Consider the following 62,804-nt stretch of genomic DNA (forward strand, 5'->3'; position numbering starts at 1 on the left):
TCAATCTTCTTCAGATCCACCTTGATCCCCTCACTGGACACCACGTGCCCCAAGAATGCCAAAGAATCAAGCCAAAACTCAACACTTGGAGAATTTAGCAGATAGCTTCTTCTCCCTCAACGTTTAGAGTACAATCCTCAGATGTTGCTCATGATCCTCCTAGCTGTGTGAGTACACTAGTATATCATCAATGAATACTGTGACAAAAGAATCAAGATATGGTTGGAATAAACTATTCATCAGATTCATAAATGTTGCTAGGGAATTAGTCAGCCCAAAAGACATCACAAGAAACTCGAAATGACCATAGCGGGTCATGAATGTCGTCTTTAGAATATCTAAATCCCGAATCTTCATCTGATGATACCTAGACCTCAGATCAATCTTCAAAAACACTCTAGCACACTAAAGCTGGTCAAATAATTCATCAATGCGCGGTAATGGGTACTTGTTCCTAATTGTAACTTTGTTTAACTGCATGTAATCAATACACATCCGTATAGTACCATTCTTCTTCTTTACAAACAAAACCGACACACCCCAAGGCGACACACTAGGCCTAATGAATCCCTTATGAAGTAGCTCCTGAAGATGTTCTTTTAATTCCTTCAACTCTGCTAGTGCCATACAATACGGAGGAATAGAGATGGGCTGATTGCCCGGCACCAGGTCAATACCAAAATCACTATCCCTGTCGGGTGGCATGCCCGACAGGTCTGCAGGAAACACATCTAGAAAGCCTATCACTATCGGAACAGACTCAATGGTAGGAGTATTAGCACTAACATCCCTCACAAAGGCCAAATATGCCAAACATCCCTTCTGAGCCATCCGTTGAACCTTCAAATATGAAATCACTCTATTAGGAACATAATCCAGGGAACCTCTCCACTCAATCCTAGGCAATCTCGGCATCGCTAACGTCACGGTCTTAGCGTGACAATCCAGAATAGCATGACACGGTCACAACCAATACATGCCCAAAATCATATCAAAATCAACCATACTAAAAAATAATAGATCAACTCCCATCTCTAATCCATCAATAGTCATCATACACGACTGATACACACAGTCCACAATAATAGAATTTCCTAACGATGTAGATACATGAACGTGCATAACTAAAGAATCACGGGCCATATCCAAATAGTGAGAAAATTATGATGATACATATGATTAAGTCAAACTAGGGTCAAATAATATGGAAGAATCCCTATGGCGCACTAAAATAATACCTATGATCACTGCGTCTAAAGCAACTGCCTATGTCCTGGCGATAAAAGCATAGCATCGAGCCTGACCATCACCTGATCGACCTCCCCCTCTAGGGAGACCTCGAGTTGCTTGAGTCCCACCTCGAGATGGCTGAGTGGGTGGTGAAGTAACTGGTGCGGAAGTCATAGAATGAACTCTCTACTAAACTGAACCTCCCATAAGACGGGTGCAATACCTCCTCACATGCCCCAACTCTCTACACTCGTATCCACCTCTATCTACAAATGGTGATGGGGACTAAACCGGACCCCGTGAACTACAATAGCCACTAGAAGAACCAGGTATTGACGAACCCTAAACTGATGGAGCACGGAATAAACACTAAGCTGGGAGAGTACTGAAAGATGACTAACCCAGACGAGCACCATATGAACCATGGATAGCTAATGCATCAAAATGAACCTCTAGATTAAACACGAACTGTACCCTAGGCCCATACTATGTGAGATTGATCAACAGCTATATGGAAGATAACTAGAGACATCTAAGATCAGGGATTACAACTCTAGACCAAATCTTGCCGACTATGGCTTTAGCGTGAACATGAGGAGTTAGTGGCGGCACTCAAAGACATGGGAGACAGGTAAGATGGACGAAAGAGATGAGGTCATACCCAAGAAAACAAAGCCAGGAATTTTGGTGCGAAGTCCATACTAATCATGGGCACAAAACTTCAGATTGCAGGCTCCTCTGAGGCGAAATCGATCGTTTATTCAAAAACGGATATATGACGGAACTTTTTAGTAAAGAGGCGAAGCTATCATATATGAAAAATAGGAATAAGTAAGAACCACCAAAGTTTTCGACTCCTAAGTGAATAGTAAACATCATCTTTGGGGGAGAAGAAGTGAATGCAGTGATTTTCACAGCGGCAAAGAAATTCACAAAGATGTCTATTTCCCATGAAAAGCACACTCAACAGACGCTAACCGGAGAAAGCATAACCTTCCATGACAAGGATGCAGACGGTTTGACCATTCCACACAATGATGCCCTGGTAATCACTTTACGAATTTTGATACTAACATAAGAAGAGTTCTCATTGATCCAGGAAGTTCAGCCAATATCATCCAATCACGGGTGGTCGAAAAAATGAAGCTCACAAGTTGAATCATTCTAAAGGTGTGACTGCTCTCACGGTTTAACAACTCTAGTGAGATGACTGAGGGGAAGTGATGCTGGTGACTAATGCCGAAGGGGTAACTAAGGACACCTCATTGCAAGTAGTAGCAGGAGACATGGAGTAAAATGCCATCTTGGGGATACCGTGGACTCACGAGATAGATGCGGTCTCTTCGACTTTAAATCAGGTGATAAAGTTCTCATCCTTATAAGGAGTAAGACAAATTTGAGGAGAATAAAGAGCATCCCGAGAAGTCAACTCAATTACCGCTGCAAACAGTGCCTCCAAAGAAGAAACTGCGAAATAGCAACCACAATGACCGGATGCGAGGACGCAACTATCATCCCTTGAACAAGACCCTTTCCGGATAGAATTGTCGAACCTGACGAAGACGACGTTTCCATGCCGATGGTAGAGAAACTGGAAGAAGTGATTCTCTTTGTCAATTGGCTAGAAAGAAAAGTCTACATCGGCTCGGGATTAACACCCAAGCAGAAGCGCATGTTGATTATATTCTTACAAAAAACTCGGATTTTTTTACTTGGTCTCATGCAGATATGAAATGCATCCCAGTGGATGTCATGCTGCATAAATTAAATGTGGATCCAAAATACCACAGCATAAAGCAAATTACAAGGGATATTAGATCTGAACGAGCTCGAGCGACGGAGGAAGAAGTCACCAAACTTCTTAACAATGGCGTCATCCGTAAGGTAAAGTACCCGAAATGGCTAGAAATTTCATGGTGGTACCAAAAAGAATGGAAAATGAAGGGTCTGCATGATTACAAAGATCTGAACAAAGCTTGCCCTATGTTCCGCTTCCTCGTGCCGAATGTCAACCAACTCATATACTCCACGGCTAGCCACAAATTGTTAAGTTTCTTCGACGCATATTTCGGATACAACAAAATCAAGATGGATCCAAAAGATCAAGAAAAAAGTTCATTCATCACCGACAGGGGGAATTACTGCTATAACGTTATGCCATTCGGGTTGAAGGATGCTAGAGCAACATACCAAAGACTAGTAACTCGAATGTTCATGAATTACATTGGAAAATCCTTAGATTTCTACATTGATGATATTGGTAAAGTCAATCTCAGCAGACGACACCTAGAGCACTTTAAAGAAGCCTTCGAAGTCCTCCGAAAGCACAACATAAAACTCAATCCAGAAAAATATGCCTTCGGAGTCAGTTCAAGTAAGTTTCTTGGTTTTCTAGTTTCAAGGTTGTTGAGAATATACCTGAAGTATTGAAAAATCAAAAGGAGGTGATGAGATTGACCGGAAGGTTAGAAGTTCTCGAACGATTCATATTCTGCTCCTCCGAAAGGTGCCACAAAATCTTTGCAGAACTAAATAAGAACAAAAACTTCAAGTGTACCACGGAATGCCAACAAGCACTGTGAAACTCGAAGAAGTATTTGTCCAATCCACTATGATTTCAAAACCTGAATCGGGAGAACAACTTTTGGTGTACCTAGCCGTGTCAGAAACCATCTCAAGTTCTGTATTGGTCCAAAAAGACAAAGGTATGCAATCTCTAATTTATTACGTAAGCAGGGCACTAATAGAAGCTGAAACTAGGCATCCGCACACAGAAATACTACTTGCACTAGCACTCATAATAGCTACACTAAAGTTGAGACTATACTTCCAGTATCATCCCATTTTGGTGGTCTCTAATTTCCCGTTGGGGAGTATTCTCTACAAGCCAGACTTTCGGGATGACTTGCCAAATGGGCAGTCAAGGTGAGCGCATATGATATCACATATCAACCCCAAACCACTATAAAATAATAAGTTCTAGTTGACTTTGTTGCTGATTTTAGACATAATATACTCCCCAAGGCAGAAAAGGAAGCAATAATAGCCTCCTAAACTGTCTCCGGAACCTGGACCCTATATACGAATGGCTCATCTAAGATGGAGGGGGCGGTCTCACAGTATTTCTTGTCGAGCTAACTGGCGAGATGGCCTAGCAATCGATCAAGCATTATTCAATGACTAACAAAGTGGTCGAGTATGAAGCTGTTGTTGCAGGACTCAAGCTAGCTTCGGGACTCAGGGCCGAACGGATATAGTTAAAAAGTGACTCAGAAATAGTCATCAATCAAGTTCTAGGAACTAATGTAGCTCGGGAGACTCAGATACAGCAATATCTCACACGATTAACACAACTACTAAGACAGTTCAAGGAATGGAAAGCAACTCAAATACCCCGAGAAGAAAATACCTAAGGGGATGCACTAGTTAACTTAGGGTCAACTGTAGACATCTTCGGGGTGAGTATTGTCGTCCATTTATTATGTTCGACAAACGATCCAAGTCGAGAGGAGGTAAATGCCACTAACTTAATTAGAAATTGGCACAATGACTTTATTTATTACTTGTAGAATGGCCGATGCCCTAGGATAAGAAAGTTGCTCGACAGCTTAGGGTTCGAGTGTCGAGATATTGCCTCGTCAAAGGATATTTGTATCAAAAAAAATTTAAGATTCCACCGGCCAAATGTTTGAGACTAGGAGATATAGAAAATATGATGAGAGAAGTCCATTAAGGACACTACAGGAACCATTCCGGAGATAGGTCACTAGTTAGAAAATTGCTCAGGGAAGGATACCACTAGCCCCAAGAGTCTGATACTGCCAACTTCGTCAAAAGATGTAAAAAGTGACTATGATTCTTGCACCAGCTACACCAGCCGGCCGAACCATTACATTCTATATTATCCCCGTGGCCATTCATGAAATGGAGAATGGACATAGTGGGACCTCTATCGCAAGCACTGGTCCAAGTAAAATTCTTACTTGTGTTGACTGATTACTTCTCAAAATTGGTGGAAGCAGATGCATACTCACAGATCCGGAAAAAAGAAAGTGATCGATTTTGTGTGAAGGAACATCATATGCAGATTTGAAGGATGAAGTAAATTTCATGTGATAATGGACCACAGTTCGTAGAGGCCAAAGATACAAAAATATTTGAAGAGTGGCAGACCAAAAGAATCACCTTCACCCCATACCACCCAGGAGGTAACGGACATTGCCGAATTTTCAAAAATGTTCCTTAGTTACTTTAAAAAGAGATTAGAAGCAACAAATGGAAAAAGGCCAGAGGAATTGCCGAAAGTATTAAGGGCTTACCGCACAATGACAAAATCGAGCACTAGAGCGACCCCCATTCCCTAGTATATGGGTCTGAAGCACTAATTCCGGTGGAATATGGGGAACCCAGCTTACAATTCGTGCACGCAACAGAAGACTCGAAAAACAAATCAATCGCTTGCAGTCTTAGACTTGGTGGAAGGAAAAAGGGAGATGGCTTTGAATGGAATGTCTGCGCAAAAATAACGAATCGAGAAATATCACTGCAAGAAAGTCAACCTACATCATTTCAAGGTAGACTAATATGTGCTTCGAAGCATATTTGCATCTTCCCACGAACCAGACATGGGAAAGCTGGGGCCGAACTATGAAGGATCCTATAGAATCATCAAAATAACGTAAAAACGATCATACAAGCTTGAAGAAATGGATGGCAGGTAGTAAAGGCAAGTTGGAATGTAGCATATCTCAAATAGTTCTATGTCTAAATAACGACGATTTTGTTTCTCTCTCCTTCAACGTTTCTTATGAATTTGTTATTTTGTATTAACATTTTTAGATGATAGACAATAAACCGTTTCCGGCATAAATGATGACCACACAGACCTTTCTGCACAACCAATGAACCTCCATAGTCCTACACCAAGGTCGAACAGTCTGATCATGAGAGGGACTGGTACAATCTTCATCTAAGAGTACTCCCCCAGTTCCTTAGTTTCCTTTTACAGGAACAGGATCATTAGGAGAAATCATCGACATTTGATGGCATTCCAGTGTTCGAGTCTTCATTCCTCTAACTCAAACACTGGGGGAGTACATACCATAGGCAACAGCGAAAAGCCCATGAAGTCCTACTACAACGACACATTCTGAAAAGTGAAGCAAAGTCCATAAAGACTAATTGCAGCGCTCAATTTTGAAAAAGCATCAAGAAAAGAAAATTTAATGAAGACGAATTGCTAAAAAGTATCAAGCCTTCCGTGAAAGCAAAATCCACCAATACCAATTGAAAGACCTCAAGTTTCTAATTTCTCATTTTGTAAACACGACACGCCTATATGGAATGACCCGTTCAAAACACTCAAACTACCTATGTAACACAATGATCGGATTCGCCCATCGTCATCCTAATGAATATGGATCTTTAATAAAACTTGCTTCTAATTATTCATGTGTCTTGCCAAATAGACACATGCATTGTTATTCAAGAGAATGCATTAGTCCCTTAGAGATCATTTTGCGCCTCAGAAAATATGATACTTCATCCACACTTGCACTAAAAAAATACCCATCAGAACATAGAATTGTCATCTCGAACAACAACGAGTCTAAAACTTTTGAGGCCTTCTCAGCTAAAAGTGTCAAAACGGGAAAAGCATATGTTCAAAAGGCGAAATATTGAAAGAGACAAAAGAAAATTCATCAAATATCAAGATTACACAAAGGACCCTAAAGAAAGAACACAAAAAGGAGCACACAAGTTCAAAGCCCCAAAACTACAACTAATCATTGGCCTTTGCACCAAAAATAGAAGGAGCATTCGGATCAACATCACTATAGGGAGTCGATGGTTTGTGGGCAGAAACTACCTCCTCTACCTTGTCGAAATCGACATTGCCTTTATCTTCATCAGACGAATGCCCTTATATGTTTTGAGACGGAAGACCGAGTCACTGACTGAGATCTCTAGCTTCTTCTTCTAGAGCGAGGGACCTCTACATGAAAATCCACTATGCATGTGAGCACCTTATGAAAGGTATATATGCGGGTATCCACAATGGTCCAAGCCCTTTTAACATTGCATCTCTCTGCAGGTCCTCGGAGGCTACTTAGATGGTCTCCCAATCAGCATTATTGGCCCGGGCTATCTCCTCTGTCAGAGCCAATTTCGACCTTAGCCCTTGTACCTCCGCTGACAAAAGGTAACACTCTTCCATCAGTCGGAACTCCTTATTAGCCTTTAATCCAAAATCGGCATGAACAGCGTAAATCCTATCATTGGCCCTATTGCGTTTGGCCAATCGAACCGCCTTAACTTCCAAAATCTCAGCCATCCTCTTTTTAGTGCTCCTCTCTGCAGCCTTATTCTTGGTCAAGAACGACTCCCTCTCCTTCTTGAACTTCTCGTTCTCAGCCTTTAGAGCTTGCTCATACTTTACTACTATCTTGGACATAGCGGCATCCTCTCAAACCCTCTTTAATGCTCCCAAAGTAAGCATCGCAAGCTACAAAAGAAAATAAATTATGCTATGTCTTTGATCGATAAAAGGCCAATCAAAAAATAAAGACTTACCCTTATGCTCTCATAATCCCTTTGAGTCACTAAGGCTTCAGCATTTAGGGACTTTATATGCTTCCAGTCTTTATGGTTAGTCAACTGAGGAAGATGAGCGGCAACATGCAAGGGATCCTCGAACGCTTCGACTCCGTTTGGCACCCAAAAGCTAAGAAGACGTCTATCAACAGTTTTCATTACAAGACTATAATGGGTCGGGCCAACCACAGCTGCTTCATTAACCCCTTTTTGAGAACTCGCCTCTTTGACAGGAGGGACTGCTCGGATTAGCGAAACTACTTGTTCGCTTAAAGACACTGCAACCCTCTCCCTAGAAGAAATAATCTGCCCTATCAGCAAAACCTCATCCGGAATCACATCTGTTGTGGCCTCTGCTATCAGAACTTCATTTCGAATAGCCTCAACGAACGAAAGAATGGGGGTCTCCTCCCCATAATCAACTTTGATGGAATCGATGAGCGTTGATCCCCCGGCGGCATTATCTTGTGTGGCCGGAGTAGCAGTTTAGGGAGAGCTACTTTTAGGCCCAGATGGCTGGGGTTTCTTCTCAGAAACACGCTTCCTCTTCGAAGAATTAGAGGAAGATAGAAATTCCTTCGGAACTGTACGAATATCGGATCAGAGAATTCCCTCCTCCATGAAACCACCTCGAGGTTTGGGTCTCTTGTCAATGCCTATGCTCGTACGGAATTCCATACGTAAGAAAAAACAAGGGTTGAAATTAACTAAATTATGAAGCATAGAGAAGTCTCATCGTGATAATATGCTCCAACCTCTCCTAGTTTGACTGCGATGTTCTTCCATATCCTCGAAATATTGGTGGAATCCCTCATTATCTTGGCCACCCAATCCTCTATGTTGGAGATTGTCTCCACCTCCGCCACAATAGCTGGATAATATGTTAGATGATGAAAAGGTTTTTATTTAATCTGAGAAAGCGAAAAAAGTGGATCAAGGGACTTACGAGCAAAGTTCCACTTCTTAGGGAACTAGACCTTTGTTTCCATCCAGAAGAACTTGGTTTGAATAACCACGTACTATTCACACTATCTCCTGTCGAAGTCATCCATGTAATCTGAGATGAGGGCTTTCAAACCTCATTGCATCATGGTTATCACCCCCTCGGTAGATTTTGGGGGAGTACAGATGAAGTAGATATTGGTAAGTGAAGGGAATATCAGCTTTATAAGACAAATGTCGGAGGTCCATCACTAACCTCTATATCTAAGGTGCAAAACTTGGCTACTATCTCATCCACCGGAAGGGTGAAGCCCATCAAAAATGGATACGTATTGATGAGCGACTGCATGAAGCGATGTCTCCTAAGCCTTTTCTTACCTCGAGGGAGTCCGAGGACAAGATCTATTCTATTGTCCTATTCACAATCCTTCCGAACCATAGGAAGAATTTAATTTGTGATAAGGGTCGGAAAGTTGTACACGTGGACTTGCCTCTTAGTGTTCTCCCTAACGTTGAAGATTATCTTTCTTTAACTCTATCAGCACTATCATATGACTAAAATACCTCATAACATCACCTTATTATCATGTTAAGCACCCTAGTCTCACCCCAAAAGTACGGGTTATAACATTCCTAACTTGCCGACTTTCGACGAAACTTATTTTTTTCGATTCGTTTAGCTTCTAAACCTCCCAACCCTCTTGGTATATACAGTTCATGATCTTAAATATTTGTAAACTCTAAGGTAACATGATTAACTTACTCTATGTACTTTCAAAGATGATCTCATTTTTGACCTTACATCAATTGACTTACGACATACTTTTACGTACAAAACATGGGGTGTAACATCATTGCCCCTTTAGAAAATGACCTTGAATGTTGACTGATGCGCTTATCAGTCTCATAACCTACAGCTCTTACAAATATTTTAATATTATCCTTTCCATCTAGGCAACTGTTCTGTGATAATCCAAAGGTCAGGGCATTTTGCCTTTTAGGCCTCTGTCTCACACCACGACGTGTGGTAGGAATTCTTTCAATCTCGTACTTGTTGCTACCTTCTGTCATGCAGCCTGTACGACTCTATCCCTGTATGTGCGCCTATGTGACTCTTCTCTCCTTTTTCCTCCAACTTTTAGCCAATCTTTAGGCCTCACTTTGTAAACATATACAGAACTATGACAAGCTGTCCCTATGGCCATCTATAGGTGTACTGAAGTTCTTCACTTGGTACTTTGTCGAACTTACAACTATTGTTATTTTTTCTTTCACGGCCTCGATTATCTATCCTTATGGCTTTACTGCATCCAGGTAGGTAATACTATACCATAACACTTACTTCAGTTTATTATTATCGAGGTCTGTTACCCAACTCTAGGTTACTCTCTTGCTGCTTATCCTATATATATAAATCTATGTCCTTTAATGCTTCCTCATTCTGTTCATCTTAAGAATAACAGTCTGATCTCGTCTCATACTTTGGAACTTTTATCCATCTATTGTTGCTTCACCTTAATGTTGATATATAATCTACCACTGATAACTTGAAACCTCTTACATAATACATTGTCCCTAAGGCTCACATCTCATCGGGGAACATTTAAAGTTATTTACCTGATCCACCTAGGGATGATACTATACTTCAATAACCGTATTTCATAGCATCTCAACATGATTCATCTTATTAATCCTTTGCAATTCATGAAATCCCTTCTCTTTGAATTATTACTCAATCAAAGTCCTAAACGTCATACTCTTATCATTTATCACATTTACACTCTTATTCTACTACCAGGGCACCATTCCATCCCTTCTAAATGCTCCTAGTCTTAAACTCCTTTGAGTTCATTCAGGCTATACTAAGATTTCTATAACTTAAGGAAACCATCAGCTCTCTTGTTTTGATGGGCTTAATCCTGAGGCATCACCTATTCTCGTCACCTTCTCACTCACCGTTTTCTTATCCTTACTCCTATTTATTTAAAGCCTTGTCACTCTACCATACTTTAGCTTGCGACCTACACATATCTATTTATACTGCTCTCAACCTTCCTTTAACTTGATAGCATCATAAATTTTCTTATGTTATTCTAGAACCTCAAGCGAGACATCACGTCACCCCTAACTCTTCTTTACTCTCTTAATTGGACCTCTCGGTACCTGGAAACCATAGGTTGTCTTAGGTGTGTCACACTCTATGACTCTAACCAGATGGTAGCCTGATCTCAAGTCTATCTTCGAGAAGCACTCGGCACCCTCAAGCTGGTAACAAGTCATCAATTCTGGGAAGGGGATATTTATTCTTGATCGTGACCTTGTTCAGCTGTCTGTAATCGATGCATATTCGTAGGGATCCATCTTTTTTTTCACAAATAAGATTAGTTCTCCCCAAGGATAAGTGATGGGTCTAATGAAACCCTTATCTAATAGAACTTTCAACTGCTCCTTAAGTTCCAATAATTCAGCTAGTGCCATCTTGTAAGGAGGAATAGATATTGGTTGCATACCCGATACAATATCGATGGGAAAGTCAATTTCCCGCTCTGGAGAAAGACCTGGAAGCTCATATGGAAATACGTCAGCGAACTCATTCACTATGGGAACTGATTCAAGAGTCGGCATTCCATTCTCTATGTCTCAAACATGAACTATATGATATAAGTATCCCTTGGCAATCATCTTCCTCGCCTTAAGGTACAAAATAAATCTACCTTTCCATTGTATAGCTGATTCTTATGGAAAATTGAACTAGACCGTTTTTGCTCTACAATCAACATTAGCATAGAAAAACGACAACCAATTCATACCAAATATAACATCAAAGTCAACCATTTCTAACTCAATCAAGTCAGTTGTAGTACTACGGTCACCAATCACAACAACGAAACCTCTAAAAACACGCCTAGCTACTACTGAATCACCAACTGGGGTACTTCAAAAGGTTTAATAGATTCTGGTTCTATCCGAAACTTAGTAGCAACAAAGTGAGTACCATATGTAGTGTAGAATCAGGATCTATCACCACATACACATTATGATAATTCACTGATAAAGTATCTGTAACCACGTCTAGTAAAGCCTCCCGGTCCTGATGACCAACTAGAGAGTAGGTGCAATTATGGGGACCACCTGTAGTAGGAGCTCTGCCTCAGACTCTACTACGGCCACCTGGTGTTTGAGGAAGTTGCCCTTGCGGGCGTACTGGTGCAGAAGAAGCTGCAACTTATACCGCTGGTTGAGTTGCACCATTACCGCCCCTAGACGGTCAATCTCTCATACAATGGCCTGACTCACCACAAACATAATATGCATCTACACACAACTGGTATCAGCCCAAACGGAGTCTACCACAATCAGGACACCTAGGATAAAGTGAACCACCCTGACTAGAAATACCTCGATGCTGGGATCCTCAAGCCCGTGATGCTTGACTAGCTCTAGACTGTGGGGGTCGATCAGATATCGGCCCCTGAAATCATGAAGGAGTACTAGTTGTTGGTTGCCTGACACTCTACTGTCTACTAGCACCAGATGTCTCACCAAACAAACCTGAAAATATGCCTCTCTTGCTTGAGCTTCTATATCTGTCAGCCCTTTACGTATGTTTCCTTTCCTCAACTGTTAAGTCGAATGCCTGAATACGTGTAATATCCACACCCCAACTGCATGGATACAGTCATACACTTATTTACTAATCGAGGGCCAAGTCCCGCTACATACCTCTGTACCCTCTCCTCCATGTCTGATACAACTGCAGGAGCAAACCTCGCCAAAATATTAAAGCGGAGGTTGTATTCTGCAATACTCATACCCTCTGTCTCAATAGCAGGAATTAATCCAATTGTGATCTATGTGTATCTATAGGTATGTAATGGCAGAGGAATACCTCTAAAACTCCAGCCATATAGCTGGAGCAACATTTGTTCCCCTAGACATCTCCCAAATTGTATACCATCCTGCTGCTAGATCCTGTAATTTATATGCCATCAATTCAACTCACTCTCTATTTATGGTATGCATCACTTTGAGGGCTCTGGCTACTCTATCTAGAAAATCCTAGGGATCCTCTACTGTATTAGATCCCGTGAAAATTGGAGGCTCTAATCTAAGGAAATCACGAATCCTAGAACTCGTATAGTTGTGTTGAGAAGCCAGAGGTGCGGTAACTGGAGTACCCGTAACCTCTCCCTGAACAGATGGAGTCTGTGAAGCTCCGGATGGAACCTCATGTCCGGACTCCTCATGCTCATCTAACTCAGGGCTACTCTACTAGTTCCCTGGCCAGCAACGACTTTTACCTTCTGGGCAGCTGTGAGTGTCTTCGACAGTATCTCTACATATAAAACATTTTGGTAGAAGGCTGAATTCTTATAATATATATATATCACACGATCTAGAGAAGAAGGAAGTACAATCATCATATAATGCCCTGTAACCTCCTGTTCATAAGTATGGCGTGCAACATACCCCTGAACAAGACTCTGCTAGACACGGCATGTAGACACTCTATAACTGAACTGCTCTAATACCATGTTTGTCACGACCCAGCCTAGGGTCGTGATAGATAACCGACACTAAGTGCCGATCATCACTAAACCTGCTGATAATCTACTATTCAGGAATATAAACTGATAAACTGAATAAGGATAAGCATAGCTAATAAGAACTGTACAATCTGAAAAGTCGACAAGGCTAACACAAGCTTACATATAAAAACATACTAACTACACAGGTGCATATCTACAGGCCTCTAGGAGTGCTGAACTGAACAAGTACTGGACGGAGCAGGGCCCCGCCATATCCAAACTAGCTGACTGTACACATACCAAAAGATAAGTAACTCCGGAAGTAAGCAGAGTTACTCTAACAGCTGGTGGATAGCCTACTAATTTGGCTCAAGAGCTAATCAATCTGTACCTGCGCGACATGAAATGCAGTGCCCCGGAAGGGACGTGAGTACGATATGTACAAAGTATGTATGGAGGAAAGCATACGTAAAGCATACTAAAGTATAATTGTAAGCTATAAATTTGAATATAAGATGAAAGCTAAACAAGAGTCTAAGCTAGCAACTGATCTGTAATTGAATCGACGTTTAAGCTGAAACTGAACTACTATCTGAACTGGTGCCTGTCTGGCGTTATGAGTTATATCCCTCCAATTAGGTAACTATACATTTGAACTAGCCTAAAGTATAGTCATGCAATGCAAACTGTAGCTATATACGCATATATAACATGTCTGACTGTGTTATGGGCTATATCCCCCCAGCAGGTAAATATATAATCAATAGGTCGGGCTAGTATTATGGGATATCTCCCCTAGCATATAATCAATAGGCCTCGCTTGTGTTATGGGAAATATCCCCCCCAGCATAATCAATGTAAGCAAGTATGAGGAATAGCACATTTGGTAGTATCATATGAACTCAAGAGATCATGAAGAAAACCATAAATGGAATCACAAATGTAAGTTGACGCTCGTCGTCCATAAGTTGGACGGAGGAGACTATCCCCATTTAAGGGATAAAATGATTATGTACATGAAATACTAAGGCTAATTAACTCATTAAGATCCCTCTAGAATCAATTTAGAACCAAGGAAGTCAAAATGTCTCCAACTCTTCGAATTTCCAAAAATTTCGGCAGAGTTTCACCTAAAACTTGATGATCCCCAAAAAATAAAACAAGCACCACAATATAAACGGGAACAGATACCCGTACAATATGATAAAAGCAAACTAAAGAAGATTCAGTTATCCATAATAGTATCAAACGATGGATAAAACGGAATTATGAATGTAATGTCGACTCATAGTGGCTAACTTGTGACATGAAAGTCTAAATATAATTTAGGAATAATTTAAAAATCAAGACATTATAATTAAGATTATATAACCTTAAATGAAGCTATTTGAATCATATGGGGGCTAGGTATACATAAAAATATCAAAGGAACAAAACATACGGAAGTCTTGATGGCATAAGCCAAATGGGCGATTCGCCCTTTTTATTTTTGTTATGTTCTGAAGTTCCAAACTAAACTAGTTTCTTCCATACTCTACATGGAATTGAATAATATACAAGGATACAATACATGCTAAATTTTCCCTTGAACAAATCTTAAAAGATCAAGAAGAAAGGCTAGAACATAACTAAACCAAATCATGCCAAAAACGAAATGAAAACCCTACATACCTCTTGAGTTCTTGCTTGCAAAGCTTATTTTCTTTTATCCACACCCTTTCTTATGCTTGTATAGATAAAATAAAGAGGTGACAAGCTTGATTATCCCCGAAGATCTTTCCAAAACTCGAGTAATAAGGAGAAAGGAGGACGGCAAAGTCTTACCTATGTCGTAAGGATTACGCTGATGTGTTCGCTTCTTGATTTTAAGTTGCGCATGATTGACTTGCTTCAAAACCCTAAGGATATGTTTAGGAGGTCTAAAGAGAGTTTTAGGTCTTATTTTGGTCGAAAATAAGGCTTGGAGATGAAGGCTGCAACTTTATATAGCAAGATAATTCTCAACCGGCCTTGTGGGTCCCAAAGGGAGCTGCTTGCGCAATCTCGTAAAAATACAAATATCTCTCTACTCTGATATTGTATCGACAAAAAGTTTAATGTGTTGGACACTAAACTCGTAGATATTAAATTTGGTGGGAGGATCACCCCCAACTCTAAGTATATTGGTAAAAAAAACTCAGTGACATTAGACCTAAATTTCAGTACAATTTATGAATGTAACTTGTGACGACTTTTATCGACTTTTGTTTTACAACTCGCTTGACCTTAAAACTTAACACACGACTAGTATATGACTAAAATTCCTCATAACATCACCTTATTATCATGTTAAGAACCCTAGTCTCACCCCAAAAGTACGGATTATAACATTTCCAGCTTGCCGACTTTCGACGAAATATATTTTCTTCGATTTGTTTAGTTTATAAACCTTCCAACCCTCTTGGTACTTGAAGTTCATGATCATAAATATTTGTAACCTCCAAGGTAACATGATTAAATTACTTTATGTACTTTCAAAGATGATCTTATTTTCGAGCTTACATCAGTTGACTTACGACATACTTTTACGTACGAAAATATAGGGTGTAACATTTAATAATGCTTTCTTCCTTCCGTATGGTCAAAAAGGTTAGACCTATTTGGAATTGCAACCGTAAAATGATGAGTACCGATGTGGTAGAGCTACAAGAGCAGACGATGGAACCTCGATGTGGCTCTCATCCGCCCCATCCTTCCCTCGATTAGAAGGAGGAAATCCACCTCTCGGGGACTCTACATCATCATCCTCGACCAAGATAGGAATACCTCCTTGAGGGGGTCCGACCTCAATATGAGTTCGAGGACCGCCATAAAAATCGTCCGGACCTATTTGGAAGTTGGACCTGGTCCTTTTTCGGGGAGGGGTCAAAATATCATTCTTAGAGCGGACATATGCTTGATTCTCTCTTGTGTAGAATCAACGGATGCTGGAATACTAATTAGCACATGTGAGGGCACCTTCGTTAGGGCAATGCCTGCAAATGGGAAAGGAAGTGTAAAAGTAATACAATAAGAAAAAGAGAAGGGAGAGACTCACGAAAACTTACCATGACTCTTATATCTCCACCTTGAGATGCCAGATATGTGCCTCCAAGTTATCTCAAGCATCGAAGAAGAGGATAGAATCTTCTCGACCCACTCCTCAATGTTGGGCATTTCAATCGGGGCTGACAGAATAGCTGCGACAAGGCAATAATAATATAAAGGGAAAATGGCAACATTCATAATTAAAATTGGAAGAGATATGGTTACGATCATAGTTACATCTCTCTGGAACTAGTCCATCTTCATAAGACACCAATTCCCTTGGGGGAATCACTACAAACTGGTCGAACCAACCCCTAGCATGATGGTCTTCTGTGTCCACGAGAGTCCTTGTACCACGACTGACAATCGAGACCAAGCCGCCTCTGTACAGATTCAGAACAAATAAGTTGAGAAGTTGTTGAAGAGAGATATTGACTCCAGCCAATCTTGTTAGGTACCGAAAACATCCTAATAGCCTCCAAACATCCGGTCTGACCTGACCGAGGCAAAAGTCTAGAATTATAGTATCGAGAGGGGGTTGGAATCAAAGAGTAAAAGGATAGATATACACCCAAGTAAAAACCTCCCGGTGGCTAGTGATTTTCTTGTGGTCCTAAGGAACGTGAAAGACCATGTGGTCGCCCCAACGGTACTCTTGACGGATAAGCGGTACATGATCTTCACGTACCAATTAATAGATCTTGTCCACTGGAGTATTTACAGATTGTTCAAAAGCTTTTGTTCCATAATCTCATATCCGCCTCAAAATCCAAACTCTTGGGAAGAATTTCAGAAACGGAGAGCTCAGAGTTGTGTTTATCCTTCCTACCCTTGCAGGAGGATTATACTTTCTTCCCCTTTTCTGAGGAAGCCAATGGAGCTTCTTCTGACGTTTGGGCAGTAGAAACATGGACCGGAGAGCTCCCATCCATGGGAACAGAAGGAGTAGAGCGGTGACCGATCATAACGAAGATTGGCGTTCAACGGTATGAGATGTAATGGGATCAAAATCCATGGAAGAATGAAGAGAAAAAAAGATGAGAAAGCTTTGAAAAAGAAGGTAATGAAAGGAATGAAAGCAAGTAGCGAGTATAACCGTCAGACTAAAAAAAGACTCCCTCTCATAAAGAAGTCATAATGACCTTGGGGACTGAAGCTGTCAGTTGAGCCAACGCTGCACCGCCACGTGTCCAAAATTATAAGTGCTAGTCAAATCGCCTGACGGAATAACAAAAGACGATGGCTTCCGTATCAAGAAAAAGGGGCCAAGCAGTATCTTTCAGAGATTAGGATCTGCACTTCTTTCGCATCTCTTGGAAATTTGTCCAAAAAGTACGGGGACTATCTGTACTGGTAAAATTCTGATTTGATACGTGGCACGATGGAGGACCGGCACATGATGAATTTCGGAGTCATGAGTTCGGAGCGTGTCAGTTGCGGTCGAAGCTGCTCCCCAGCTTGATACGAAACCATTCGAAGGGACAAAGGCGCGCGGGAATAAGATCAGAAGCCCTCAAAGACCTAGTCAACAATGGTTGAATTTTTGCGAAGATAGTGGCCCATTTTGTTACGGTGCCGAAAGGATAAGAGCCAGCTAGAGTCCGGCTCATATCACTCTCTCCAATGTGCAGCCTGAGGGTTCGGAACCACCGCTTGTTCTTTGTACTATAAATGTACAGTGATCCCCGTCTGTAGGGGGCATCGGAAACAAAAAAAAGAAAATCTCTCTTTATGCACAAAATCATCTTGTATTAGAATCCTTTTTAATAGCTTTGTAATTTGATCACTTCTGCTATCGGAGATTATTCCGAGATTGGAAATCAAACAAATTGCTAGTGGTCCTGAAAAATATAATTCAATTGTTTATTTTCAAAACCAGTTTTCGGGTCAAACACTTTGCATATTACTTAGCTTTGATTTGTCATAAGAAGGCGTCAAGGTGCAACTGTAATACTATCATTATGTCACTGTATCTTTAAGTTCGCTGCAGGAATTATATATCTTTAACATAAATAGAAACCATGTGCTAACCAAAATTTAAGCATTGATTTTGAAAATCTTCAACAAGTAGAATGTACTGAACAAAAATCGTCAAGAATTTTCAAGAGAGCCTTGTGACGTGCACTATGTCAAGGATTTTTCTAAGGACTATATTTCTTTTAACTGTTGCCTCTTTTATTGTACTAGCCAAAATGAAGTAACTTGTAATTTGCCATTGATATTGTAGATACTGCATTATATTACCTTGATATACCAATGTGGTGCTGTAGCTTCCATCTAAAATGTGGATATTATAACATAAACAAAAAGTTGACAAAAATGCTCTCTTATATGTCTACAATTGTTTTTTTAATATATTTGTGAGTAGTTTTGGTCGTTTTAAAGAAAACATTTTGAGATCATCAAATATTCAACAAATTTTGATTGTTAGATGTAATAAGAAATATAAGAAAAATTAAAGCTATCATTGTTATGCAAGTTCCCTTTACCTATCATTAAACGATAGATGATATTTTTGCTTAACCCTGACCAAAAATGAATACTGATAATATAAGAGGGGACCGGTGTTAAAATAACAGAGGGGAAACCCCATAATACAACGATAACAACCCAGTATAATCTCACTAGTGAGATCTGGGGAGGGTAGTGTGTACCATTGGCTCCCTCCCTCCAAGAACTCTCCACCTTTGCTCTTGGGGTGACTCGAACTCACAATCTCTTGGTTGGAAGTGGAGGGTACTCACCACTAGAGCAACACACTCTTGTCTAAAATAGCAAGGGCTTTCTGCAGATAGAGCTTAGTTCACTTTTGCTGTTTACTAGAAGCTTTCACTGGCCACTTTTAGATAACTGAAATTTAGAAACTAATTAAACCTTTTATCAGGTTAATAAAATGTGAAAACTACTAGACTAATATTGTGTGCTTTTGGTAAAATTTGATTTATTAAAAGTCATGTACTGTGCCGATGTAGTTTGACGGATTCTATTAGATTATCGGCTCATTTATCTAGGTTATCTAAGCATGCTAAATATAAATAAATTTAAGTACTGTGTTCTGTAAAAAAAAATTCTTTATATCGCTATCAGTCAATAAAAACTGAACTCTTACGTCACTTCTCCATTTAAAACTATAGTAGCCTATATACATGCATATCGCACCAAATTCGTCCCTTTATTATTTTATCGTTTGGTTTCAGATTCTCCTTTAATAAAGCAACAAAATTTGTAAAAGTATAGACGATTTTGTCAAATTGGCAAGGTATGTAAAACAGCAAAATCCAAATCGCAACATTTCGGATTTGGTGGCATGTGATGTGGCTAGAGTATTGACCGTTTATTCAGTTCCTCCGTACATAGCGTCGACCTTAATTCTCTCAATCTTTAGTTAGAAACTCTCCCCTTGAGACTGCTTTCCATTTTGCGGAGAGAAACATTAACATTCTTTGTTCAATTCTCAAAGCACCATTCAGAATCAACCTTCTCTGATTATTTCTCTATAGTAGTATTCATCCTAGAACGAAACCAACTCTTTTTCTTCTCATAAAAGCTAAACACTCAGAAAGCAATTTACATATACTATTCTGATTCCCATATTCAGCTTTACATATTAGTATATCATCTGCTTGAAAACCCACAAGGAATTAGATTCCATTGTGGGATTAATAATAATAATAATAATAATAGTACAAGAGAGGAAAAGAAAAGCATATTGGAGTTGAATTATTGCTTTTGTGAGAAGAGCAATGGCGGTTGATATTAGTAAGGGCAACGAAGCAGCGATAATTCTAACGTCAGGGCCAAGCGGGATAATCAGTGCCCTGTTTTCCTTACGGGTATTGAAGAGTTTATGGCTGCTGCTCAGTGCATTCGTGCTATTGTTTCGAGGGCGGAAGCGGATGGTGTCGCCAGCGACAACATCTGGATCAAAGGACGAGAAGGTAACAGATTATGTAAATATGTGTCTTTTTATTATAAGAAAGATTGTCATTTTATATGGTTAATTAATACTATATATATTCTGAGTTTGATAAGATGAGCGAATGGAAGGGGCCAATGGTGCGAGTGCCGGCAAAGATGGTTCCGAGAAAGAAGGTGGTGGATAATGAGGTGGCGGCGAGGAGAGCGCTGGCCATAAAAAGGGTACTTGAGGATATTGTTGATGTTAAGAATACGGTGAGGGAATTTTCGCTTTTTGTCACGTCAAGAGGAGATACCATGTTTACGCAGTCATGGACACCTGTTTCTCTCCAACTCAGGTAACAAATTAAATTAATAATCGGAGTATTAATTATTTGTGCTATTTAAGCAACGCTTTTAATTTGTTTGATTGATGATTATTCTATCCCACATTCAGCTCCCTGTTTGTGGGAGGTCCTAGCTACGCTTTTAATAAATTTATATTATGGGTGTGTTTCCATGTCAAATGCTTTTTAGCTGAGAAGAATAGTACTTTGGTGAATCCTTTTTATATTGAAGGTTGATAGCAATATCCACCTACTTAATTGATACAACTGATATGGAGCAAGAGTTGGGACTTGGGAAATGTATGTCATCCCCCCACCCCCACCCCCCAAACTTTTAGTGAGGAAAATGTTTTCAACTTTCAAGTAATTTATAGAGGAAAAAATTCCCATCATTTTAGAAAAGGAACGAACCTCTAAACAATGCATATTTATTCTTAGACCAAGATATCATTATCATCGAGTAGAATATTGAAGCCTTGGCACTTTTTGATCATTGGTCCCCGGGGTGGACAGCTTCCCGAGAATTCCTACACTTTAGTCTCTTATTGTACTGTGAATATGTGATTGTTCTGTTTATTCTTTGTATGACTGTTATGATAACGCGTTGAGCAGAATGGGAGGGGGAGAGATATAGTTTTGTCTGTATGTATTTGCCATGTCTTTGGTTGATCTTTTCAAAATTATACACAATCTTAATTAACTAGATATGCTGTGAAAAATATTGTACCACTTTCTGTAACTTGTTTTTCATTGTTGAAACAAACCTGGATCCATAAGATTATCTCTAAATGAATAAGAGCATTTTAAACTAATTGCAAACAACTCCTCTCACTGCACAAACTGTCTCTTTAAATAAGGGGAATATCAAAAAAATAATTGTGAACAACTCTTCTGCACTGCTGCAAATTTAATTTTGTTCTAACTATTCTTGATGTAAACATGTCTTGGCAGAGACTTGCTTTAGCGGATAATTAGTAGATAATCTCCATCTTTCCTCTACCAGACCCTTTTGGAATGTGCTTTGATAGTTTTAGGTGGTATCAGTGAACAATTTATCAACCTTCTCGTATATATGGGTAACAACAACTATTTCAGTCTTCACATACATAAGGCTACTGGCATTATACAATATTATTCACTCCATGAGGAAAAAATGTGCCCAAATTATTCCCCTCAATAACTGTTAGAACAGAGTGCAAAGTTACCTACATTGTTTATTCCCATCAGTTCTTCAAAAATTTCGAATTGATAAGAGATTAAGGATGTCCATTGTTATATGTTATTGCTAGTTGTGCTCTTTACAAGTTTCATACATATGTGCTTTTCTGAAATAAAAATTTGCAATGTCATTTCCTTGTGTAGGGGATTGGTTTTCCTATTGCATGGTCTGAATGAACACAGGTCTGTATACCAGCTTTGGAAGAGTTGTTGTGGTTGTAACTTCGATTTCATATTAAGACCTCTACATTCATGTACAGTGGCAGGTATGATGACTTCGCCAAGAAGCTGAATGCTAACGGGTATAAAGTTTATGGAATTGATTGGATTGGTAAGCTTATTTCTTCCAATGGAGTTCATGGATTTACCTAGGTCATAAGCATGTGCTTGAAATAGTTTTATTCATAGATTCTGGTGTCTTTTGTTTATTTCTTTTCCATATTTTTTTGTGAATGGATTCTCATATGCAACTTGATGTGTCATGTCTTTCTCTTTTTTCTTTTTTGGATGCTATTAAGAGTGGGTTGCTCTAGTGGTGAGCACCTTCCACTTCCAATCAAGAGGTTGTGAGTTCGAGTCACCCCAAGAGCAAGGTGGGGAGTTCTTGGAGGGAGGGAGTCGAGGGTCTATCGGAAACAGCCCTTTTACACTAGGGTAGGGGTAAGGTCTGCATACACACTACCCTCTCCAGACCCCACTAGTGGGATTATACTGGGTTGTTGTTATTAAGTTTTACGTATTAGTTAGGAAGTAGGGAACTAGATTCATTTTCGCTGCAGTATCAGGTTTGATCATCTCAACAATATCCAAGTTAGAGTCTGAATGGCTCTTCAGCCCATTAAGATTTTTTCCTCTGTAATCACACGATTGCTAATAATTTTACTAACACTAATTATGTCCCCTTCCATTTACTAAGTCTTGTATGGTTCTGTCAGATGAAAGCATCAACATATGTTTCAAAGATTTTACTAGGGATAAAACCTTCTATTTAATTTGAGAAAGTCATTGCTAAGAGCTTTCAGTGTCTCTCTTGCTTTCTCCATTAGCACAGCTTTTAACTGTAGCTTTCACAATCACGGTATTAAAGGAGGAATATGGAAATTTTCTGTAGCATACTCATGTCCACTGAGACAAACAGAGGGGGATAGGTTAATGGAGGATCATACTGTCATGTCCTACTTCTCATTCAATTGAAACTTCATAGCGAGCTGGTTATCCAAGAATCGTCGTGTTCTTATGCAGTCACTTATTAGCTAGAGGACTATATATGAACTCTTGTCATGGCTTGGTTTGTTCTTTGTTGCAACTTATAGTTGCTTTAGTTGAACCTTGGCTTTCTTACTCTTGTTTTCATGAGTAGTTAGTTTCCCATTGATTGAAAACCTTTTGGTGGTAGTGACTAATAATATTCTCTACCTATTTGGATAGTTGTGAATCATTTGAAACGTTTCCTTTTAAATTAAGTTTCTTCTTTGTGCAGGACATGGAGGAAGTGATGGATTGCATGCATTTGTTCCTTCTTTGGATTATGCTGTAAATGATATGGTATAATTTTACTTTTGCATAGATAAAGACATTAAAGAAGCTGAAACAGTTACTAACTTTTAAGTGCTATGTATTCACCAAATTTCTTCCATTTGTTGTAGAAAAACTTTCTCTCAAAGGTTTTAGATGAAAATCCAGGACTTCCGTGCTTTGGCTTTGGACATTCAACTGGTGCAGCAATTGTCCTTAAGGTAATTTTTAAATCACAATGGTAATTAGCTACTATTACTCCATCTTTTAACATGCTATTGAAGATTCTTTTTGACCTATTATTATTGATACTAATTGTAGGCAGCACTTGACGTGAAGGTGAGAGCTAATATAGCTGGTGTTGTGTTGACTTCACCTGCTATAGGAATTCAACCAGCTCATCCAATTATCACAGTAAATGTCATCTTAAATCAATTTTCTTTGTTATCCCTCTATTTCCACTAATCACAAAAATATTTTAAAAGGCCTGTTTTTCCTTATTTTTAGGTTCTGGCTCCATTGGTCTCTTTCCTGATGCCAAGATTCCAATTGAGCGCGGCAAATCAAACAGGTATAACAGTATCTAGGGATCCAGCAGCATTATTAGCCAAGTATTCAGATCCACTAGTATTCACTGGATCCATTAGAGCAAGAACTGGTTACGAGATCCTTCGGATCACTGCCTACTTGCAACAGAATCTGAGTAAGTTGACAGTACCATTCCTAGTTCTTCATGGAACTGATGATGCAGTAACTGATCCAGAAGGCTCTAAGAAACTCTATCAAGAGGCTTCTTCAACTGACAAAAGCATCAAGCTATGTGAAGGATTGTTGCATGACTTGCTATTCGAACCTGAAAAAGAAGAAGTTGTGAAGGATATAATTGAATGGTTGAACCAAAGATTGTGAAGATGTTGAAGACTCAAAGGAATAACTTGATCAAAGGAGGTAGAGGGACAACTTGAGTCCAAGGAAATTGGCAATGCCAAGTTTGGGATTTCCCTCAATGAGGCTATATATTAAGTGAGGGAAGAGAATTGAACTTGCTAAATAGGTTTGAGCACATCGAACACGGAGAAGCTTACACTGTTAATTAATGTAATGTCATCTAATCAGTGGCGACATTGCTCAAGATGTTGCTTATGGTAGTTTAAAATTTTTGACAACCACTCAAATTGCACAATCAAATGGGACTTTTGTAAGCATGGTTATAACATCATCCATTAAAAGGTGTTTTTGGTAATACCTTAGTAAGTTTTGGTTGAATAACCAAAGTAACTACCTAGGCAACTTTTAACATTGTATATATCCTTTCTGCTAAATGATAAAAAAGTTCATGGAAAGATTATCTCTTGGTAATATATTGATTTCTTACAATGTCTTCACTGAAATTGATTGATGGGATAAAAAGATGCATGTATCTCCATACATGATTTTCATAGAAGTGTGTCTTCAATCATCTATTTGATAGTGTGTATTGACGTTCTGGAGATACCAGAAATGCCAATCAGACATTTGGTTTGAAGGTTGGGCTCAAACCTGTACTGGCGAAATGGATTGGCGCATGACTTCCGATCAGTATCTCTCAGCATGGTGCAGGTGCAGATTGAGGTTCCTTGCAAAACAAAAGGAAGGCATTTGTCACGGCCCAAAATCTAACCATGGTCGTGATGGTGCCTATCGTGTTACAAGGCAAGCCTACTTCCCAAAATATTACTACTAAACCGATTATAAGAATTTAATAAAATATTTCCAACATTTAAATTTTTCATAAACTAAATCAACTCTAATTATAATATAGAAAAATACGGAAACGAGCCCCAAACATTGGGGTGTCACTAAGTCATGAGCGTCTAAATCTATGAACTAAGAAATGAAAACTTTCTAACTGTCAATACAGTCCAAAAGAAGAAATGATAAAAGGGGTAACAAGGTCCTGCGAACGCTAGCAGCTACCTTGCAATCTCCCTAGATAGCCGGCCTGAACTCAACGATCGTCGCGCTCTAACTCACCTGGATCTGCACGGTGTAGTATGAGTATAACCACCTCAGCAAGTAACAGAAATAACTAAGGAACTGAGCAATAGTGACGAGCTAAGTAAATAAGTCCAATTATTTATTTTTACAATTTAAAAATAAACAGAAATAAACAAGTAAATTCCATAACTCAGTAAATGCCACAAAGAAGTTTAGCAGATAAATGCAGTAACAACACAAATAAATACAACCTCACAGCAGTGTCACTCCATCACTCATCACTCGCATTCAGCACTCAATACTCAAAACACTCAACACTCTGCGCTCACTAGGGGTGTGTACAGACTCCGGAGGGGATCCCAAAGCCCAAGCGCTAAGCACGGACAACTCACATGCCATCATATCAATACCTGGATTCGCACGGTCAACTCACGTGCTACGCGGACAACTCACACGCTATGGTATCAATACCTGGACCCGCACGGTCTACTCACGTGCTACGCGGACAACTCACGCGCTATGGTTTTAATATCCTCACAACCAGGCCCTCGGCCTCACTCAATCATGTACCTCACTAGCCTTACCATTATCAACAAATAAGGGAACACATCCCACATCAAGTATCACCGCATATTAGCAAATAATAGAGACTGAGGTAAACATGTACAATAATTTCTATGACTGAGTACAAATAATGTGAGCATGAATAAAGCATAAGCATGATCTCTATCATGAAGGCAAATAAGTTCAACAACAAATAAACACATAACCACAGATAATAGCCATTAGGCCTTACAGTCTCACGGGACGGACCAAGTCTCAATCCCTCGCGGTGCACACCCACACGCTCATCACCTAGCGTGGGTATCACTTCCAAACAATCACGTGATGTCAAATCTTCGGGTTTATACCCTCAAAGCCAGAGTTAAAACTGTTACTTACCTTAGCAGCGTAACAATCCTACTCCGGAATTCCCTCGTCTCTGGACTCGGTCTCCAAAAGCTCAAAATCTAACCATAATCAGATTAATACAATCAACATAGGCTAACGAATCGAATTCCACAATAAAAACTACAAAATATACCAAAAATCTGAAATCGGCCAAAACCCGGCCTCCGGGCCCACATCTCGAAACCAGTCAAAAATGGCAGAATAACAAATCTCATCCTCACCCGAGTCTAACCATATAAAATTCGTCAAAATCGGACTTCGTTTGGTCCCTCAAATCCTTAAATTAAACTCTTAAAAATTTCAAGCCCTAACCCCTCATTTTCACTAATTACAATGATTAAACAACAGAGAATCACCATATATACAAGTATTAGGGCTCAAGTAACTTACCTCAACGAAACCCCCTTGGTTCCCTCTTCAAATCACTCCCAAAAACTCCAAAACCGAATAGAAATGGTGAAGAATGCACCAAAATTCGCGAAGTGAGCAATATGTACCCTCTGCGCAGGCTTCTCGCACCTGCGGCCATTTTCTCGCACCCGTGCGACCGCACCTGCGGTCCAAGGATCCGCACCTGCGCAACTTACTTAATTCCCCAGCTTCGGCACCTGCGAACACTTTTCTCGCACCTGCAGACTCGCATCTGCGGTCCTAGGTGCGCATCTGCGAAAGTCACTTAGACGCCAAGCTTCGCACCTGCGGGCTCGCAGGTGCAATCCTCTCTTCCGCACCTGCGCTCAGTGTCAGGCCTCCATTTCCCGCATCTGCGACAGGCCATCCGCACCTGCGATCATCGCACCTGCGGCTCACCATCTGCAGGTGAGGCCACACCAGTAGGCTTACACCAGCAGCTTCCAGCTGCATTTCTCAACTTCGACCAATCCGTTAACCACCCGGAATCACCCCGAGACCCTCGGGACCTCAACCAAAAATACTAACAAGTCATATATCAACATACCAACTTAGTCGAACCTTCGAATCACTCAAAACAATATCAAATCATCAAATTACCCTCGGATTCTAGCCTAAGAACTTCTAAATTTCCAAATTCGGCAACCGATGCTGAAACCAACCAAACCACGTCCGAATGACCTTAAATTTTGCACACACATCACAAATGACACTACGAACCTACTCCAACTTCCGGAATTGCATTCCGACCCCGATATCAAATTTTCCATTGCCGACCGAAATCGCCAAATTTCCAATTTCACCAATTCAAGCCTAATTCTACCACGGACCTCCAAATCATATTTCGGATGCACTTCTAAGTCCAAAATCACCTAACGGAGCTAACGGAACCATCAGAATTCAAATCCGAGATCGTTTATGCATAGGTCAACATCCGGTTGACTTTTCCAACTTAAGTTTTTACTTAAGAGACTAAGTGTCTCAATTCACTCTGAAACCACTCCGGTCCCGAACCAACTAACCCGATATAACATAATATAGCTGAATAACACAAAAAGAAGGAGAAATGGGAAAACGGGGCCATAACTCTCGAAACGACTGGCCGGATCGTTACAGCATTAGGCGGAGCTCACGTTTTGCAGACATCCGATGGCCAATAGGTTATGGCCTCCGTTAAGATAAATTTTTTGACGAACTGTGTATGCATTCACTGCTAAAGGATGTTTTGATGCATACATTATATGATTTTTTGAACAAGTATGAATATAGTACATAGCTTAGTATCATGTGTTTTGACAGACTGCGCGTTTTAAACGTATAGCTTGTCAATATTTTTCAACTTTTTCGGAGAAGATTGAAGAGAAGTTTCTAGGAGCAGATAATGGATGAATCCGACATGAGACCCATATTTTTACACCAACCATAATTTAGTGTCATCATAATGCTTGTAACTTAGTGATATCGGCAAAAGTGTCCCACATAATAAGTGTAAATTCAATTGAATGTCTTTCATTTGAAACCATTTTCCCTTTTCAATTGAATGTCTTTCATTTGAAACCATTTTCCCTATCTCCTTATGTATTTAATTTTTTTTTTAAAATAGAAAATAGGTGAGCATCCTGGAGATGTACGTAATTTAATTTCGGTACAATTTGTAAAACGACTTTTAATGTTTAGTTATAGTTGCCACTTGCAAGCAACCAAATAAACCAAAAACTTCAGTCATGGGTCGTATGCACGCAAGCGTATCTGTGCAACTTGCAGTGCAAATCTCATACGCACACAGCTACAAGTTGTGTTAATAATTGCATTTCTTTATTTTTATCTCTTTTCTTTTCTTATTCTATTTTTGAAGTGACAACGGCACTAATCATTCATATTTTAGGACACTTCAAAGAAGTAGACAAGAGAGATGATATGCCTGCACTGCTAGAGAATAGCGTATAGATTTCCCCACTTGGGATGTCAACCAATTAAATTAACTTTAATATCCAAAGAGCTGTGCTGCTTTATATCACGCCTCTTAATGACCCAACTTTTCTCTCTAATGTGTTACTTGTTATCCTCACTCAAAGAGTTTACGTCAAATCAAATTAAATTAACTTATTATGATTAAGTGATTAAATAATGTGCAAATGTATGCTAGTCAACCATTTGTTAAGTTATAGAAATTTATTCATAAATACATATCATATATCTATTAATTAAATCAGAAAAACCCCATGTTAGTACGTTTTTACCTTGTCGACACCGTGCATTTACTCGTATATCAAGCCATCACTTCCCCTCGTCTTCTTCCTTTTCTTTTGTGCTTCTTTTTAATGAAGGGAATTGTCATAAACTAGAATATCTTCTCTCCCCTATAATTCACGAGTTCACAATCCACGCCAAAAGTTCTTATCAAACGCCCATCTTTGTTTATATTTTCGCTTATTTTTAAAATGTTTTGTTTGGGGCCCATCACTAAATAGGATTTATATGATATCCTAGCAAATAATAGTAGTAAAATACCAGTACCGTTGTTGTCTAACAAATCGTAATTCTTTATTTGAATACCCACTAGCCAAGATCAGGTGCATAAATTATGCCACCCCAAGACGATGTGGATTCTTTGAGTCGATTAAACCCATAGTCTTTAAATAAAATAAAATAAAATAAAAAGAAAGTTGAAGACAATGTGGTAAATATAAAAAAAAAAAAAAACTTTCACAATCAAGTCATATCTGCATTGAACTTCTTCTTAATTAATGATTATGACAAAAATAAAATCTCTCGAATGTCTTCTGCTAACTAATCCAAAAGGAATCTCGTTAACAGCATCATTGGTGGAACTTTGTATGCCAATTATCAAATTAATCTAGGTTGTTAGTTTAGTACTGTTTTTATGTGGACAAAGATTAAGGAAACAACCTATGTTGTCCTTTTAATACTGTATTTCTATGATCAAACTATGTCCTATATTCATGGTAGTCGTAGATACCAGGGAGTTTTTCTTCTTTAATCATTACAAGGGAAATAGGATTAAAAATTTCGTCCTCCAAGATCATAGTTACTAATCGTGATTGGTTAAGAATAACTGCAATTATTATTATTATTATTATTTTCTTTGGTTAAGCAATAACCGGTGGCCTTCTTTGCTTAGAAAAGAACGCTTTACTGTTATTTACAGTTATACTTTTAATCACCATCATTGTTGATAATGGATGTTTGGTGTAGCCAAAGCCAATCAGAATAAAACGACCTGATTAATTTTTGTTTGTGTTATATTATTAATAAAATAATTGAAAAGGCACCAATTGATTGACTGAAGTATGCATTAGTTCAATCTCTAAGGGGTCATTTGACAGTAGGTATTAGAAAAAATAATACAAGCATTAGCTTTGTGCATTATTATTACCTTGCTTGGTATATTTTTTCAACCTATGTATAACTAATACTTGCATTAGTTATACATCATACTTGGTATTAGCCTATGTATAAGTAATGCATAGAAAACCATGACATTAGTAATACCAAGGCTATTAATGCAATGCATTAGTATGGTTAAAGACAAAATTATCCTTAAAGTCCCTTAAAGCTAGAGAATATGGAGGGCATTTTTGTAAACAACTATTTTTCTTAAAAATTATGTAATGCATTATAATTTTTAATACACCACACCAAACAGTTTATAAGAAATAATATCTGCATAACTAATGCTTGCATTACTAACTCATGCATTACTAATACACTGTATTCTGCACTATTCTTATACACCCTACCAAACGACCCCTTAGTACGTTTATGGAACTGACCAATTGGACACTCAGTTTTCTCCGTCCATCCAATCACATGCATGGACTACATGACCCTACTTGAAGAAAATGACATTTTGGTCTCAAGAAACAATTCAGTAGTCAAAAGATTGTAATTCAAATGATAATGTTACGAGTTGAAATATCTGTCTCTCATAACAGTCGTTGTCTAATTGAGTCTTCTCTGCACCCCCATTAACCCAAAAAAGAAAAAAGGAAAAAAACATTAGTGTTAAGTGTTCATAATGCACTAATTTCAAATGTCATGTGTATACGGTCGAAACTAATTTCGGCCTTCGTACGACTGATCGAGATGGGATCATATTGGACCGAAGAAAATCTTCATAATATCGAGATGGGATCCGAAGATGGCACAAACGAGCTTCAAATTTCAGGTACAGGTCAAATACCGAGTTCGAAGTCATTATCGAGCTCGGGTCCGAATCGAACTGTGATGAGATGTGATGGAATCGAGCTTAAGGGCCAGAGGTCAAACGATACCGAGCCCAAGTCATTACCGGACCCTGAGTCGGCATCGACCTCAAACCCGCATCAAGCTCTAAAACTGAAAACCGGCCAATACCGACCAATGCTGAGTCCGATCAAGATCGAGCTCATAGACAAGAACCGTTGCAGCCGCACTAAGGGAGAAAATCTCGGCGAGAATTAGGGAAAAGCTGATTTATCATGGGTTCTCCACTATGTATTTTTAATTATATCTAAAGTAGGATCCCCCACTGTAAAAGGGATGACTATATTTCTGTAATTTTGCATACATTGTAACTCAGATATCATACACTCTCATATTGAAGGATTATCTTTTTTTAGCTTCATAGATTGATTCATCTTGTTTAATCCATAAATCATCCTCTTTTCAACTTTACTTATTCTTCATTCTTTACGGTCAACATTCGATATTTCCATTTACTCTTACGATTTGTGTCAAATTATACCACATACCCTTAGAACTACGTACAAATTCAACTCTATCCATTTTTCGGGTAAACATCATGCATAACAAATGATAAACGGCTAATCACACCATAGTTAGGCGGTCTCCCTTTGCAGCCTATATACTTGTGTCTGTACTGAGATCAGTTTGATTTCATGGTAAACTTTTAACCATGAGATAATTCAATACATAGATGACAATACTTCCTTATGCAGATCAACAACTTTGTGTTTTTTGTTTCTATTGGGATTTGAGCCATCCACTTTATTGACCACTAGACGGCAACTTAGAGTGCATGTCCGTTTCCTATTTTAATACTATTCTCTTATTCGGTCATGCACTGTCCATAAATAACCCAAGCAAGAAAAGAGCTTCTTACTAAACAATTCGATTCTTGATTAAAGTATACGTTTCACCAAGACCAGACAACAGAAACACAAGGAAGAGCAGTGTTTAATTGGGAAAAAACTTACTTTGTTTACAGTAAATGCAAAAGCTATTTTCAAACATAAAAACCCACAACCAATTTTCTCATTTCTCCAAATTGATGTATTTTTCCCCAGAAAAAGGTCCAAAATCACTCATATAAGCTATCATCATCTTACTGAAGACAAATTCTTTAGTTATAAGATAACAAAAAATGTTTTTCAACTCAACTAAGAAACCAAGTCCTTATAACCAAAGGTGGCAACCTTGCCAGCCATCCTTGAATGTTACAAAGTCGTTATATGATCAAAGGAATGAGAGTATCTCATTGGATTTCCATAAGAAATATTAGTTTAAAGTTAAACAGAAGATCCTAATCCAACTTGCATCATCGCTCACATCACCTCCCTTATGATCTTGGCCTTCCAATTATGGATTAAATACTTTTTCATTGTCTGTTTCATTTTAACTGTTGTTTTAACAATTCCTTTCTCCTTATTGGCATCTGTAGACCCACTCATAGCATCATTTACCCTCTCAACATTCCCAAAGAAGACCTAACATCTCCCTCCTTTGCAAATCAAATCCTCAGCCTCCTTTCCCTTTATATAGATATACTTTCCTTTAACTTATTAGTTTCCATTACCACTGCTCCCCCCCCCCCCCTTCTTCCCTCCCTCCCTCCCTACATGATGAAGTAAATTCCGGTTCTCTTTACCCTTCTCTTCTCTCTCCCCATGCACTCTGCCTACATGATGAAGTAAATTCTGGTTTTCTTTAGTCTATTGTTCTGTCCTCTGTTCAAGGTCATGCAGCTAAGTTTGCAGCAAACACCATCCTATAGAGCAGATCGGACGATGAGAACATGCTAGCTGACTCTGACACAACATCAGAACTCTCAGCCGACATACAAAATTTTTCGTACGTCCATTTAACAATTAACATTTAAATTCGTCTTCAAATTCCAGTATCTCATATTTATTGTTTTTTCCTTCTCAATAAGATTATTTATTAGCTCATGGAATGTTGGAGGCATTGCACCACCTAACGACTTAAATATGGAGGGCTTGCTTGATACTCGAAACAACTTGGCTGATATTTATGTTCTCGGGTAACCTTTATCTTCACTATACTGCATTCTACTAATAGGTAAATGAACCAAATCACCTGATGACTGCATTTTGCATGTGCGGCTGCCCTTGAGAGTAAGCAGCAGCATGCAAATGCATTGCCATCTGATCATATCAGGTTGGCTTGGTCAAGGTAGTACTTTGATACTTGTAGTAGCTAAGGGTCTAAATTCTACTTCGAGAATGTACATGTCATGAGCAAACAACTTTTATCAGGTTTCAAGAAATTGTACCTCTGAATGCTGGAAGTGTTATAGTGCCAGAGAACACAATGTTATGCATGCAATGGAATTCTCTTATTAGAACAGCTCTGAACAAGATAGCTGTCAACAACATCATCCTTCAGAAGGTAGAGGAAGAAGAAAATCAAAAGGTTTACCCACCAAACAAAGAGAGTTCCTCACATTTTGAATGCATAATTAGCAAGCAAATGGTGGGAGTTTTTATTACCATATGGGCGAGGTCTCCACTCCTTCCATATATCAGGCATACAAGTGTCTCCTCTGTAGGCTGTGGTATATTTGGCTACCTCGGAAACAAGGTAAAGAATTGGTGTAAATTTCTATTTCTTGATCATAATAGCACATTCCCTACAAAATATAATAATTACTGATAAATTATAGTAAGCAAGATATAAAATTTGAGTTATTTGCACACGCTGGCGCCCCCGCCACCAGGGTGTAACTCCATAATCAGAGAATATATGGAGTATAAATGTAACAAACGGGATAGAAACACAATCATATGCATCCAGTTTTCAATTTACTAATTTTCAGTAAATGATATACAGGGTTCAGTGTCGGTTAGATTTTGCTTGCATGAAACAAGCTTCTGCTTTGTGTGTAGTCACTTAGCTTCCGGAGGAAAAGGAGGAGATGAGAGACAGAGAAATGCAGATGCCTCCCAAATACTATCACGCACAAGATTTCCTTGTGACTCATTTCAGCATTTGCCAAGAAAAATTCTACAGCACGAGTACGTTTACCTTTTCATAATATTATAAACAGTCACATTTTTTCCTTTGGATTCTCATGGCCTTAGCATTTTCCTTTAGAGTTACAGTACCTTGAATCTTGATATAGCATCAGCAGCTAGTGTGCTAATAACACAGTTAAACGTTTGATTATGCTTCATAGAGGCAAGAAGCAGACGCTATTATCCTGTCCAAGACCCATAGACAGTTGATTAGGTGAGAAAAAGAACATAAAAGATAAGGGGGAGAGAGATTGTGTTAAATGCATATGAACCCTCATGTCAGCATTTGGGCAAATAGTTTTACACTTGTCTTTCTTAGCACAATAAAGAAGACTTCACTTTGTATAAACTGATTATTACTCCTATATATCAACTTGTGAATATCTTGCAAAGTCTTCTAGCAACCATAAGCTGGTTAATATCATACTGTAGATGATTTGGCTAGCTGACGTGTCATAGGTACAACAAAGAAGACTTCACTTTGTACATATTGATTATTATATACCAACTTGTGAATATATTGAAATTATCTTCTAACAACCATAAGCTGGTTAATCTCATACAGTAGGGTGATTTGGCTAGGAGACCTGAATTATAGGATTTATTTACCTGAAGCCGTAACAAGATCTTTAGTCAACGGCAGGCAGTGGAGCATCTTATTACAAAAGGATCAGGTACTGTAAGCAAAAAAATAACAATTTTAAAGTTCCAGAAAGCATTCAAATATACAGAAAGCATTCAAATTTGGAAGTTCACATTGAAAACTTGGAAATATGAAGCTGAAGGCCGAGCTAAGAGAAGGCTGTATTTTCAAAGGTTGGCAAGAGGAAGAAATTGAGTTTGCACCAACATACAAATATTATCCAGATTCTGATGATTATTATGGCTGCAATCAGAACGAGAAAAGGGGAAAGAGTCGAGCCCCAGCTTGGTAAGTTGCCTAAGAACATAAGAATTATTTTACCTAAAAGCAAATGGAACAAGCATATTTAATAAAGAAAAATATTCTATAGGTGTGACCGGATTATATGGTTTGGCAAGGGACTGAAGCAAAGCCAGTATAATAGAGGTGAGTTTAGATTGTCAGACCACAGACCAGTATGGGCAACTTTCACGGCAGAGGTCAAGGTTCTATCACCATTATATTAGAGGACTTAGAAGGCCTTGCCAAACAGTTTTGAAAACTTTGTGAAGCAGTTATAAATTTCTAATAATGGCAATAGTGACAGATTATCGTGTATTCAAGATATCCCATAACATCAGCAACATTCAAACAAAAACACCAAAAGAACACAATAGTTGGGAAAAGGGATAGTGAGAAAAGAAATTAAGTGCCCAAAATTTGGGTCCTAAATAATTAGGTCAATACACCTACTATAACATTTTGTTTTATAAGTTTCTCTATTGTTGGGAACGTAAGGGGACAGCAAGGGGATGATGAACTTTCTGGCTGATTCATGTCAAGCTTTTCTCGAAAATAAGGAAAAAGAAAAATGGGATTATGGGAAGGTGAGGCATCCACAATTTTTTTGAAGTACCTTTTAGGAACATGGTAGCTATATTGATCCAGAAAGGGCAATGCAAGGTTAAAAGGAAAAATACATGTGGCAACAGAAATTATAAAATGCAACGATGAAAAAAAGAAACTATAAAATGCATGTAAATTGTATCTTAAACAAACAAAAAAAAAAGTATAGATGTCTTCGCTTGGACAGAGAGTTGGCATTTCCACTTTCAGTGCACAATAGCAGGAAGGGAAAGAACAAACTACTGGTAGTTCTATTGTTGTAGACAACAGAGAAGTTCATAAGATTCACCAATCCTTACCCCAACTAGCACGAATCACTACGCTGAAAGTTAGTCATATAGAAAGACAACCAACATTAAGATTAGTCAAAGTTCAGGTCATTGTATTAAACAAAATGTTTAGCACAAACATAAATGCAAAGAGAACAACACCCAAGTAGCATCTGTTGAACTGAACAAACTTGCATTTTGTTTTCTTGTACTCAAATCACTGTTTTCCCTTTATTTTAGATTATTATTGTTAGTAGTAGCAGATAATATCAGCTCAAGGGTATTGTAAGAACTTATTTTGGAGTATAAAAGCTGTTGAGATCCAAACTATGCCAATATCTGTCTATTCCATTTAGGTATTTAAAGTAAAGTTAACTGTTTATTAACAATTGATATCCTTTTTACCATTCAATTGCCGACTAATACAAATATAACCAACAATCAGTCGATCAGTATCCAACATCTTAGAAAGAAAGAAACGAAATTTAACTGTTGAAGATACTAGAAAGACTATTTGAGATTTAAAAAAAAACAAATACCTGCAAAAGAACCAACTAAATACTGCAGAGCTTATCAAAGATGAGGAAGCAACTCTTTTACCATTAGGTGCCTATGATGTTGATTATTGAGGAGTAGTGCTTTTAAAGAACTTGGAGAATCAAAATCATGAACACAGTCAGATCAGGTAACTTATCTTCATAGAATATCATGGATATCCAAAATTTCACTTTCTTGAATCTCTGTAATCCTCTTAAGAACACTTACAATTGACAGAGACCTTATTACTTTATGTATACTTAAGGACCTTACATCACCAAGCGACCTTAAAATATAGCAAATATAACACTAAAAAGTATTTTAAGAAAAAGCCTCAAGAGTTTGAGCATGCATGGACCGTACATTTGGTGTCCTTGAAACTTGTAAATAAACAAAATATAACAAAGTCGTCACCTCTTTTACTCGTGGCAAGAATAAACCCTGACAATATGTAATAAGAATACATCCTGCATCAAAAACAAGCTCAATAGTATAGTGTGCAGGGTCGAACCACGAGCGTACTTGGTGTATAACCTTCACAGCATCTTTCCATTATACTTTGCTTGACATGACCGAACACTTTAAAAGTAGGTGAGAAACAAGCTAATGCTGTCATCAGAATACTTACAAAACTCATGATTCACAATGATATATATCCCATATTGTCTGTCTTCAGGGCCCTTTTAAACGAGGCTCCTCGAAAATGCACCTAATCATCCCGAATCCCATATCAATGGCTGAGTTCCTACTTCTTCCTATCATTAGCCTCTTTCTACATAAAGCAACAATATGCACTAAATCAGGCCGATAAAGTCCATGATATATGTAAACCATTCAACATTCAAACATCATACGGAGATAAAAGCGAATTACATTGATTTCTTTCACCAAACATTTATCATGATTCGTGTTAATATGCTCGACAATTTTCTTAATTAGCCCTAACATTGTCTATACCAATAATATTGCGCACTATTTTATCCAAGCAACAACTCACATAAGCATTTGAAACATTTGGAAAACATTCAGATACCAATCCATAATTGTATAGAGAGAGAGAGAGAGAGAGAGAGAGAGAGAGAGAGAGAGTTCATTCGAGCAAACGAGCGGCTGTGCATGACCTGCTGTCACAAGCTACAGATTGATTATCAAGCAGAGAAAATTATGACATCTAAATCAATTTGTTCCAAATTTCTGATTAATATGTCAATGAATTGCAGAATGAAAATTACACGTTCGCTACTATTAGAACATATCACGAACCTGATGGGTGATCGTCTTCGTTTAACTCTTTTTACTTCTTCTGTGCGAGAAGAAATGAGCCAGCTTTTTCCCTCTCCAGTTCATGGTTCTAGAAGTAGTACATCAACATTTTAGAGTTCGGTCTCACTCAACTCAAAAATTAATAAATTAGGTTCAAAATCGCATAAGGAGGCCACAAATATTTTTATATTTGTATTTTAACACGAAAATATTTTAAAAAAAAATATTCTTATATTCAAATTGTAAAGGGTTATGTTAAACTATTTCTTCAAAATAAAAATCCAAAATTAATGAATGAGGTTCAGAATCTCATGAATGTTTAACCTAAAATTTTGTTATAGGTTAAATCAATTAAATTTATGTAATAAGGCCAAATAATTGCAAATGAGAACATAGTAATAGCGGTAAAGAAGAAGAAAAGTAATTATTATTGATAATCCTTTGAATGATGTGCAGAGTTGGTCGCGATGCTTAGAGCAACTAAATCAGTAGTCATTTCAGTATCTTAACAGTATGAGTATGAATTCGAATTTGGTACAAACATGGGGAAGAAAGTACTTATAGTGTAGACCTAATGTAATTGCTACCTAAAAATCACGCTTGCCCGTTATAAGTAGTATCGGGGGAAAATGTGTTAAAAAAGACATCTCAAGTATTTGTGTAAGTATTTGGGACACCTTTTTTGATTAACAAACACTGATTAATTAAGAAGGATGAGGGGTGGTCTGGTCAAATTAGAAATAAAAAAACTTTGGGGTAAAATTTAAAATACTAAAAAAAATATCTTTCTAATTAGACACGATTTTTCAACTTTTCTCTTTCTTCTCTTTTCAAAACCACACACGATTACCCCCAAACTTTTCTAACTTTTCTCTCAAATTCAATCTCCAAACTCAAGAGTACTATAGGGCTTCAAAAATCGGCTCCATTCCGTTCAAATTTTCTTTGAAGTCGAGATTCCATCATCAAGGTAAGTTTTTTTTTCTTTTTTCCATCATATTGTTAACCCTGAACTTGTTATTTTAACCCTAAATTGATTTTTTTTTGATGTTTTTGTATCTTCTTGTTGTTGTATAATTTTTGTGCCTAAATTCTAGAGTTGTTGTATAGTTGATATTTTTGACCGAAAATTTGATATTTTTATGTTGTTTAATTGTAGCCGTTGATGTGGTTGTTCCACATGCCCATAAAATTAGTTGTTGTGATATTGAAATAACTATATTGCTCTAATTTGGGTTTGTGGAATACTTTTTTGCCCAGATGTTTTAAACATGTCAGTTGAGTATTTGAAACATCTTAAGATATTGTTAAATATTCGTGTTGTTATTGTTATTGTTGTATGTTGTGAAGTTATTGCAATGTTTATCTGGGTTTGGTTTATGGTATTTTGAGCTGAGTGTTTGAAACATCTCATTAAGATGTTTGAAGCTTCATATAAGATATTTGAAACATTTGTAAGGGTGTTTAACAATCCATGAGATGTTTCATCAAAAGATACCAGAAAATTGATTTTACCTCTTAAGCTCAATCTTTTATGACCATTCAATGCAGCACCTTTAGGGATGTTTGAAATATCTCAGTAAGATGTTTCAAACATCTCATTAAGATGTTTCAAACATCTTAAAACATCTTAATGAGATGTTTGAAATATCTTATTGAGATGTTTGAAACATCTTATATGAGGCTTCAAACATCTCACTGAGATGTTTCACCAAAGAATACTTAAATATTTATAGTTTTATTTTTTTATGTGTTAGGAATAAATTATTTGTTTATTTTATTGATAGTCGTTACTTGTTTATGTGTGCAAATAAAATGGCAAAGGGACGTGTGTCAAAGACATGTGAAAGATAAAGAGATAAATCCCCTTCCAAAAGATCTAGCAAAAGAATTAGGACATCTCAGGAGGATGAACTACAAAAATCAATTGTAGCTGAAGTGGAAGCCAAACATCTTCAGGTAGTAAAAGGAGGAAATGTTGGAGAAGAAGAAAAAGAGAACGAAAATGAAGAGGAAATTGAGAAAGAAAATAAAGAGAAAACAGAGAATGTACTAGGAGGGAATGCTAGAGAAGCGGAAACAGAGAAAGAAAAAGAAGAGGAAACAGAAAAGGAACAAGAAGAGGAAACAAGGAAAGTAAGAGAAGAAAAGACAATTGTTGATGAAAAAGAATCAAAAAAGGAGACAACAATTGATGAAAGAGAAGAGCAGGCAAATATTAATGATGGGGCATCAGTAGCAAATACTGAAGAAGAAGCTTCAAGAGAAGAAGAAGAAGAAGAGGCAGTGGAAGAAAGAAGAAAAAAGAGAAAGAATGATAATGCACCTTCTCAATTTGTTTAGGTAAGCTTAATATGTTTCAAACATCTCTCTGGATATTTAAAATTTCTGTCTAGATGTTTGAAATATTTTCTAGGATGTTTCGCTAAATACAACTGTAAAAAGATATTTTTAATTATTAAATTAATTATTCGTGTGCATTTGATTAATCAACACCTTTAAATTATGTATCATATGAGATGCATGAGGATGATTCTGACAGCTGCGAGGTTGAAATCTTAAAGCTTTGATCGGAACTTCCACCCTTAAAGTACAAGACATTTTTAGATGATAATGAGACCTACAACAAGAAGATCACTGTGAGATCCTCATTAGGATTAGTGGGTATGGGTGAGTTCCGAAAGTTGTTGCAGGATGAGGACCCCGAAAACAAGTTTAGGAGTAGTCCTTTCGAGCACTTTTTGGATTTGCCTGAGGCCACTATTTCAAGCATCTATAGTACATGGCCAATACTCCGTAGAGTATTGTGTGAGAAGACCTAGGAGTTATGGTTTGATTATAAAAGATTACCAGTTCGCTTCGGCCTTCGTGATCGCCATAATGACCGGACACAACTGTGTACATTCTTACACGAATTTGAAGCTTCAAAAGTACCTCTTGATGGTGAAGAGTTGTGAAAACTTATTGCCAAAGGAAAAAGGTCCATGACTGGTAAAATAGTGCTTGAATTGATCAAATATGAATACGAAAAAATAAAAAAAATACAAGTATGCATTATACTTGATTTGGTTTGTCCGCAATATTTTATTGACAAATGATTCGAATTGTGGTGTTTCCGAAACTATAATTAGATTGGCCTCCACATAAGAGGCTTTCTATAATTATCCATGGGGCAGAAATAGTTTCCGGTTGACTGTTGATTATCTTATAAAAGATATGAAAGAGCGTCAACAATCTAAGGGTTACTCGTATAACCTCTACGGCTTTCCTTGGGCTTTCATGGTAACTAAATAAATTTTGTTCATTACTTCTATTTTAGTGTTATTTATATAATTTTCTATTTACGTTTTTATCACACAATGTAGGCTTGGGAATTTGAATCCATACCTCAATTGCGGCCAAAAGACTCTCCAAAAGAGAGGACATTGCCGAGGATGAAGAGGTGGCTATTTGAAAAAGTAGAAAAAGACAGGCCTGATCCATTTCAAATCAAAGATCGTCCGGTAAGGCTCATTCTGATAGATGTTTAATGTTTGAAATATCTTTCAAACATTATATGCTTGAAACATCTTTGAAACATCCATAGGATGTTTGAAACATCTCCACCGGATGTTTGAAACATCTTTCAAAAATCATCCACAGGACATTTGAAATATTCACATGATGGCTGAAACATCTTTCAAACAATGATGGGAATTTTTGGGCAAACCTCCTGTTAATAGCATCGAATAAGGCAGTGATGGGGAATTCTCTTTCAAGTAGAAACATTGAGTTAACAGACTCGTCAATATTTATGGTCAATACTTCATACCTGAAATAATAATATATAAGACTTTTTTAGAATCTAGAACATAAGCAACAAGGTTCAAACATCTTGCAGATGTTTCAAATGTCACGAGAGATGGATGTTGGGAACATTTTCATAGATATTGGAAACATCTCGTAAGATGTTTGAAATTGGAATGCAGTAACATGTTTCATGTGAAGCCTGAAACATCTTAAGAGATGTTTGAAACATCGTAAAAGATGTTTGAAACACCTTCTTAGATGCTTGAAACATCTCGTAAGTTGTTTGAACTGGGAAGTCCAGTAACCTATTTCATATGAAGCCTGAAATATCTGAAGAGATGTTTGAAACATCTAAAACGTTGTTTGAAGCACCTTAAGAGATGTTTTAAACACCTTAAGAGATGTGTCAAACATCTTAGGGAATGATTCGAACACCTTCAAATATGTTTTACCAGGGAGTTCACATTAATGTACATATTACCAGGGAAGTGCGCTCTGCTCCATTTGTGAAACCTAACATCCTCCTCAAGATACTTGGAAACTCTTACGTCGTTATCATTGATTTGTTGAAAATGATCATTGAACTTATCAATCCTATATGCTTTAGCTGCAGAATAATAATGGTGAAGCAAATCGCCGTAATGAAAATTTTTGCGAATATTTTCAACAAGGTGCCTTATGAAAAATCCGTGATGAGCCTGAGGGTAAAATTTTGAGATCCCATTTGCTATGCTTATGTGCCTATCAGAAATTATACACAACTCAACACTGTCGGGGTGTATGCTGGACAATTGTTCAAAAAAATATTCATATGCGGCATCACACTCCTTGTCTAATACACAAAATGCCACAGGAAAAATATGGTTCTCTGAATCCTGTGTCACGGCAGACAACAACACTCCACGATACTTTCCCATCAAAAATGTCCCACCAATGGCTATGACTTTCCTCATAAACAAAAACCCCTGAATCCAAGCTTCATAAGCTACAAAAAAGTATTGAAACTTCCCACAGTTATCAAGCTTCAGTGCCGTCTTGCTTCCTTCATTTGCCTTCCTAAGCGCGTAGCGGTACTGTAATGTCCCGACTTGTCATTTTAAGAATTTACATTCCGTTCGGTGCTTTAAGGTCTCGAGAAGCTTTGAAATGTGTATTATGACTTGCGAGGGTGGTCAAGTTTGGTTTTCGGATAATTCAGGATTTAATTGAAAGAACAAATCTTGTTTTGGAAGCTTAAGTTGAAATAATTGACCGGATAGTGAATTATGTGTAAATGACCCTGAAATGGAGTTTCGATAATTACAATAGCTCCGTATGGTAATTTTAAACTTAGGAGCGTGTCCGAAAAATTATTTGAAAGTCCGTAGTAAAGTTTTGCTTGAAATGGCGAAAGTTGAATTATTGGGAAGTTTGACCGGAGAGTTGACTTTTTGATATCGCAATCGGAATCCAGTTGTGAAAATTTTCATAGATCCGTTATGTTATTTATGACTTGTGTGCAAAATTTGAGGTAAATCGGAATTGTTTTGATAGGTTTCGGCATCGAATGTAGAAGTTGGAAATTCTTAAGTTCCTAAAGCATAAATTGGGGTATAATTCGTGGTTTTAGCATTGTTTTATATAATTTGAGGTTTTAACTAAGTTTATATGATATTTTAGGACTTGTTGATGTATTGGGATGAGGTCCCAAGAGCCTCGGGTGAGTTTCAGAGTGGTTTCGGATCATTTTTAACTGCTGGTTTATTTGACAGGAATGTGCAAAATTTTTGATGTGTGGAGCTGATTTTGGAAGCTTATATCCCGAATTCTATAAGGAATCTGTAAATTATCAAAACATAAAAGTTGTAGCTCTTTGATTCTAGTTTCCAGAATGATAAATCATTCATCATTCAGACTTTTGTACAAAAAGTTATGATCGATTGACGGAAGCTAGTACTGCAGATTTTGGCTACAGCAGTGTGCATCGCCAGAAATTTCTGTTGCACAGGGCTGACTTTGGGAGCTTATATCTCGCAATCTATAAGGAGTTGGGCAATGAAAAAAACATGAAAATTGTAGCCATTAATTTCTAGTTTGCAGAAATTTAAACCATTTGTCAGTTGGAGTTGAGTACAAGAATTTATTGTTGATATACTACAGGCTGTCGGGGAAGAGTTTTGGAAGAGTTTGATGTTTTCAGCATAAGCATGTAATGATCCAAAGATTCATTTTTAGTTGTAGAGATCGAAATTTGATTTTGAGACTTCTGGGATTTTGATAATAAATTATAGGAGTGATTTGGAAAGTTTGGTCTAATTTCATCAAGTCGCGATTAGGTTTTTAGCGCGAAACATGAGTTAATTGTTTAACGAGCGAAATTGATATCGCATTGAGAAAATGAGCTCTGAATTGAGTTTCTATTGAATGACTAGGTTCGTATTATTATTTTTGACTCATAGGAACAAGAATCGTCAAATTTCGAGTTCGTATGATGGAGTTAGAGCCTTTTTAGTGAAAACAATAACTGCTGGTGCAAGCAAGTTCTGGTGTGCACTTTTAGTGACGGAAAATGGACTTTTAGTGACTGATGGGCAGAAACTTAAAGGCCAAAATGGTCATTTTTTTTATTTCGTTTTGGATTTTTGGAGCACGGTTCTTGGGCGATTTTGAGGATTTCTTCACGACTTCGACTTGGGTAAGTGTCCTATATCCAAAAGTGATTATATTTCATAAATCCATGATTATATTCATCATTTATTTTGGATTTAAATAGAAGAAATCAAGATTTTTGTAAAACTTTTCAAGAACGAAAATTTTAGATTTGAAGGTCGAGTTGTTATCGGAATTTGATAAAATTGGTATGGGTGGACTCATAATTGAATGATTTGTCGGATTTTGTGAGTTTCGTCGGATTCTGAGATGTGAGCCCCATGGGCGATTTTGAGTTAAATTTCGGATATATGAAATTAATTTCTATAACTAGTATTGACTGAATTGAATTAATTTGGATATATTTGAGCTGTTTGGAGGTCAATTCAAGCAAGAATGCAATTTTGGAATATCGGCCTAACTTCAAAAAGGTAAGTATCTTGCCTAACCTTGTGTGGGGGAATTTTCCCTAGGCATTGAGTCTTATGTGAAAATTGTGTGATTGGAAAACCATGTACGCTAGGTGACGGGTACGTACTTGGTTTATATGTGCAAACTATATCAGTTAAAAATTTGTAGACACCCTTATGTATTAAATTAGAAAATTATGAAAATTTAGTAAATCCTTGATTTGTCATACCTCATTCTTTGTTTGTTGAGTTTGTATTTATATGATAATTTGGTGTAATTGCGACTTGGAATTTTATGAGAATTTCGTGTGTTTGTTGATTTGATATTTCCTGGAAATAATTATATTATGGATTTTTTCGTATGAAAATAATTTATTAAATAAGTTTAAATTGAGGTACTAATATATTTTTCAAAAACTTTTGGACTAAAGAAGGCGTTGTGTCATGCTGAGTTAATTTTTCTTCCTTGTTGTTGTTTTCGAGGTTTATATACGTTGTGTGGAGCTTTGGGCTATTTGCTGTGAAATTGATTGATTTTGTTGCATCTTTAAAATTGGTTGTGGCCTATGGGCAATTTATAATATGTATTGTTGTTTTCTGTTATCGTGGTAATATTTGTGTAAATTGTTGTGCGATTTAGGTTAGTGTTATGTGGCGGATAAGGGTGGCATTCCACTGCTGATATTATATGGGTATAAGGGTGGCATTTCACTGTGGTTATGTGTGTTGGGATATTTTCTGGGCTGAGCGATAATAGTGACTATTAAACGGAGCGATAAGGAAGGCTAATATATGAGCGATAAGAGTGGCTATTATAGGAGTGATAAGGGTGGCTTTAGGAGAGATAAGTGTGGCTATTGTCAGGGATGATATGTGATGATGTGGAGTTATTGCGTTGGTAATTTTTATGTGATGTGATTTTTTCTTGCATTTATTTTTATATCTTGTGCAATTTATCTTGTTGTTTCGGTAAACTTGATAATAGTCTGATCTATATTGAAATTGGGAGCATGTGGCTATTGCCAGGCGGATTATGAATTGAAATGTGGGCACGAGGTGCCGTGAGTAAATAATGAGGATATTGGAACGTGAATTGTACATGCAATTATGATATAAAATGTGGGTACGAGGTGCCATGGTTAAATGATGATGATATTGGCACGTGAGTTTTCTGTGCGGTTGTGATAGAGAAATTGGCACGAGGTGTCACGGAAATATGAAAGTGGGCTGAGACCCGTATGTTATGATTTTAAAATGAGGTGTCACATGGTGACTTTTATTCGAAAGATATTTATTTGAAAAATTATATTGGAAAGAGATTTATTTGAAGAATTATATTTGAAAGAGATTTATTTGAAAGAATTATATTTGAAAAATATTTATTTGAAGGGAGTATAGTTTAAATGTATTTATTGGAAATTATTATATACTGAAGATTATTATTTGAGAAGCATATAGGCGAAAGATTTATGTTTGAAGGATTAGATTAATTTGTTGTACTTGTATTTATTATTTATTGAGCAATATTAATGGTGTTCTTTTTGCCTTGTTGTATATATCTCTGGTTGATTAGTGTTTCCATTATTATTATTTGTTTCCTATTATTTTTGTATACTATATTGCACAGGTTATTAGACTAGTGAGTGTCTTGACTGTACCTCGTCACTACTCCACTGAGGTTAGTCTTGATACTTACTGGGTACCAACTGTAGTGTACTCATACTACACTTCTGCACATTTTTGTGCAGAGCCAGGTATTGGAGATATCGGACTCGGACAAAGTTAAAGCGTGATCGCAAGGCCTCAAGGTAGAGCTGCTTGGTCGTCGCAGTCCCTTGGAGTCTTTTCATTTTATTGTACTGTTAAGTATTAATCAAATAGTATTGAGTATTCGATCCTTGAGATCATTCCATATATTCAGTTAGAGTTCGTGACTCAGTATTACCAGTCTTGGGAGGTTTTCATAATTGTTTCCGCTGTTGGATTTTGGCACTTGTATTGAATTAAAAAAAATGGCTTGAAATGTAATTATAATTGGCTTACCTAGTCTTAGAGACTAAGTGTCATCACGACGCCTGTGGTGGGATTTTGGGTCGTGACAGGTACGCATCTAAAATTGCATACTCGTGCTCTGGAGTCCCCCTTACCATAGCCTTTGCAATATGACCTCCCTTCATACACTTATAATAACTAACATTACAACCCAAATCTAAACGAACTGTTTCCATAATTTCTTTGTTAGATGGACCTCTGCCCTCTTCAAACTTATAATGTATGTATTCACCAATGACATTCACTGAGGCGTGTGGATACTTTTCTGTAAGATGTTGTGACTCGCATGTGTGCTCATTCTTGTACCTCGTAATATAAAACCTGTCAGTTCTTATATATTTGATGGCTCGCAACCACCACTTGCAATTGTTATCTACGTATTTGACACAGTACACAAATTTAGTACTCTTCACTAATTTGAAACAGAAAGAAGCCTTCAAGGAAGAAAGCTTCAGTGACACAACTAGCTCGCGCTTGTTTTTGAAACTTAAAACCTTATAAAACTTCGTGCCGTCTTCATAATTGTGGTTGCTTTGTGTTGTTGCTTCTACCTCTTGTGAGTTGCCTTCAACTCCAGAAAAGTTTGCATATTCTTCTTCTTCGGTTTCTGGAATATCCATATTCAAAGGATCCATTTTTGGAATATCAATATTCAAAAGATCTTCTTCTATATCATCCAATCCATGGCTATCATGTTGTTCCATTGGAGGTGAATTTGTAAGTTCTACCGATTTTTCAACCACAGATACCCTTAGAATGGGCCTATTTTCATCTTCCAAATAATAGCTCAAACAAACATAATTATTTTTTTTAAAGGGAGCTACTTTCTTGTGCTTTTCACCAATGCTATGCACGTAAGTTATGGAGATATCACTCGGATAACAAGTTAATTCACAACCGGCAATAATCTTGTCAACAAACTCATCATACGTAATATCTCTACACACCTTTATTTGAATCGTCTCTTTACTCTTCGAATGCCAGGTAAAACGGGTAGAGCACTCCACCCATTCACTATGACAATCAACTCTCAATACAATATAATCAACTATTTTATAATGGAATACCTGAAAATATCACAAATATATAAATAATTGGTATAAAGAATCAACCTTTTTGCAAACATCCTAATGATGTTTCAAACGTTCTAAGAAGATGTTTAAAACATCTTGAGAATATACTTAGGATGTTTGAAATATCCTGAGAGGATGTTTGGAACAACTACCTACGATTATATCAGGATGTTTGAAATATCTCACGGGATGTTTGAAACATCTCATCGGATGTTTAAAAAATCACAAAAAACCTGATATTTGCAGACGAAAAAAATAAGATTAAACACCAATCTTTACTTACCAACAGTGATGAATAGACTGAATATCTCCCTTGAAATAATGCACAAGTCAATTTACCAAATCACGATCAAGTGTTTCTCAATAGTGAAAGGGTCAATCTCCAATTGTTCTTGTTCTTTTTTCACCAATCTTTCTCAACAAAGAAAAAGAACCTCAAAGATGAAGATCTGTGAAAAAATAATATCGAAATTAAAGAAAAAAGAAGAAGAGATTGAACACAATAGAAGAAGAAGAAGAAGAAGAAAAAAAAGAAGAAGAAGAAGAAGAAGGAGGAGAACAAGAACAAGAGGAATAATGTAGGTTTTGGTGAATTGGGAATGAGGAATGGGGGCCGGAAGCGGGAATGGAGCTGGGGAGGATGGGGACATTTGGGGAAGATGTGATAATTGTAAAAGTTTGGATTTTTTTAAACCTAGTTATAAATATTAAACACTAACAATGAAAGTGTCCTTTTTACACCAATCTTAACACTTTTTTCTTATAAATTGCTTTAAGTGTTCAAAGTCCTATAAATTTAATTCCCCCTAGTATTGGCTCGGCCCTTGTGCTATGCTTGGTGAATTTATAATTGTCAACGAGTTAAGGTTAAATTCCTGATATTTCGGAATTTGTTGACTTGTGGATTGTCTACGAACATCGGTGATTATCCAGAGAGTCCCTTACGGAGTAACACAGCCTAATCCCAGTATCGTAAATCTGTGATGTGTATCTTGGACGAACCTCAGGCTCTTTAATTGAAGTGGGATTTTCTGACTTGGAGCTAACTAGGAAACATTAGCCACATGTTGACTACTGCAGTGATGTTGAAAATTGTGTTTTGATGATAAACAAACATATAACTTGGTTGAGTAGGTGTGGTGAGTCTAAGACCCTAGTTCTACTAGTTAGTTCTTGTACTGCATCCAGCATGAAATCCTAGTGATGGTAGGATTTATTTTCACGCCAGTTGGGATCATTTTTCAATTATAATGAGCTTATATATACGTATATTTGGGAAGAATCTTGGCAGATGTTAAATACTCAATCATAGGCCGAGTTTATAAGGAAGTAAAGTCTATATGGAAAAGAATAATATCAAGAACATCATTAATTTCTTTATTCTCTAGGGTTAAAATATTTTTCGGGATTATCTTAAAATTAATCCTAATGCTAACTGTGTGATATATATGTGTAACGTTTGACTAATTGCAGGTTGGCGCACCTATATAGAGAGCTTTGAGAGAACATACACGCTAGCGGAAAAATCGCAAGAAAAGAGAACAATTAACTAAAGAACCAAGTTCCAGAAATTGAGTCAAGTCCAGTTTAAGTTGTCTTGATTATTTATTTTACGACCCAAAATGCCAACCCACGGAGTCGTGATGGTGCCTAAAATCGCTTGCTAGGAAAGCCAATACATAATGATAAATACAAAAGAAAAGAATCTAATAGATGATAGTAAATTGATAATATAGAGTAAAAACAACTCAACAACATACATAACAAATCTAAATGTCAACACTAATGATCAACTATCCCAAGACGTCGGTGGAGTCACGAATACATGAGCTACTAGAGTTTGCTAAATACATTGTCTTGAAAGAAATACAATATTATCTAGAAAAGTAGACATGGTACACAAGAAATGGAAAGATAACTCTAAGGCCTGCGAACGGTATATAGCTCTACCTTGAATAACCTATTTAGTATCCTCTAAGCACCTCTTGGAACTCCACTGGTACCAATGTCCGAATCTGCACAAGAAGTGCAAAAGTATAGTATGAGTATAATCGACCCAATGTACTCCATAAGTATCGAGCATAACCCCGACGAGGTAGTGGCGAGGCTAAGACAAGACACCTATATCTAAATCAGTGCAATTAAATAACGAGAAATAACGAGATGACAAGTAAAATATCAAGTAAAATGACAAGGTAACAATATGTGAGCGATTCAACAAGTATATAAGTACAAATATATAGAACGGGAAAATAAAGTAAGGCACTACCGTAGTGAACCACAACATATGCTTCTACAAACAACTCTGAACAAACCTTTTAAAGATAGTAGCGAAGCAACATAACCAAGTCCTCGATCCAACAAACTTTCTACCGTGGTATTAATACCACGAATCAATGTATGGTTAATCAATTAGCCGGAGGCGATTTCACGACAAAACCTTATGCAGAGGCATGTGAGATTCCTGATGAGATGGCAGAGACTTCTTTGGCTTGAAAACCGTGAGCCAACGTTCCTCAAGGTGATCCCAACATGATTCACCTTCATAAAAAATTACAAGACCATGGGCAAGCTTGTCACGACCCAAAATCCATTAAAGGTCGTGATGTCACCGGACACCGCTGTCAGGCAAGCCAAAAATTAAATACTTGATTTGGTTCTCATTTTAATATTTGTGAAATCATATTTTCCTTCGATTAAATAGTAAAAGATGGAATTCACAGTGTAAATAATAATATTCTTAACAATTTCAATACATAACAACCCATAATCACCCCAAAACCCGATGTCACAAGTGCATGAGTATCAACTAAGAAGTAAAAATAAAGTACAACATCTGTCCGAAATACAACTTAGACAGGAAAAATACAAATAACGCTGAAGGAGACTCTGTTGGTTGCGGGTCGTAATATGGAATGCAGCTCACGTAAGTCCTCGCATGCATACACGCCTCTGCTCTCACAAGGCCACTAGTCACATATGTACCTGCACAAAAATGTGCAGCAAGTGTAGTATGAGTACGTAATCAACGTATACCCAGTATGTATCTAGCCTAACCCCGGAGAAGTAGTGAGGGTCGACATCGACACTCACTAGTGGTCCAATAATATCAAGTACAGTAAGGTGGTGAGAAAATATGAGGCAAAGTAAATAAATAAAATAAACAAGTGTAAATATGTGAAACAATTATCCTCATTACAATAAACTCAAGCTCTTAATTAGAAAATTCCTCATCAACCGGAGCATATATATATGTATACTGGATCTCACCAAACAGGTCGTTATAATTCGAATAAGGGGGAAATTGACAGATACCCCGACTTCTCGCCAAGTATTACGCACGATTCCATGAGATTATGATATAGGAAATGCCGAGGCGTACGGCCCGATCCAACATAAATATTTAAATTGTACACTGCTAAGGGTCGAATGGCACGAACCATAGATGCATCTATTAACTGCCGAGGCGAACGGCCCGCTCCCATGAGAGTGTGGTACATAAATCCTGCCGAGGGGAATGGCCCGATCCAATAAGAGTGAAATACATAATCATGTCGAGGCGAACGGCCCTATCCCATAAGAATAACAAGCTTTGACGGGTCCTTTACCCCACTCACGAATAAACGTGTTAGTTGTAATTTCTTTAACAAGAACCTTTCAAAGAAACATATATGTATATATCCCGGAAACATGCCGGAAGAGGAGTACCATTATTCAGTGACTAATCATGAACTCTCAAATAATAATGTAAAACAAAGGAATTAAATAGGCGAGAGACTGCTTAAATAGTACAGCTATAGCATGATATGAACGTAAGTCTACCCGGACAATAACATGAATCTAACTACGTACGGACTCTCGTCACCTCATGCGTACGTAGTCCCCGCAACAAGTTGCACACATTAAATACATCACCTAGGGGTAGTTTTTCCCCCTCATAGAGTTAGACAGGAGACTTACCTCACTCACACATTCTAAAATCGGCTCCAATGCCGCCCTAACACCTCAACCCGGTGACCGTCGATCCAAAACTAGTCAAATAAGATGCAACCCAATCAAAATATATTCTAATACTCATAATTAATCAATTTATAACAATTTCCAATTCCGCTCGAAAAATCGATAAAGCAACCCTCGGGCCCACGTGCCCGGATTCCAAAACTTTTCGAAGACAAACATTACACATAGCACTACGAACTCAAATACATAATTTATTCTCAATTCCATGTCCAATTTCGTGATCAAAATCCAAAAATACCAATTTATAGTTTTTTCTTCAAAATCCCAAATTTCCACAAATTTCAAGTCTAAATCCATATATAATCCAAGTATTTAACTTGCAATATGTGGGAATTACTTACCTTGACATAGATGACGAAAATCTCCCTTCCAAGAGCTCCAAAAATCGCCCAACCAAATGAAAAATGGAGGAAAATTGCAAATCCCATCTTTTATAAACCTCACTGCCTAGGCGACCCTTCTTCGCGAACGCGGCACATCCCTCGTGTTCACGAGGCTCAACAACCTCACGCCCAAAAATCTCTCTTCGCGTTCGCGACACTCTGATCACGTTTGCGAAGGCCAGCTGCCCAAACCCCTCGCGTTCGCGTTCCCTTCTACGCGTTCGCGTAGGCCAAATGGCCTTAGGCCTATCTCCCCCTTTTCTTCTTCGCGTTCGCGTTGCCTTGTCCGCGTTCGCGAAGGCTTTCCCAACTCTTGCCTCGCATTCGCGTCCACTTGCTCGCATTCGCGAAGGCCAACCCAGCAACCTCATAAATTCCTCTACGCTAACACGGGACTTCCTTCGCGTTCGCGAAAAAGGACACCAGACACAAGCAACAGTAGTCCAAAATAGCCAGAAATGATTCGAAACTATCCCGAAACACACCCGAGGCCCCCGGGACCCCGTCCAAATCGCACAAACCAGTCCCGTAACATAACACAGACCTGCTCAAGATCTCAAATCACGCAAAACAACATTGAAACTACGAATCACCCTCCAATTCAAACTTAATGAACTTTAAATTTTCAAACTTATACAATCGATGCCGAAACCTATCAAATCACGTTTGATTGACCTCAAATTTTTCACACAAGTCATAATTGACATTACAGACCTACTCCAACTTTCGAAATCGAAATCCGACCCCGATATCAAAAAGTCCACTCCCGGTCAAACTTCTAAAAAACCTTAAAAGTTCCAACTTTCGCCAAATGACCCCGAAATGAACTACGGACCTCCAAATCCACATCCGGACGCGCTCCCAATACCAGACTCATCATACGGAGATATTCCCAGACTCAGAATCCCAAATGGATATCGATAGCATTGAAATGCACTCCAGCCCAAATTTATGAAATCCTTCCAAAATGCCAACTTCCACAATAGGCGCCGAAACGTTCCCGGGACATCCCAAAACCCGATCCGGACATTCGCCTAAGTCCAAAATTATCATACGAACCTGTTGGAACCTTCAAATCCCGATTCCGAGGTCGTCTACTCAAAAATCACACTTTAGTCAATTCCTCCAATGTAAGGCTTCCGAAATTAGAATTTTCTTTCCAAATCAACTCCGAACTTCCTGAAATGAAATTCTGACCACGCGTACAAGTCATAATACCTAAAGTAAAGCTGCTCAGGGTCTCAAAACCTCTAAAAGACACGCTAGAGCTTAAAATGACCAGTCGGGTCGTTACATTCTTTCCCACTTAAACATACGTTCGTCCTCAAACGTGCTAAGAACTGCTCTAGAGTTTGTCCGAAATCATTGTTTAACATCTTGTGCACCTACCCGTGCTATCACAACCCAGTTGAGCACGTTTTCTTGAGCAAACCTGAAAATCCTCCCTTTTATCTAGTCAAATAAGCCTTATAGCCAAATTCCAATATCTGAAATTCTCTACCAGGTCTGTTTCCAACATACGAACACCGTATCCATCACTACATGATGTACCAACACATGATTGTATACCCTTACTGAATTCTTACCATGCACCGCGTAACTCATTTGCCTAAGGCAATCTTTCCAAGGCACAACAGCTAAAATTTCCACTGACCCGAAGCTCGTGGTGTACCTCATGACCAATTAAGCCTTGCTTTAACTCTCGCAATACTGCCACGACAGAGAAGATGTGTAGAACTCATAACCACCTACCGAATGACAATTTATAGAGTATCTCCTCTCGAAAAGAACCATTACCTCATTCTGGACTAAATAACAATATTTACTCTTCAATATGCTTCATATAAATTTGATCGCACTGATCCCATGTCCAATAATATCGTCTCACCCAGCACAAGCTGCTCAGGCAATAGGCCACCTCAGACACTGCCAAAAGTCTCATAGGATGCCACATTGTGCCAACAAGCTACAAACTCGAATGTGATACATAAGGAAACGAACTCTGGAAAGATCTACTCAACCCACGCAACTAATTTAAACAACCAAAAAGATGTTATGAACCTTCCTCAGGAAATGGGAAGTAAAACACATAATAATAGATGTGGGAAACTGTACTCAATAATACACTGTTGCGGCGTGCAACCCGATCCATACATGATACCATTGCGGCGTGCAACCCGATCCAACCATGATACCCGTGGTGGCGTGCCACCCGATCCAATCAACATATTTGTGGTGGCACACCACCCGATCTAACGATATACCTATGGCGGTGTGCCACCCGATCCACACATAATAATCTAAAGAAAATACACATCGATCTGTAACGCTTATACTCACGAAGTGTCCGAATATCAATCATAAGCAAGCCAAGTGCATAATACAAATCCTGGGGAGACGGGTAGCATCACGTGCTATAAAACTCAAGCATAACTAAGATACGATATATGATCTGCATCTCGAGAGCCATCCTGCTCACATAACACCACAAACTATACGGGATCTTAATACGAGTGCGAATAATCAAACCGCCTCATAACCCACATGGAACAATAGAGACTACACGGAAGGGCCGACAACAGAAATATCATCCAAGGCCCAAAGACCCTTTTGAAAATAACGCTATGCTGAAATGAACACATCTGGCATGATATAGGGCCCACATTCACGTTTAGATCCATCCACGGACCTCAAACCGATTCTGATCATACCATGCTTGGCTAAATAGCCCCTCAAGGACCCACAATGACCTATTCACGACACATAAGAACAACCGTCAAATCCGAAATGAACTCACATGGTCCACAGCCTAAGGAATAGAATGCCTCTCAGGCATAAACTCTCGCACTTACGATATTACCATGACCTCCACATTCGGTCTCAATCTTTAACAATCAAGTGACTGACATGCCACACTTATACAAATCTCCATGTGGGTCATGCTCCCACGACCATTCCGCTCAGGTAGCAAGGTACGCACATCCATGCCACCAGTCATTCTAATTCCGTAGAGTGAGTCAAATATCTGCAAGTCAATACACAAAGCTTCTTCCACATGACACCGATCTCAGGTGACATTAAAGACAATACCAGCTTACTCTAACCATCTGAATTCTTCCCTGCTCACCCGAGCTCTTGACATTCTTGTCGACATCAACTGCAATCTTTATCCTCAACTTCCAATTTATTCTCAACTTGCCTTAGAAATAATAGTAGTTTCATTCATTAACATAACGAAACCCAACAACACTTATCCCGAGTGACCCAATCCACGAGACCACATCGTCTCAATACCCATGAACCGTCTCATATTCTCCTTAAGTGCTCAATGGCATAGACAACTGGTACACCCATTCTGCAAGACCTTCCGTGAATCCGGAGCTACTTATTCCCTTCCTCTAGTACTGCACCGCATACCCAATGATAACATAGAACATTCCAAGTCCTTAGGCACTGTACTCAAATTCTTGAACCCACCAGGACCCCTGTTGAGAGTCACCCACTCTGTCTTGGTCCCGAGTATAAGCCAAACTCTAGCTCTCTGCCAACACGTGAACATCCTATAAAAAGAAGCACCCAACTGAATTATTTTCCCTTGTACATTACTTCCACCAGAAGCAGAAACTCTGAGTCTTCTCAAACTGAATATGAACCGATAAGGCCCAAGTATAGCACACATTCCTCCAATCCTTTGCTCAAATTACCATTAATGTTTCTTTCCTTAGTCGTAATAACCCACCAATATACCGATAACCAGACACTTTACAAGTAAGCAACCATGCAATCCAATCGTAGACAGTAGGGTTATCCCACTTAGCTTGAAGCTACAATTACTTAACCCCGGAACCCACCAATATTCCTCCTTTCTCATAGACATGAGCCTGCACAATCGACCTGCCAAATTTCTCGAAATCCTCCTGTTAAACATTTCGTGAACATTCTGAATCACTAGCCACATTTACATATTCGACTTCTTACTGGATAGCCAGTAGAATTCTTTGTAGAAGCTCCGTCAACACCACGAAATCAGTAAACCATCCTGATCCCGTGCTCATTCACCAGTTGTACAAGTTTGTTCACTCCCCATTGACGTCAACTAAAGGTGTGATAATACATTTCAAATCCGAAGTCATGTTGCATCCCTCTTCATATCAAGCAACTCCTTTATGTCGTATCCAACCTTTCTCAGTATAACAGCCAATATTCCAAATTAGTCCGTAGACCCAGTCACTATCCATCATAAATCCCAAATCACTCTAAACTTTCCCCAAGGCGTGTAGCTATCCTACCACAGAACCCATATGATACTATGTCATTCTTCCACTTTGGTCAAACACTCTCCTTTAAGCAACTACTCGACTTTCGCTTCTCATACTTGGCCTTCCAGAAATTTAACCACCACAAAACACCTTCCACATGTCCTTCCTCATCCTTCGCTGCCCGGTTGTTGCCTTAAATCAAAATCCGTCTCTGTAGCACTTGAACCAATAGATCGCTACCAACTTTAAAGCCTCTCTGAAGATCATCCTTCTCGAACCATCAACACTAGGAACACCAATTCGATCCTGAACCACTGCACACCACGATCTCTAATAGCCGCTTCCACGGCACTATTCCACAATACCCTGCCCCAAGGTGAATTGAAGAAGACCATAACACCAGCGAACCTTAACGCGTTTAACAAGGGCGATGACACTACATCACAATTGAGAACTCTACTACGCTCGAAAATATCAAGCCTCATCACTCCATCAACCCCAAACCTGAACAATCATAGTACGATTACCTTTCCTTTATCGGGATTAAATATTGAACCTCTACATCATGCACTAAGAAATCCTCCTTTCAAGTCATTCACTGCCCCGACACATAGACAAGCATCCTACCATTGCATCAATACTGTGAGATAATAACTCGTGAACATCATAGCAACCTGTGCATAGCCTTGAAACTATCCGAAATATAGCTACTGAGCCGAAATGACAGAACACCCTTCCACAAGAAGACAATAATAATTGCTTGAATGCGCAGGGGAAACACCCTGTCCCCGTCTGTAGTACCATTAAAATTCTTCAATTCCCAATTAATAACAAGCTCTTTACGTCGCATAAGATTGAGTAGGAAGGAAATGAATGCATAAGCCTCAAAGGAATCAAATCGCACTATGAGGAATCAAGAAGGGAAGTGCTCCTAACAGCTATGTAGCCTCTCGAAGATAAGTACAGATGTCTCTGTATCGATCCTCAAGACTATACTAGACTCGCTCATAACTCGTGAGACCTAAGTGAACCTAGTACTCTGATACCATGTTGTCACGACCCAAAATCCATTAAAAGTCATGATAGTGCCGGACACCGCCATCAGGCAAGCCAAAAATAAATACTTGATTTGGTTCTCATTTTAATATTTGAGAAATCATATTTTTCCTTCGATTAAGTAGTAAAAGATGGAATTCACAGTGTAAATAATAATATTCTTAACAATTTCAATACAGAACAACCCATAATCACCCCAAAACCCGGTGTCACAAGTGCGTGAGCATCAACTAAGAAGTAAAAATAAAGTACAACATCTGTCTGAAATACAACTTAGACAGGAAAAATACAAATAACTCTGAAGGAGACTCTGCTGGTTGCGGGTCGTAATATGGAATGCAGCTCACGTAAGTCCTCACATGCATACACGCCTCTGCTCTCACAAGGTCACTAGTCACATATGTACCTACACAAAAATGTACAGCAAAGTGTAGTATGAGTATGTAATCAACGTGTACCCAGTAAGTATCTAGCCTAACCTCGGAGAAGTAGTGAGGGTCGACATCGACACTCACTAGTGGTCCAATAATATCAACTATAGTAAGGAGGTGAAAAATAATTGGCAAAGTAAATAAATAAAATAAACAAGTGTAAATATATGGTACAATTATCCTCCTTACAATAAACTCAAGCTCTTAATTAGAAAATTCCTCCTCAATCGGAGCATATGTATATGTATACTGGATCTCACCAAGCAGGTTGTTATAATTCGAATCAGGGGGAAATTGACAGATACCCCGACTTCTTGCCAAGTACTACGCACAATTCCATGAGGATATGACATAGGAAATGTCGAGGCGTACGGCCCGATCCAACATAAATATTTAAATTGTGTACTGCTGAGGGTCGAACGGCATGAACCATAGATGCATCTATTAACTGCCGAGGTGAACGGCCCGCTCCCATGAGAGTGTGGTACATAAATCCTGCCGAGGCGAACAACCCGATCCCATCAGAGTGAAATACATAATCCTGCCGAGGCGAATGGCCCTATCCCATAAGAATAAGAAGCTTTGATGGGTCCTTAACCCCACTCACGAATAAACGTGTTAGTTGTAATTTCTTTAACAAGAACCTTTTAATGAAACATATATGTATATATCCCGGAAACATACCGGAAGAGGAGTACCATTATTCAGTGACTAATCATGAACTCGTGAAGTCTCTACAAAGCAATTCTAGTCTCAAGTAGTAATGTAACACAAAGGAATTAAATAGGTGAGAGACTGCTTAAATAGTACAGCTATAGCATAATATGAACCTAAGTCTACCCGGACAATAATATGAATCTAACTACGTACGGACTCTCGTTACCTCGTGCGTACGTAGTCCCCGCAACAAGTTGAACACATTAAACACATCACCTAGGGGTAGTTTCCTCCCTCACAGAGTTAGACAGGAGACTTACCTCACTCAGACATTCCAAAACCGGCTCCAACGCCGCCCTAACACCTCAACCCGGTGACCGTCGATCCAAAACTAGTCAAATAAGATGGCAACCCAATCAAAATATATTCTAATACTCATAATTAATCAATTTATAATAATTTACAACTCCGCTTGAAAAATTGATAAAGCAACCCTCGGGCCCACGTACCTGGATTCCGAAAGTTTTCGAAGCCAAACACTACCCATAGCACTACGAACTCAAATATATAATTTATTCTCGAATCCATGTCCAATTTCATGGTCAAAATCCAAAAATACCAATTTTTAGTTTTTTCTTCAAAATCCCAAATTTCCACAAATTTCAAGTCTAAATCCATATATAATCCAATTATTTAACTTGCAATAGGTGGGAATTACTTTCCTTGACATCTAAGACAAAAATCTCCCTTCCAAGAGCTCCAAAAATCGCCCAACCAAATGAAAAATGGAGGAAAATGGCCAAATCATGTCTTTTAAAAACTTCACTGCCCAGGCGACCTTTCTTCGCGAACGCGGCACATCCCTCGCGTTCGCGAGGCTCAACAACTTCACACCCAGAAGTCTCTCTTCTCATTCGCGATACTCTGATCACGTTCGCGAAGGCCAGCTGCCCAGACCCCTCGTGTTTGCGTAGGCCAAATGGCCTTAGGCCCATCTCCCCATTTCTTCTTCGCGTTCGCGTCGCCTTGGCCGCGTTCGTGAAGGCTTGCCCAGCTCTTGCCTCGCGTTCGCGTCCACTTGCTCGCGTTCGAGAAGGCCAACCCAGCAGCCTCATAATTTCCTCTACGCGAACACAGGACTTCCTTCGTGTTCGCGAAGAAAGATACCAGACACCAGCAACAACAGTCCAAAATAGCCCGAAATGATCTGAAACCATCTCGAAACACACTCGAGGCCCCAAGGACCCCGTCCAAATTGCAAAAAACAGTCCCATAATACGGATCTGCTCGAGGTCTCAAATCACGCAAAACAACATCAAAACTACGAATCACCCTCCAATTCAAACTTAATGAACTTTAATATTTCAAACTTCTACAATCGATGCCGAAACCTATCAAATCACGTCCGATTGACCTCAAATTTTGTACACAAATCATAATTGACATTACAGACCTACTCCAACTTCCGAAATTGGAATCCGACCCCGATATCAAAATGTCCAATCCCGGTCAAACTTCTCAAAAACCTTCAAAGTTCCAACTTTCGCCAAATGACCCCGAAATGACCTACGGACCTCCAAATCCACATTCGGACGCGCTCCCAATAACAGAATCACCATACGGAACTATTCCCAGACTCAGAATCCCAAACGGATATCGATAGCATTGAAATGCACTCCAACCCAAATTTATAATATCCTTCCAAAATGCCAACTTCCACAATAGGCGCCGAAACATTCCCGGATCATCCCAAAACCCAATCCGGACATACCCCCAAGTCCAAAATTATCATACAAACCTGTTGGAACCTTCAAATCCCGATTTCGAGGTTGTCTACTAAAAAATACACTTTAGTCAATTCCTCCAATGTAAGGCTTCCGAAATTAGAATTTTGTTTCCAAATCATCTCTGAACTTTCCGAAATTTAATTCCGACCACGCGTACAAGTCATAATACCTGAAGTGAAGCTGCTCAGGGTCTCAAACCGTTGAGTGACGCGCTAGAGCTCAAAAAGACTGGTCGGGTTGTTACAAAGCTATTTCGAAATTGACCACCAGCATGACTCAACTTGCTAAGGCTCAACTCCATCAAAACTCAAGATCCTAAGCAAGTTCATGCCATGGAAGGGGTAAGTGTTTTGGCCAACAAGAAGAGGACTAAAGGTCCCCAATTTCAACCCTGAGTAGAGACTTACGCATAAGATGATAGTTGTTATAATCAAGATGAATCTTATCAAGAGCAATAAGAGGAGGTTCAATTTGTGAATAATTACCAATGGCAATAGAGCAATTTCCAAGGCTACAATCAAAATCAATGGCTATCTCGAAACAACCAAGGCAATTGGGGAGGTAATAGTCAAGGAAATTGGGGGAACAATAACAATCATGCAAATCGGAGTTCAGGATTCCAAAGACCTCAAATGTACCAACAACCAAGCAACCTACCTCCCTATCCTTCCACATTTCAAGTTTTTCAAGCAATAAAATGGGCGGTATTGAGAAAAAGTTCAAGCAAATGATGGAAAAGAATGTAGATTTTGGTTCCTAACTTGCCTCACATACCACATCGATTCGGAATGTTGAAGTTCAAATAGGGAAAATCTCTCAAGCTCTTAATACTCATCCTAAGGGTGCATTACCAAGTGATAGTTATACGGTAGTGAACCTAAAGGGTGGTAACAATACGGGACATTCCATGGCAGTTATCATAAGAAGTGGAAGAAGCAGGAATGCAACCACCTCAAATGCAAAGAAAATTGGAGATGATGACAAGCATATTCAAGTGAAATAAAGGACCGCCACCACGTGGCTCTCTCCAACTTTACCCAAAATAGTGCTTCACCCGGTGACCATTGACTCAGAATACTTCATTGTTCTTGTGTGACCTATAGTGCTGACTGTACTGGCCTGATAGGATGGCCTCTACCAAAGGAACCTTGCCTCCAGATGAGGCACCACTAAATCCTCCAAAATGGTGGGGCCTTTTTTCAGAGGTCATCTCACTCGCCTGGCCTCTAATACGCTATATCCTCCTAGAAATATCCACCACCTGAGTGAAAGAAGTCTAAGTCTTAGCCTCTCTCTCCATCTAAAGTCGGATTCCGTATAAAAGAACCTCTATGAACCTCCACACCTTCTCACTCTCAGTAGGGATCAGGATAGCTGCATGGCAGGACAGGTCAACAAATCTAGTCTCATACTGAGTAGCTGTTATGCTACCTGCTGAAGGCACTCGAGCTGGATGCATAACTCATCTCTCTGAGTGGGGGGGAACAAACTTCTCCAAGAACAACTGTGAGAATTGAGCCCATGTGAGATGAGGTGATCCCGCTAGATTGTCCATCTCATAAACCTACCACCACTTCTTGGCAGAACCATGCATCTGAAAAATGGTAAAATTAACTCTATTGGACTCCAATAGTCCCAAGTTGCGCAAAAACTCATGGTAACGACCCAAGAAGTCCTGAGCATCCTTCTTAAGGTGAACCACTAAAGTGAGGGGGAAACAACTTGGTGAACTTATCCAACCTCTTCAACTCATCAACTGACATCGCAGGTCTGTCCTCGAGCTGTGTAGCAACAACAAGCCGAACCACCATAACTGGTAGAACTCCGAGGTTCTGATAACCATGAGCCATCTTCTCTAGGGTATGATTAGAAGAGTCTGAGCACCTCCCCCGGCCTGAGAAACGACTAGAAACATACCGGTCTGAGCCATTCTCTCCATAAATAAAACCATGCAAACTAAGACGTCCTGAAGCAATAGTGTACTCGGGGACCTGAGCTAATCCTGCTGGCTCAGCCTGATTTGGGACCCCGTCATCCTGAGATATCTAGGGCTCAACTACCGGTGTTTATGCACATGCTCCAGGCTCAACTCTTCCTCTACCTTAGCCTCTACCCTTGCCTCATCCCCTACCCCTAGTACTGGCTGCAACCTAGGGCTTTGGCTCCTGATCAGCTGCGGATGAAGCACGTGTCCTTACCATATGTGAGAGAATAAGAGAATAAATATTCAAACTTTATGATAGAATAAAGTCGCACAATAGAGAAAGAAAGAAAGTAAAGTTTCCTAAAGCCTTATAGACTCTATAAGATAAGTACAGATATCTCCTTACTGATCCTCAAGACTCTAACAAGCTTTCTCATGACTCGTGAGACTTGTGCAACCTAGGGCTTTGATACCTGATCACATCTAATTCAAACCCAATTAAGGAGTATGAAACGGTCATTACAATAATAATACCCAACACGAGTCGGGGTCGAATCCACAAGGAATTTAAAGTGGTGTTAAGCTAAACACTCAAGAAAAGAAATTTGAAATAACAAAATTTAGCTTTCAAACAAAAGTGAGTAACTGATATCTAAATTAACTTCTAAAAGGTTTAACTAACTAATAAGAAGTTAAATGGTTGAAAAGTTTTTTGATGTTTTTATCAAATAGGAAAAAACCTAGGGTTGTAACCTTCACCTAGGTGTAAACCTAATGGATAGAG

The 62,804-nt window shown here is 38.6% G+C and overlaps 2 protein-coding genes and 2 long non-coding RNA genes across 16 annotated transcripts; 3 read left to right on the plus strand and 1 right to left on the minus strand.

The window, feature by feature from the left end:
* The first annotated feature begins 19,736 nt into the window (after positions 1–19,736).
* Positions 19,737–24,681, plus strand: LOC104089187 (uncharacterized). 2 transcript variants are annotated; one of them, XM_009594033.4, is made up of 8 exons: positions 19,737–20,299; positions 20,385–20,617; positions 21,968–22,006; positions 22,084–22,154; positions 23,304–23,368; positions 23,470–23,559; positions 23,660–23,752; positions 23,846–24,681. In XM_009594033.4, the coding sequence occupies exons 1-8, from the start codon at positions 20,105–20,107 to the stop codon at positions 24,245–24,247; spliced, it is 1,188 nt and encodes a 395-aa protein (XP_009592328.1). In that variant the 5' UTR covers positions 19,737–20,104; the 3' UTR covers positions 24,248–24,681. The 2 variants fall into 2 exon arrangements, with proteins under 2 accessions (XP_009592328.1, XP_009592329.1); XM_009594034.4 differs by having other exon boundaries at positions 19,751–20,299; positions 20,394–20,617.
* A 65-nt stretch (positions 24,682–24,746) lies between these two features.
* Positions 24,747–37,696, minus strand: LOC138893334 (uncharacterized). 11 transcript variants are annotated; one of them, XR_011408626.1, is made up of 6 exons: positions 37,552–37,695; positions 34,045–37,060; positions 33,213–33,569; positions 26,258–26,325; positions 25,295–25,357; positions 24,747–24,953 (listed from the first exon to the last, which is right to left on the minus strand). It is a non-coding gene; the product is annotated as an uncharacterized lncRNA (long non-coding RNA). The 11 variants fall into 11 exon arrangements; XR_011408624.1 differs by lacking the exon at positions 26,258–26,325; XR_011408623.1 differs by lacking the exons at positions 24,747–24,953; positions 25,295–25,357; positions 26,258–26,325 and adding an exon at positions 30,303–30,655.
* On the plus strand, positions 32,114–35,194 carry LOC104115305 (type IV inositol polyphosphate 5-phosphatase 9-like). Of its 2 annotated transcripts, XM_070177442.1 has the most exons (8): positions 32,115–32,770; positions 32,853–32,960; positions 33,196–33,304; positions 33,335–33,520; positions 33,770–33,954; positions 34,520–34,628; positions 34,734–34,885; positions 34,968–35,194. In XM_070177442.1, exons 1-8 carry the CDS (start codon positions 32,715–32,717, stop codon positions 35,101–35,103), a joined length of 1,041 nt encoding a protein of 346 aa, XP_070033543.1. In that variant the 5' UTR covers positions 32,115–32,714; the 3' UTR covers positions 35,104–35,194. The 2 variants fall into 2 exon arrangements, with proteins under 2 accessions (XP_009624191.3, XP_070033543.1); XM_009625896.4 differs by having other exon boundaries at positions 32,114–32,770; positions 33,196–33,520.
* A 298-nt stretch (positions 37,697–37,994) lies between the features above and the next one.
* On the plus strand, positions 37,995–41,271 carry LOC117281217 (uncharacterized). The gene is made up of 3 exons (XR_011408633.1): positions 37,995–38,521; positions 39,376–39,894; positions 40,917–41,271. It is a non-coding gene; the product is annotated as an uncharacterized lncRNA (long non-coding RNA).
* Positions 41,272–62,804: the final 21,533 nt, after the last annotated feature.

Source organism: Nicotiana tomentosiformis, chromosome 6, assembly GCF_000390325.3.
Source record: "Nicotiana tomentosiformis chromosome 6, ASM39032v3, whole genome shotgun sequence".
Classification (NCBI taxonomy): Eukaryota; Viridiplantae; Streptophyta; class Magnoliopsida; order Solanales; family Solanaceae; genus Nicotiana; species Nicotiana tomentosiformis.

Excerpts from the sequence above, each read along its gene's own strand:
- LOC104115305 (XM_009625896.4), top strand. The coding sequence starts at position 32,715 with ATGCTAGCTGACTCTGACACAACATCAGAACTCTCAGCCGACATACAA. Across the intron at positions 32,961-33,195 it reads GCTGATATTTATGTTCTCGG|GTTTCAAGAAATTGTACCTC; the intron begins GTAACCTTTATC and ends AACTTTTATCAG. Across the intron at positions 34,629-34,733 it reads TCTTATTACAAAAGGATCAG|CTGAAGGCCGAGCTAAGAGA; the intron begins GTACTGTAAGCA and ends GGAAATATGAAG.
- LOC104089187 (XM_009594033.4), top strand. The coding sequence starts at position 20,105 with ATGGCGGTTGATATTAGTAAGGGCAACGAAGCAGCGATAATTCTAACG. Across the intron at positions 20,618-21,967 it reads CCTGTTTCTCTCCAACTCAG|GGGATTGGTTTTCCTATTGC; the intron begins GTAACAAATTAA and ends TTCCTTGTGTAG. Across the intron at positions 23,560-23,659 it reads GTGCAGCAATTGTCCTTAAG|GCAGCACTTGACGTGAAGGT; the intron begins GTAATTTTTAAA and ends TACTAATTGTAG.